General features: G+C 36.8%; 1 protein-coding gene across 1 annotated transcript; it reads left to right on the top strand.

Annotated features, from left to right (window-relative positions):
* Positions 1–19,732: 19,732 nt before the first annotated feature.
* On the top strand, positions 19,733–62,356 carry HIF1A (hypoxia inducible factor 1 subunit alpha). Its single transcript, XM_028114429.1, has 15 exons — positions 19,733–20,115; positions 40,698–40,888; positions 41,256–41,401; positions 41,484–41,568; positions 45,019–45,131; positions 45,695–45,897; positions 50,548–50,654; positions 52,116–52,263; positions 54,065–54,285; positions 55,140–55,426; positions 56,862–56,984; positions 57,116–57,537; positions 59,772–59,880; positions 60,418–60,544; positions 61,049–62,356. The coding sequence occupies exons 1-15, from the start codon at positions 20,081–20,083 to the stop codon at positions 61,198–61,200; spliced, it is 2,469 nt and encodes an 822-aa protein (XP_027970230.1). The 5' UTR covers positions 19,733–20,080; the 3' UTR covers positions 61,201–62,356.
* The last annotated feature ends 9,733 nt before the right edge of the window (positions 62,357–72,089 follow it).

Raw genomic sequence — 72,089 nt, 5'->3', positions numbered from 1 at the left:
TCAGCTTTCTACCGAGTGATAAACATTTGTACTGTTCTACAAATATATGTTGTGCTCATTCAGGTAAACTGCATTAAAAAAAGATTTCTTAAAGCTTGAATATATCAATGAATATTTATTTTATCTGACCTCAACAATAATAATGTCATAAGCAAGGTTTGTAATTTTGGCCACCTGGTTGTAGCTGACAGTAACCTTTAGTGTTGGTTTGTTGGGGAAATTTTTGGTTACATTCTAGGATAGTATCTGAGATTGGGTTTCCTGGAAACATGATTTGAAATGAAAAGTTGCAAGCCAAAGACTTACTGGAGACCTCTTAAGGAGTTATACTTACAAAGATACAAAATAGAATTGGGCAGAGGGAGAAGCCAGTCCACAACACATTTGCAACTGAGACTTCCACTAGCCCAACAGAGAGCTCTGAAGCTGGTATGGCCCTTCAGAGTCGTCTCTAACTGAGGCGGTCTGACTGTGCCTTTGTACTCCCAGATTGGCCAGGCATTGATAATAGCCTACTCCATTAGAGGGGGTACAGCATGTGGCAAGGCCATTCTCGGTGGCTGAGGGCAATGCCCTGTGAGAGAGACACCTGTAAGCTGTTGATTTTCCCAGCAGTTGGGGTTGGATGAACCAGCCCTGAAGAGAGAAGATTTCATGGAATCCATGAAAGCCCACCATTGCTCACCACAGTCCACTTGTTTCTTCGAAATTTACTCCACCCAGGAATAGCTTCTCCAAGAGTTTGTTGTTGGGAAATCTCATGTTTCCTGGGCAACTTAGAAAGGTTAGTGGAATGAAGTATACCTCTTGATGCTGCAGTTGATCTTAGGACCATAATTGATACTCATTATCCTCCTCCACCATCCACTCTCATTTAGCACCTCTGTGATGTAGGCAGCTTTCCTGGTAGAGTAACCCAGGGTCTCACCTCTGAGGAGTCTGAGCCTCTAGTTACCATTGCCCTCCTCAGGTGGTGGCTGCTGATGGTGTCCATTTACACCTAACAAGAGGGCATGAGAAAATGAAGAGAGGCTTTAATAGATCATCCAATTGCCCCTATATGGAGCAGTCTCCTGATGATTAGAGTCAATTAATTACCTTAGTGATTCCTTTCTCACCTGTTAGTCTCTTCACACATGGAACCCAAAGTAACCAGTTGAAAGCTGAAGCTTAAAATGTAATGGGATTCTTATTAGGTCTGCCGACAACAGGGCCTCCAGACCCACAATGCCCAAAGCAGGGTTAAAAAGTACAGATCTCTCACATGGGTCACTGGGAGTGATGATATAAAAGGACAGCCCCCTTCCATTCCTTGGTTTCCAAACTTTTGTATTTTACCTATCAGGGATAAATTCCATATAATGTTTGTCATGTAGGATTTATACAGCATCCTGGAAGATGGTGCCAACCTCACAAGGTATCATCTTCAAGATGGGGCCTCAGATGCATCTTTACGAAGCTGTTTTCCCACTCTTCCAGACTGATGGCTTTGGGGGGATACAGCATGAGATAGGATCAATGGACTCCATGGCCATGTGCCACTGCTACACCCCTTTGCTGTAAAGTAGGTCCCTACATGGGCCTGAAAAAATCCAGCTAATGACGGGCAGCATGAACCGGAAGACTACCTGATGTCTCACAGTCAATATGCTCTCTCTCTACCATGGCCCAACAGTCCACTGACTACTTTTTTGAATGTGTATAATTTTCACAGCAGAAGGCAAGGCCTTGTGCCAGAATGCCAGAGGTTATGATTTCCCTTTGAGACTTGCCATGAACTACAAATGATATCTTTTCCCACCACAAATACTTCTAGTACACACATTTTAAATAAGGGTGATAGCACCTACAATAAATGATTCTTGGGTGGGAAAAAACCTCATAGATAGTACAATGGTTTGTAGTTCTTTAAAGCTCAACTCTACCTGACAAAATCATATTCATTAATATTTCATTTCTCTTACTGGATTTTCCTGAGCATTACATGAGCAGCATTAACACTGATTTCATGGAAAATACACAAAATATATAGAAGATGAGTGCTTAAAAACTACAGTGAATAATGGCTGTAATTGGCAGATTTTCTCTTGATGGATTGCTTTATCTTGAAGTCATATGGTGAGAGTAGACTATGTATGTGTCTATTGGCTGCCATTTACTACCTTGTAGATGTCTATGTTTGATCCTCAGTGCTGATGTGTGTGACTTTGACTTTAATAATTAAGTAAAAATAGTTTATATTTTATAATTTAATTCCACAAAAGTCCTTCAACCCATCATTAATTATGTCAAGCATTTAAAAGATGTCAGCAGTATCTCACTGATTATTGGCCTATGTTTTACTAAAAACTCATTCAACTCAATGATGTTTTACTAAAAGCCCATTCAACTGTATGTAATAGTGATAGTTCTTCCCCCCCTCCCCAAGCTATAAAACCACTTGATCACTTGAAAAGGAAACATCCTGATAAAGTCGGTAAATGTATATAATATCCAAATCTTTAAAACAGAACTTTGAGCTATGTAACCCTGCTACTTCCTTAGTCAAGAAGAACACATGAATGAATAGCCCTGGAGTGCTTGGGTCTTAGAGAATTGCAGAAATCATTACAAAACCTGGTAGTGCTCATACAGCTGCCAAGACTATTGTATGAATGTGGAGACTATAATTTCAATAGTGATCCAGCAAAATCCAGTATTTTAAAAGAACTGCCACTGGCACATTAAAAACAAGAAAAGTGCTGGGTCGCCTGGTGGCTCAGTCAGTTAGGCATCCAACTCTTGATTTCGGCTCAAGTTATGATCTGGGGGTCATGGGATCAAACTCCACATCTGGCTCTGCACTGGGCATGGAGCTTGCTTGGGATTCTCTCTCCCCCTCTCCCTCTGTCCCCCTGCCATGCCCCTCTCTCCCCATGCACATACATGCACTCTCTTTCTCTCTCTAAAAAAAAAAAAAAAAAAAAAGCAAGAAAAATTTCTATTCGGATTGATGAAATACAGTTACAAGGTTTTTTAATGACAACTATTGTTATCTCTGTGATGATTATATACTGTTAGAGGGGATGTTTGTAAGTTCTTTAGAAACTAAGTATACTAGAACATCTAATTTTGCTGTTGTAGAATTTTGGTTTGATGAAACACAAGTACCATTGTAGAATTAAGTGCCCTGTGCTTCTGATGGAGCAAATTACATGGTTGGAAGACATAAAGATTTATAGCCCACCTAAAGGATGTATGTCCTGAAGTTCTTGCAATAAAGTGCATTGTGCATCAACATCAACTGGTTGCAACGTTAGCCCAGTCCTTTATCTCACTATTACAATTAAAGCCATCAATAAAATAAAGTCACATAGCAAATATAATTACCCTTTCATAAAACTTAATGTTGATAAGGAACAGTATGTGAGGGTTCTTCTGCAAACAGAAGTCAGATGGCTTCCTGAAGGAAACTATCTAACAAGATCTGTAAGCCCTTTTGAAATAATTCCTTTTCAGAAAGCAAAGGAGACAGATTTAGCAAAGGAAATCAGCAAACACAAAAAACAAATACTATGGTTTGAATTTTTCAAAAAACTTAATATAAGTATCATTTCAACTTCAAGTGAAATTATATCTTACATAAATATGCAAGTTTAGCAAACTTCACTGAAAAACTGGAAATATTCTCAATCAATTAAATGAGAAAATGATGTAACAGAATGCAGTAGTTAACCGAAATCAATGCATTAGTCACTAAGAATAAGGCTAAGAATTTGTGAGATAGTTTAAGTCAAACTTCTAACCATATAGCAAGCTACAGCAGCATGGCTTAAGAGCCAAATCCAGGGGGGGAAAAAAGTCATTGTCTTATAATCCTGCATGACACTTTGTTAGTAGAAGTTCCTATCTGTTTAGGTAAGACCTCCAATTCCCCAAAGTATTTCTGAGAGTTCTAGAGAAGTATCTCACATACCTTAACTGATTAGTCCAAGTCCTTCACTTCCTTACTATGGCTGGCCCCCGCATTTCTCAGGCTCTGTTGTGGTAAGTGCCTGCTGGAGATCTGCTTAAATGCTGTTGCTTGCTTCCGCCATGTTGACGTTGTACGCCAGGTACATACTCTTGCTCATCACTCCAGCTACCAATGTGCTCAACCTTGCTGCGTGTAATAGTCCAGCAGCACTGAGCTGCAAAGTGAGAAGGGAAACTGTTTTCTCCCCCTCTGCAGTATGTTGTTAGAGGGTCTTGTAACAGCACTCCAGCTGGTCTTAAGGGTTAACTTACTTCAAGCTTATGCACTCCTTGCTTACTGACCTAAACCCCATAATTTATAACAGAACTAACCTACTTCCCTTGAGATCCTGCAGACCGCTGACCTTGAGAAACAAAGGACCAGACTTTTGGGAAGATAAGGCCTGACCACACTCAAAAACAGCCACCACTGACTGTGGTATCCTCAATAACAGACACCTGGGAGCCTTGATTCCTGATACAGAAGGAGTGTGGATGGCCTTGCCAGGGCCTGGCTTGTCAGGCTGTAGGGGTATCTTTTACTGAGAGACACCTGGGAGCCTTGATTACTAACAGAGGGGAGGACTCTGGAAGGCTTGCCAGGACAAATGATTAACTGCTGAGTACCGGCTTCTCTTGCAACTAGTCCCTTCACCATTTCTTGTGCTTTCTTCTTTAAAAAATCCTGGTGATGGGTATTAAAGAGGGCACGTATTGAATGGACCACTGGGTGTTATATGCAAAATGAATCATGGATCACTACATCAAGAACTAATGATGTAATGTATGGTGATTAACATAACATAATAAAATAAAATTAAAAAAATCTCTGGGGCACCTGGGTGGCTCAGTGGGTTAAGCAGGTTAAGTGTCTGCCTTTGGCTCAGGTCATGATCTTAGGGTCCTGGGATTGAGCCTCACATTGGGGCTCCCTGCTCGGTAGGGAGTCTGCTTCTCCTTCTCCCCTTCCCCTGCCCCATCGTGTGCTCTCTTTCTCTCTCATAAAAAAAAAAAAATCTTAAAAAAAAAAATAAAAATCTCTGGCTTCTCCTGCAAGGTGAAGATGGTCTTTGGGACAGGAGTCCTCCACTTTCCCAGGTTGCCAAACTCCTGAATAAAGCAAACTTTCCTTTCCAACCAATACTTGTCTCTCCAGAGGACAAGAGCCAAACCTGAGGTCGGAACCAGTCCTCTGTCCAGTAACAATATCATAGCAACGTTCTTAAACTCGAATATGTTAAAAAAAAAATAAACAAGCAAACTGGAATTGCTTTCTTCAATTACTTAGATTATGTTGCTAAATCCAATCCACACCAGACTTTCTATAGGATAAGTTGTCTTTGAGATTTAGTTGTCCTTTTATTGTAATTTGCTTCCATTGAGTTCTTCACAATTTACAGGTGCCTATAGATGCCTGAAATCCAATAATTGACATCCCAATGATTTTCTCAAGGGCTTATCAGCATCTGTATAAATTGAATCAAATGGAATGGATATAAATAAATGCAGATAGACAGTAAGTTGCCTGTCTCTGCCTACAGCTGTATTAGAATTTTAGTTTTAGCCAAGCTAGAATGCCCTATTACATTCTCAGAGAAAGCATGGAGGCTTTTACTGTGCAACAATAAAAGTACATATATATTTAGAAAGAAAAAAACACCCTAAAACTATGATCTGGAAATCAGGTTTCTAGTCTTATCTCTGTCTCGAGTTTTCTGTGTGACTTCATGCTGTTGAACCTATTTCTTACCACACCGTATTAAATAGTTTCACAACGTGGTTTTTATTATCAAACAGATAATCAGATAAATAGATATGAAAGTGCTTGTAAAATATTAACTGAACTAGTCAAGTATGTAGGATTCTTATTTTATAATATTTAATTAAAATTTTACTTTTTAAATTTAATTGTCCACCTACTAACTAAGCTATGACAGTCACTCTGCGTTTCTCAGTCAACCTTTAAAGGATATATAAGATAAATTACTTTAGAGGAGCTTTGTCATAGAATATTAGAGCTGGAAGAGACTTTGGAGATTACATAGCTCAAATCTCTCATTTTTTAGATGAGGAAATCGAGTCCCAAAGAAGGATAGGTTATCTCAGTTGTGGATAGTATAAAAGGTCAGGAACCCAAAATCCTGATCAATACATATTACTCAGTTCACCACATCATAGAAGACTGCCCTCAAGGACATTAATTCCTTTCAGAGATTATTCAACATGAACAATTGTCCATCAAGGTCATTCACCAGACCTCCAGGTAAGCTATATGATATTCATTCACACCATTCCTATCCCCAGAGCTTTTACACACTAGTGCTCATAGAGCCCAGTTTTTAAGAGACCAACAAAATGATATTTATTGAGTCCCTTTAATGCACAATTTGAGGCACCGAAGATCAGCATTCAACAAGACAGACAAATCACTGCTATAATAGAGCTTATATTCTACTGAAACACTAGACATAAAAGCAATATATGTGTTAAAGGTAACCCGTTCTCTCAAGCCTATAGGATACACAGCTAATGTTCTCTTTGGCAGTGTATTTCTTTAGCTGGAAGTCTCTATTGGAACATTTCTTCTCCATATTGGACTAATATTCAAGTTTCAGTCTCCCTAGAAATAGTTTCCAAGTCCTTTCACCATTTAAGAATATTCCTACAGAGGCCCACAGGCAATATGAGAAACATACACCTGTATGTTTCAGGCATCTGCCTCATACTCAGTGACAACATATATTGTTAATACAGACCTTTGGTAACATTCATTCATAAGGCACAGGGCAGCCCTTACATGAGCAGGAAGGAGAAAAGAGCCACTTTTTAACATCTGTGTCCGGCCATTTTGCTTTCCCTTCACACTTTGGAGCAGAGGAAATTCATTCAGCTATTTTATCCTCCTGAATTCTTCTCCTTTATGCCAGCTGACCATCAACTGCTCTATAGTCTCCTGGTTGGAGTAGTGAGAACAGGGCATGTAAAGCTCTGAAAAATGAAGCTGGAATCCAGGATTCAGTGAGCCATAGACCGAGCCAAGATGAAAGACAACCAAGGACTAGCATGTAGGCCGCAGTCAGGGGATCAACCAACTGATAGTTGAAATGTAGCCTGGTGAAGATAATACCAAAGAAAGGGTCAGAAATTAGACCAGTGGCACAGTGAACAGGTGGTTAGCCTCTTTATAATAGTGTCACTTCCAATCACTTTTATTGAGGTGTAATTTACATGCAATAAAATAAAACCACCTTATGTGAGTTTGGTGTGTTTTGAAATACGGACATACTTGTGTATCCACCACCATATCAGCATGATAACGTCTTAGGATGGACCCCTATTTTCCCACCACATAATTTTCTCAGCTATTTCCTTCTGCAGGTCCTAAGATAGCAAAGCTCTGGGATTTGTCTTTGCTCCAACAGAAAGTATCAATGAAGTACCAGCAGCAATAACACCTTGGGATAAATTCTTGTCCCCAAACCTAATTGCCATAGATCTTGCTAACGGGATCTGGAGAGGGCTTGGGGAATGTTTATGCAGCAAGCATCACAGATGTTCTGCTGTCTGGCCACACGGGGGGTATGGAGAAATAGTTCATTAATCCAGATGCTTATCTGTCCACATACAAAAAACTTTTAACAACTTATTGGATTGTTTTCCTTTTGTCCCTTACAATCCTAGAAAAGTGGACAGGAAGTAGGGAGTGGAGGTGAGGGTCAGGACTAGAAGGTATTGGTTGAAGTAATGATAGACAATGTCTGCAATTGCCAAGATCCACCCCAAACCTTGGCACACAGTGCATGTTTAATATCATGAGCCCTGATAATAAGATAATGCTGTGAAGCTTTGGCTTATTTGGTATTGCCGTGTAATTTACACTCAAACAGGAGAGTAGCTAACCTGTCTTTGCAAGTCCAGGTATAAAATTAATCAACTTCTTGTGACTGCCTCTGATTCTTCATAGGCAAGTCTTAACACACTTAACCAAAGGAATCTTTGTAAGTTTTCCAATATAAGAGCCAAACAGCTAACGTTTCTGCATTACCCACAAGAAAATCAAAAGGAAAATATTATCCACCCCAAATTTGGAAAATATGAGTTGCCAGTGGCTTAGTGCACATGGAAAGAAAACCAAGCTAGGATAAATATTAAGCAATGCAAGATTCTTGTTTTCTTTCTGCTATAATTTTTTCTATCACAGTTTTTCACTTAAAAATGATTATTTCAAATTCCCTGGATAAAAGAAAGATAAACTTATAGTAGAAAGTAACATCTAGAGGAAAAGTACCTTTTAAATGCCATGTTCACTGGCATTTTTACCGTTCTGGTAGTGTTTTCTTCCTGATAGAAACCACAGTTGATTTGGAGAGAATAAGTATATCACACAAACAGTTTTTATTTTTATTTATTTTATTTTTTGAAGTTTTTCATTTTTATTTTTAACAGCTTCGATGAGATATATTTTATATCAATTGCAGATATTTAAAGTGTACAGTTTAATAGGGCTTGACATACATATGCACCAGGGCCAGGTGTATACTTACATGTAGAGTGAGGTGAGTGAGGCACTCATCTCAGATGCATTTTATTTTTTTTTAATTTTTTATTATTATTTTTTATTATGTTAGCTGACTGAACATAAACAATTTTTTAAAAGTAAGCACTTCTGTCCAAAGATTTATTCTAAGATTCTCTCACCTACTGTCTATCATCTGGCTACCTGTATTATAATCTGAAAACTTTTTTTCCTTAGAGCATTGAAACAAAGTTCGATGGAGAGACACAGAATTTCTGGAAGGCTACAGTCTTGCAAGAACTTATTGTTTAACAGGGTCTTGACAGAACCTCAGCAGACTGTATATAGAACTTGAAGATATTTCTCCTCTAGAAATATGTGAGCAAATTTAAATTTTTATCCCGAAGAATAATTATGTAATATTAATTCATACCACAATCAGAAATGCTCAAAATCTATTAAGTGAATTCCTAAAGCTCTTATTATAGAATTCTTAGATTCATAGTGTCCTTTTCACTTTTCACTTTCATAAAAATCAGATGAAACCCAGCTGGTTTGAACTGGATTTTTAAGTCATTAGTTGTTTACAATGAAGGAGTTTTGTGTCCTTGCAGCTGAAAAAAATGATGTATGATATGCAAAATCAGGGTAGTTCCTCTAAAGATAGTAAGGACAAAAGAAAAAGATATTTTTAATTGGTTAGAATAATTGATACAGGTGAAATACAGGCATTTTTTCCACTTATAATTCATTTAAGGATGATAGCTTTCACAAACAGATAAGGAAATTGACATAGTGAGGTTTTGCCAAGCAAACTATAATATAAAAGTTTGTCTTTCTAGCTGTTAAATGTCTCTTTGTTAACCTGCTTAGAGAAACCCAATTTTATTTGCAATCAAAATTAAAAGATATTTGTTCATAGATATTAACATTAATTTTAGTTTAAAATTCTTGCGATTTTGCATTCTGTGTCATCATACATCTGTTTATTGTAAATACTGAAAATATTAGATATATGCAAACTGGTGAGACACAAGCTCCAAATGATATTGTTATATGAAATAAATTCAGTAGGTAGTCAAAGTATATACTAGTTTATCATTTGTACAAAAAGGAAAGGACACAAAAAGATCTTTTGATATATTATTTGAATATCTCTGGATAGACACACAAATACCGATAACAGTGGATTTCTCTACAGAGAAGGAAAAGGTGAGGGAGGTCAGGAGAACTTTTTTGTATTTGCTCATTTGTTGAATTTGAATTTTTTCTAGCCAAAAGCATAACACACCCCACAATCACACACATGGTTATGTTACTCAACTTTTCCTCATTCTAAAATGAGGATGCTCTAGGAAGATGAACTATGCTTTTATCCTCCCCACCCCACCTTCCACACATTTGAGCATCCCCTGACATACAGGTATCACAGTTTAAGTACCATAAAGGAGTGGCATGTCTATAATCCTCGTTCCACTGATTCCTAGCTTTGTGATTTTGTATTTTTACCTCTTTGACCTTTAACTTACTGATCCATGACAAGATCACCACAATTTCAACCTCACAGGGATGTCATAGTGCTTAGATGAAAGAGTATTTCTAAAAATGCTCAGCCCAGGGGCACCTGGGTGATGCAGTTGGTTAAGTGTCTGACTCTTGGTTTTGGCTCAGATCATGATCTCAGGGTCATGGGATCAAGCCCTACATCGGGCTCCTTGCTCAGCCCAGAGTCTGCTTGAGATTCTCTCTCTCTCTTTCTCTCTCTCTTTCTCTTTCTCTCTCTCTCTCTCCCCCCGCTAAAATGAATAAATAAATCTTAAAAAAAAAATCCTTAGCCCAGTGCTTAGAATATGACAGGTGCTAAGGGATGATTGTTCTTATATGCTGGGCACCATCCCAAATTCTAGGGCTGCCAAAATAAGTTTCCTGTTCCTAGGAGCTCACACTCTACAATGGCACACAAACCTATAGATTAAACAAAAAATATATGTCTGGCCCATAATGGAATGGACACAATGTATACAGAATTAATGAATGATACAATGATATACTCTAAGTATGCTAACATATTGGTGTGGTCGGGGATAGAAAGCGGGGAAGGCAAATTCTTAATAAACATCTTTCTTTGGGTTATTAGTGTACCAACTTATTATATACAAGTGAAAAAAATGTATAGAAATCCTATAAGCATTCAGATCAGGAGGTAGTATTACCATTAATTTTCAAAGATAGGACTCTGTTCTTTTTTTCTTTTATAGCTTTCCTTTCTAGAAATGAAAACTTTTATGGAGTCGTGGCTTTTCAGTATCTTTTTGCTGACTTTGATACTGGAAAAATATCCAAGTATCACTTTTCTTTTTAGTCAAAAGGATGCTTTATCAAGGTTTATTCTTACAAATTTATGCTTTTTGCTTTATTCAGGAAAATATGAAAACTTGACTTTGGAAAGGTACTCCTTTTTTTGGTCTTATAATTCATCGACTATTTCTTAGAGTAGTTTTAGGTTTATAGAAAAATTAAACAGTAAGTACAGAGAGTTCCCATGTATTCCCTCTTCCCCCACCTGCAACATACCCATTTCCCTTATTATTGACACCTTGGATTGGCATGGTACATTTGTTACAACTGATGAAGCAATATTGATACATTACTATTAAGTAAAGTCCATAGTTTACATTAGTTTCACACTTGTTATAGTGTTCTGTGGGTTTTGCCTAAGGCATAATGTCATGTATCCACCATTAGGTATCATACAGAATAGTTTCACCGCCCTAAAAATTCCCTGTGTTCCACCTATGCAACCCTCCCCTCTTCCCTCTAATTCCTGGCAAGCACTGATCTTTTTACTGTCTCCATAGTTTGGCCTTTTCCAGAACGTCACATAGTTAGAATTATATGTTATGAAGCCTTTTCAGATTGGCTTGTTTCACTTAGCAATGTACATTTAAAGTCTTCTTAAATATGCATTTAATGTCTTTTGGTGACTTGATAGCTCATTTCTTTTTAGCACTGAATAAGATTCCATTGTCTGGATGTACCACGGTTTATCCATTTACCTATTGTGAGTTTTAGTTGCTTCCAATTCTTGGCAATTATGGATAAAGTTTCCATAAACATCCACGTGTAGGTTTTAGTGTGAACGTAAGTTTTCCACTCATTTGGTAAATACCTAGGAGCGTCATTGCTGGATTATATAGTAACACTGTTTAGCTTTGTAAGAAACTGAGAAATTGTATTCCAGAGTGGTTGTACCATTTTGCATTCCTACTAACAATGAATGAGAGAGTTCCTATTGCTCCACATCCTTCCCAGCATTAGATGTCAGTGCTTTGGATTTTAGTCATTTTAAATGTGTAGTGGTATCTCATTGTTATTTAAATTTGCAATTCCCTAATGGCATATGATGTCGGGTATCTTCTCATATGCTTCTTTGCCGTCTGTATATCTTTTCTGGTGTGGCATCTATTCAGATCTTTTGTCCATTTTTTTTTCCATGCAGAACGTGCCGTCTTTAATACCCATCACCAGGCTAACCCATCCTCCCACCCCCCTCCCCTCTAGAACCCTCAGTTTGTTTTTCAGAGTCCATAGGCTCTCATGGTTCGTCTCCCCCTCTGATTTCCCCCCCTTCATTCTTCCCCTTCTGCTATCTTCTTCTTCTTCTTCTTTTTTTTTTAACATATAATGTATTATTTGTTTCAGATCTGTGATTCAACAGTCTTACACAATTCACAACGCTCACCATAGCACATACCCTCCCCAATGTCTATCACCCAGCCACCCCATCCCTCCTACCCCCCGCCACTCCAGCAACCCTCAGTTTGTTTCCTGAGATTAAGAATTCCTCCTATCAGTGAGGTCATATGATACATGTCTTTCTCTGATTGACTTATTTCGCTCAGCATAACACCCTCCAGTTCCATCCATGTCGTTGTCTTTTGCCCATTTTTAAATTGGATTGTCTATTTTCTTATTATTGAGTTTTAAGCATTCTTTGTGTATTTTATATGCCAGTCCTCTATCAGATCTGTGTTTTGCAAATATTTTCTCCCAGTGTGTGGCTTGTCTTTTCATTCTCTTGTCAGTGCCTTTTGCAAAATAAAAGTTTTTAACTTAGTAGAGTCCAATTTATCTACTTTTTCTTTCATTGATCATGTTTTTGGTGTTGAAGCCAACGTCACCTAGATATTTCTCCTATGTTATCACCAAAAACTTTATAGTTTTGCATTTTACGTTTAGGTCTAAAATCCATTTTGAGTTAATTTTTGTGAAAGGTGTGATAAGGTCAGAATTTAGATTCATTTTTTTAAAAATGTGGATGTTGAGTTATTCTAGCACCATTTGTTGAAATGACTATTCTTTCTCCAGTGGATTGCCTTCTTTATTCCTTTGTCAGAGCTCACTTGGCTATTTTTGTGTGAGTTTATTTCTGAGCTTTCTATTCTGTTCCATTGTTCTATTTATCTGTTCTTTTGCCAATACCACACTGTCTTGATTATTATAGCTCCATACTAAATCTTGAAATTAGGTAGTGCCAGTCCTGCTTTGTTCTTCTTCAGTACTGTGGTTGGTATTCTGATCTTTTGCTTCTCCATATGAACTTTATTTATTTATTTTTATTTATTCAGGGAGCCCGATGTGGGGCTCAATCGCTAGACCCTGAGATCATGACCTGAGCCGAAGGTAGATGCTTAACCGACTGGCCAACCAGGTGCCCCTCCATATAAACTTTAGAATTTAGTGTGTTGACAATGAAAATTAACCTCCCAGGGATTTGGATTGCATCAAGTCTATAGATCAATTGAGGGAAGAACTGACATCTTAACAATATTGAGTTTTCCTATCCATGAACATGAAATCTCCGTTTATTTAGATCTTTGTTTTTTTTCCTGAGAGTTTGTATAGTTTTCCTCACATAGGTCTTGTGCATATTAAGTTAGATTTATACCTAAGTATTTCTTTCTTTTGAGGGGGAATGCTAATGTAAATGGTGTTGTGTTTTCCCCTCCAGCTCTACTGAGGTATAATTAATATATAACGCTGTGGAAGTTTAAGGTGTACAATGTGATTATTTGATACACGTATACGTTGCAAAGCGCTTACCACAAAAGATTAGTTAACACTCTTTTACCTCACATAATTACCATTTTGTTGTTCTTGTTATGGTGAGAACATGAAAACTCTACCCTCATAGCAACTTCAAGTATACAATACGGTATTGTTAACTCTAGCCAGTGCTGCTGTGTTTTTAATTCAAATTCCAATTGCTCATTTCTGGATGCAGAAAAGCAATTGACTTTTCTATATTAACCTGATAACCTGCAATCTCACTATAATTGCTTATTCATTCCAGGAATTTTTGTTTGTTTTGTTTTTGCTTTTGTTTTGTTGAAACTGTGGGATTCAATTTTTGCTCTTGCCCTCCGTTTCTTTTTTTGGATTCCACTTTTTCTGCCCTTTTGGTTTTAAAAATGAACATTTCATCTGATTTATTTTATATGATTACTTTTTTTCCTCCTATCTTTTTAATTAGATGTAAAAAAAAACTTAGGCCCAGGAAAGGGGTGGGGCCAGAGGTGGGATAAAAAAAATTAGTGGCTACCCTAGAGTTTGCAATGTGCATTTATGACTAATCCAAGTCCACTTTCAAGTAACATTATACTTCTTCACCAGTAATGCAAATACCTTATGAGTTTTCCCCATTCCTCCCTTCTGTCCCTTTTAACATTGCTGCCAATCATTTCATTTGTCCGTGAGGTATAATCATTGAATATATCTTTACTATTATGTTTCTGAACAATTTGCTACAACTAAGAAAAATTAAAAAAAATATTTTACCTTCATTTATTTTTTCTGTAACACTCTTCCTTTATGTAGATTTAAGTTTCTTTTTTTTTTTAAGATTTTATTTATTTATTTCACAGAGAGAGATAGCGAGAGCAGGAACACAAGCAGGAGGAGTGGGAGAGGAGGAAGCAGGCTTCCCGCTGAGCAGGGAGCCCGATGCGGGGCTCGATCCCAGGACCCTGGGATCATGACCTGAGCCAAAGGCAGATGCTTAACGACTAAGCCACCCAGGCGCCCCTAGATTTAAGCTTCTAACCCATATTATTTTCTTTGTCTCTGAAAAACTTATTTTAACATTTCTTGCAAGGCAGGTCTACTTGCAAGAAATTTTTTCATTTTTATTTTTCCTTCACTTTTGAAGGACGATTTCACTGGGAACATTCTAGGTCAGTGTGTTTTCTTCCTTCAACACTTTAAATATTTCACTCCACTGTCTTCTTGCTTGCAAGATCTCTGAAGAGAAGAACAATGTAATTCTTATTCTTCCTCCCCTATAGGTAAGGTATTTCCACCCAACCCCCTACTTAGCTTCTTTAAACCTTTTTCTCTTTGTCTTTGGTTCTCTGCAGTGTGAATATGCTATGTCTGACTGTAGCTTTTTTAGTATTTATCCTGCTTGGTATTCTCTGGGCTTGCTGGATTTGTGATTTGCTGTCTGTCATTAACTTTGGAAAATTTTCAGTCATTAGTTCTTCAAACATTTCTTGTGTTTCTCTCTTTTCTCCTTCTGGTATTTCCATTAAACCTTCTGTAATTGTTGCACAGTTCTTGGATATTTTGTTCCATCTTTGTCATTAATTTGTCTCCTTTGCTTTTCAGTTTTGGAAGTTTGTACTGATATACTTTCAAGCTTTCATTCTCTCCTCAGCTGTGTCCAGTCTACTGATGAGCCCACCCAAATCATTCTTTATTTCTGTTACATTGTTTTTCATTTCTAGCATTTTTTCAGGTCATTGCTTATATTTCCCATCGGTTCTTGCATGTTGTTCACCTTTTCCATTAGAACCCTTAGCACAGTGATCATAGTTATTTTAAACTTCTGGTCTGCTAATTCCAAAATCTCTGCCATAACTGAGTCTCATTTTGATGTTTGGTTTAGCTCTTCAGATTGTGTTTCTTGCCTTTTAGTATGTCTTGTAAATTTTTTTGTTGAAAGCCAGACATACTATATCAGGTCAAAGGAAGTTAGACAGATAGAAGTTTTATGTTTATCTGGCTAAGAGGCTGCATTATTGTTTGCTGTAGCTGTGGTGTCTGAGGCTAAAATTGCCTCTTGTGTCCTTGTTTTTATTTCTCTTGTTGTCTTTGGATGTCCCTAAGTGACTCTTTAAATAGGGTCTGAGGTTTGCAGTTTTTTAGCAGCAATTCCCTACTATTACACAAAAGCCTTACTGATGTGGTAGTATGGTCGTGTGTGGGAGGAAGGAAAGCATTCTATAGTCCTCTGATGAGTGCTCAGACTTTAGTGAGCCTGAGTTGAGTATTTCCCCTCTCCTATGTTGAAGGCTAGAGGGGCTGGAGTTGGGTGTTTCCCCTCCCCAAGGTCAGTTAGGCTCTGGCAAAATAGTTTCCTTTGAGGGCAGATCTTGTTAAGATCTTGTTAAGAACAGAGTGCTCTGGGAATATTTTTAAAAGTTACTTTTCCCTTTCCCCATGAAGATTTCTCAGATCTTCACAGTGAGAATTTATTAGGGTTCCTGAAGGTAAAACTCAGAAAAGTTGTGGGACCCCTCTAAGGCTGAACCCCTGAGTTTTTAGCTCTCAAGCAGGTCCACACAGAGCCTCCAGCAATTCCACAATTAGAATTTAAAATATTCCTACTGATATTTGCTCCAACTGTCATGTTGGCTTCAGCTGCTGGCTTCCACTCCTGGTAAACTGTGATCTTCTGGTAAGCTGCGATTCTCTCTATCCGTCTGTCTCTCCAGTTTTCAGGGCAGCAGTTTGCCCAGTGACCTCAATTCTCTGATGGATCTAAGAAGAGTTGTTGGTTTTCAGTTTGTTCAGCTTTATTTTCTTACTGTGAGAATGAGAGCTTCTAAGCACTTTACATGTTGGACCAGAAACTGAAAATCCTTCAGCATTTCCCTGTAAAATTATGCTTAAAATCTCTATCATAATTAAAAAGTGCTAGTGGCAAATTTTCAGGCTATTCTTACTCTCTGCAAACTCAGACAGATATATGTATTTATTTTGTTTTGATCCTTGAAAGAAAAACAAAAGATTTTTAATGTCAGTTGTCTGCTAAGCACTTTCCTTCCAATGATCTGTTTCCTTCGGTCTGTTACTGTTCTTATAATACAATAGGTCGAAGGTGGGGGAGGAACTAAGGGTAATAATAAGACTAAGACAAGAATCACGAATTGACCACAAGTTCTTCCCATATAATTTGATACATTCTAAACTATCTGAATCTGATGTGTTTCACTCTTTAAAAGCATCAATGTTCCATATTATTTAGTAGTAATCCAAATTTCAAGTTATACCTTGCCTCCTCCTCAGTCACTGCCCAACTTCCTGCTTCCTACTAATATGGGTTAAGAGTCAAGTCATTTGCAAGTCATCATCAGTCTACCTAGAAAGTTCTGCAAAGTATTTTGGATTCAAATTTGAACACTTATAAAAATTACAAGGTGAATGAATAAGACTTCATTAAGGATTATTTAAATTATAATAACCTAAATACATTTACTAATAGGTGGTTGTAAAGAGGATGATTTAAAATTTTATCCCACAGAAAACTTGGCTTTTTCAAATTCTGTTACTTAACAGGATTGATTGGATTATGGAATACTATTTGGCTCATTTGTAATTATGTGAAAACAAATTGGTTGAATATTACTGCTTTCCATGCTCATATATGTATGTGTGTGTATAAACATATATACATACATATTTCTTCACACATACATAAAATAGCATATTCTACACATTTTGGGGGCAAATTTAATGAATGTTCAAAAATATCTTTTGCTGATTGAATTATCCCTCCGCTTTAAACTTCTGAAATGCTCAAAAGTTTTTTCAGTGATTTAGATTTGCTATTACAAAATGCTCACAGGTGCTTGAGTGGCTCAGTCTGTTAAGTGTCTGCCTTTGGCTCAGGTCATGATCCCAGGGTCCTGGGATGGAGCCCTGCATTGGGCTCCCCGCTGAGCAGGGAGCCTGCTTCTCTCTCTGCCTGCCGCTCCCCCTGCTTGTGCTCTCTCTCTCTCTGGCAAATAAATAAAATCTTTTTTTAAAAATGCTCTTTTTTTTGATGTAACAAATATTATACACTTTGGCTATAATTACTGGCTAAAGAGAATTTCTTACAAGTATAACGAGAAAGGAACTGATTGAAGGTCTCTGCCATTATGTTTACATACAAGAATGGGAACCCCGTGGGCAGTTCCAAAGTTGAAAATATAGAATATATGTGGACTTATATTAACATAGTAGGCATTCTTGGAGAGTTAAAACTAGCTGAACTGTGGCAGAAGCCCGAGTAATTATTACTAGCAGAGGCACAAATTTGGGGGTAGTAGTAAGAAGAAGAATGGAAAGAAAACCCCACCAACAATACTAATGCTAACATTTATTGACTGCTTACTATGTGCCATGAATTGTTCTAAAGTGCTTTACAATGTATTATCTCACTGATTTATGCCATAGTTGTGACATAGACATAAATGAATAAACTGAGGCACTAAGAGATTAAATAACTTGTTAGTGTCAGAGCCTGTATTCAAACTCACTCCTGACTGGCAAAACTATGTTTAACATTGAGTTTCCAGAATGTTAACTTAAAAGGTTTGTATTTTACGGAGTCATCGTTTTCACAATTAAAAAACAAAACATGAGTAAATATTTTTGGTCCTTTCCTCTTTTCAGGCATTTCCAATGGTATTTTTAAAGAAAACATATCATTCAGCAACATAAATCTAAAAAAAACAAAAACAAACAACTAAAGAGTTAAGATCAATCTTTATATTTTCATGGGACTACTGACCAGTTAAAATGAGGTGCTTTGTGAATCAGTTAAGTTTAGTGCTATGTTATATAGACCTTTGTTTTTACACATCAATATAACTGAATCCACTACAGATATCCACAAAAATATACAACTCAAAGCTGGATTGTAACAATATAACTAATAAGGCAAATGTGAGAAGTAAAATAATCCAGTGTCCAGTGGAAATAAAAGGCCAATGATTCTTTGTTGAACTCCAAATACATTCTTTTTTCGTTTAAAAGACTGACAGCCTTGAAATAATACTTTCAAAGTCAAAAAATGATGTTTTATTCAGTAGATTGCAAACTCAGGTTAGCGAACAGACAATACTGGCCGCCACCATATCGAATTACTCCGGTTCAGCAGTCCCCTCCTGGCCCAAGTCTGGGCGGTGGGTTTGGAGAATCCTTCCTCTTTTCAGTTTACACAGTGAATTAAAGGTGATCAGTCTCAAACTAAGGGTCTTCTTCCTTTTTTTCCCCAGTCTAAGATTATTTTTGGCTCTTTTACAAACAACGAGAAAGTAAAATGAAAGTCCACTTAAAGCCATTTTCCTCCTCTTTCCCTGAATTTCTGGTTTATGCTTTTATTAAAGCCACTTAACACCTATTTGTAAATGCTAAAGTAATTTCAGGTTTTAAGATTTCCCTGCTATCTTAACTTCCCTTGAGAAGTTTACAGCATGAGGGGTTTGTTTGCTTTCTATTTTTATTTGCATTTATTCAGTAATCAAACTTCATCACAGAAAAACTTAGTGAACAAGGAGAGTACCCTTGTGTTCCATGGCAAAGAGTGCGGTTGGTGACACGGCCCGTGGTTGGATAACCCGGCAAGAAAAACCCCACTGTAACACATCTAAGCAAAGGGTCGTAAAGGTTTTCTGCTGCGACGCGAAAAGTCGGCTTTGTTAAACTGGAGCTCAGCAGAGCTGGCGGCAACCCTGCACAACACAGCCATAGAGGAGAAAGAGAGCGCGAGACTCGCTGCACCCGGAGCAGGAAACGTGATGCAGGCTTGAGACCCAAAAACCGAAATCCCTTCTCAGCAGCGCCTCCCAAAGCCAGCCGCTGCTTTCCCTAGGAGAAGGCAGAGCGTCCCCAGACCCAGGTTGGCCGCACCCCAGCTCCTTTCTCTTTCCTCCGCAGCTGCACACAGACGAGCACGTGAGCGCGGTAGCGCGTCCCAGCTGTGCCTCAGCTGACCGCCTCCTGATTGGCTGAGACAGACGTGGGCTGGGGTGGGACTGGCCGCCTGCGTCGCTCGCCATTGGCTCTCAGGGAACCCGCCTTCCCTCAGGTGAGGCGGGCTTGCGTGAGCGCGAGCTGGGCTCCGCGGGCGGGCGCGCCCCCGACACTCTCCTCCCTCCATCGCCTGCGCGCCGCCGAGCGCGCCTCCGCCCTTGCCCGCCCCCTGCCGCTGCCTCAGCTCCTCAGAGCACAGAGCCGCCTAGTCTGAGGGGACGCGAGGATCGACCTCGTCGCTGCCTCGGCCAGTGCGTCGGACCGGGCCTTGACAAGCAGCCCGAGGGGAGGATCTTCGGGGCCGGACCTGGACCTTTGCGATTGCCGCCTGCTCCTCCTGCTTGTGTTTTACGAGGGGTTTCCCGCCTTGCACCTCCCACCTCTGGACGTGCCTCCCCTTCTCTCCTCGCGTGTGGAGGGAGCCAACGCTTAGGCCGGAGCGAGCCTGGGGGCGGCCGGCCGTGAAGGCTTCGCGGAGACCGATTCGCCATGGAGGGCGCCGGCGGCGCGAACGACAAGAAAAAGTAAGCCCATTTCCTCCGCCGGCCGCGTTCTCCGCCTGCGCCCCCGCCCTCCCGCCCGCCACCACGGGCTCGCGGGCCGGCCTCAGCGTTCAGGGGTGGGGGGGCGCCTTTTTGTTTCTGCCTCTTCTCCCCTCCCCTCTCCCCCAGCCTCGCCGGCCGTGCTCCCCCGCTGCCCACGTCGCCATCTTGTCGTGGGGGGTGGGAGACGCATCGAAAGTGCTTTCAGGGGCCGGGGGCTGAGCCCTGGTAGCCCTCGCCTCCCTGCCGCCTGGGCCTCGCACTGCCTTGCTGCCCGCCTAGGAAAACCCGGCTTGCCCTCTACCCCCATCCGGGTGGACTTCCCCTAGCCCGAAAACCCCGGCAAGAGAAACGAGCCGCAGCTCAGTCGCCGCCGTATGCACCCTTGCTTCCGCTCCTTCCCGCCCCCATTCTCTCCGGTTCTGTTGAAAACTCGGCCCCGGAGCGGACCCTGCACACTGGTCCTGCCTTCCCAGTGGGCTCGGGGCCCTGGGTTTCCGACCGAGGGGCTCGCGTGGTCGGATGCGGTCTGGCCGTTCGGTTGTCTAGCCGCGGCGGGGGTCTTTGCCTTTGTGCATTAGGGATTTGTCGCGGTGGCCTGAAGATGCTAACTTTAGTTTGCACGTGCAGGTTTTGTTTTGTTTTGTTTTAATTGCCTTGAAAAACTTGTCTAGACTGAGAGAGTAACGGGAATTTGGAGAAATCGTAACATTTTAAAGAGAACATCAGAATTGGATACTTGTGTTTGTATCAGCTGTCAAGAGAGCCCAGACGTTATAAATTCATTCTTAAAAAAGTGTCTTACTGGAAATGTAGCGGTTGGCTGAATTTAGGCGAACATTATTAATGAAATTGAAAAAAAATGTGATCGCAGCAAATGAAATGTAGCATCATTTTTAGAACACTTATTTTCATGAAAGTGAAGTATATTAAAGGAAAACCTTCTAGATATATCCGACGTAAATAATCATTTTGTTAGAACTTAAGGCAAGTTTTTAAAACACTTTAAAGTTTGAGTCTAGGTAGTACATTATGGGATTAAGAATTGTAAGTAGAACCAGTGGGATTAAGAGTGATTCCACACACACCCCGCACAATTTGGTACACTTTTGGTATTTTAACCTTTGTGGAAATCATTTTAAGGAGTTGGAGATTTATAGTAAGAGTTGTGGTTAGTAGACTGGCTTTATTCCTTAAAGTCCTTCCACTCTTCTTGGAGAGATTAACTTCCCTAATCAGTATCAGCAGAAGATAAACTTGCGTTGTTGCTGTTTTGTAGATACCATTTTGATCCTTATTTAGTGGAATGATAAATTCTGTTTGTGTACACCAGAGAAAGCTCTTATAAAATTCAAAAAGTGAGTAAACAGGTCTAGACTTTTAATTCCAAGAGTTGACAGGAATTAATTTGCAATTAATTTTGCAGAAGTGATTACAGTGCTTTTGATGAAATGATGAGGCTGCTAGATTATAAAGGTAAAGCAGATTACCTCCGTGTAGTGCCAATTTTCAGTCCTTATGCTGAATCATACTTAATATTGTGCATCAAGTTATGCACCGATCCCTTTTTATATGCAACATTGTACTCATTTTTCCTTTGCAGTTCAGTAGTTGGGATATCACAAGCAGCTTTAATATAAATGAATTAGTTAATGTGCATCACTCCCAATTCTAAACTAGTTCTTAGATGTTGCTCAGTCCCATCTGTTAGTTTCAAAATATTCTCATTTGAAAATTCAGCAAACTTGGATCAGATTGAGTCATATTTCTTAATATAGAGGTTCTTATAACTGAAAATTAAATGTTAATAAGTGGCTACACAACAACGTTTAGATGCTATTTGTTAAAGATTTTTGATCATTTTCTGTTTTTTATCATTTTCTAACTAATAATTTTAAAACTTTTTGAAGAGGTAATTAAGAGATTACAGGGCAAGGTATTTTCTCCTTACAGGTTTTCCATTTTAAATGTGCTCTAGGGCCCAGGTTGGGGGGACAAATTTGTCTTCTTTAAAGGAGGTCTAGGAAAATAAAAAGCTGAAGCATTGGAAGAAATCAGAACAGAGGATAGGTATGGTTATAATGGGTTTAACAGGGAATTTCATGTTGATTCCTTAGCAGTAGGTAGGGGATGGACTTAATAGCACATTAATACCGATTTTTAGATTTCAAGGGAAGGTTAAGAGGTTCATTGTTCTCTTTCAGGTTTCAGGCCAGACTCCTTCAGTATCCAAAACCAGTTATTGGATCATTAAAGTAATATTTCTGAGAATGGACATTTCTTAACTTCTTTAACTTTTGGTCATTAAAAGTCAAGAAGCTCTCTCATTTATTAGTAAGCTTTTTTCTTGTTATAATTTTACTTTGATTTTCTTCTTTTTTGAAGAAGAACATGCCTTGTAGCATAGGATCTGGACCCAGACACCTCTTAGTTAAAACTAACAGTCCAGTTTTTTCACTTGTTAGCTTTGTGAGCTTGGGCAAGTTACTGAATGCTTCTGAGCCTATTTCTTCCTTTTGAAATGATAATAATGGCAACCATCTCAGAGGTAATTGTGAAGATTAAATGAGGTAATGTCCACTGTCTGGTTTAGGAATCTTGGTAACACTATAATTGAAAATAGTCGTTATATATTCAAGTTCTAGTTTGAACTTCCATAGCACTTAAAAACTCTCTTTTTGCAGGTGTTTCCAAATATTTCTTGTGTTAGTTCTTCTCCCCATCTTCATGCATCTTTTCTAAATCTCCTAAAAATGAAAAGACTAACATTGGATTCAGATTTAAGGGGGGTGGTTCTTTTCCAGCAAAAACAGTACATCCCTGGGTTATGTTGGCATCTAGCATCAATTCTTCTTGAGCATCTGTTCTGTCTACTCTAGGCCCCCTTCTTCACAATTTCTTACGCCCGTTTACTCCCCAAATAGGCCGCTTGAAACTTGAATTTACTCTGGATTTCAGACTAGAGTCATAAAGACGTACACTACTCTTAAAGTTCATTTCAGCAAGGTATGTGCAAGGCACTGCAGTCTTAGGAGTGGCGGTAACTTAAAACATTTTTTGTCTTGACACCACAACTTAGAGTAGACAATTTTATAAATACTTATCTTTGCTAAACATGACAAGTTAATAAAATACTCCCAGTAAAGTATGTGAACCCACATGATAGAAAAACCTTGCTTTTGAATTTTTCCGGTTAAGACTGTTGGCTTCTACCTCAAGGCAAGGTTTCACACTGTATGTTAGTCTGATTTTTGAGGCTTGATTTGTATGAAATCTATGTTCCGTGCATTCTTTTACTTGTACTGTGATAGTTCATTCCTGTGGTCCACTACAAAACATTTTGTGCAGTTTGGGGAATGTCCAATCTTTCTACCTGCTGATTTCCATTATCTTTGTGTGGGTTCAAAGTTAAGATTTTGTGGTTATATTCTATTGTTGTATGTTAAGAATGGTGTGTAGGAGGCTGAGAGAGATTAGTCTCTACTGATGTTTTCTGAAGAACTCATAACAGTTGATTATGTTTGGTGGTGAAAAAACTGTTACCATATGTGGATGTTAAAGATTTGGTTAGATTACTGTTTGTTCATAGATTTGTCCTCCTAAAATATAATTTATTATATTTTATATATAATATGTATAATAAATATAAAATTTAATATTTAAATATTTCCGAAATGCGATTTTCTTACTAAGATTGTTACTTGTTTCTAAGATTGTTAACATAAGGGTTTCTAAAGTAGGAGAAAATAATATAAATGTGTTGTTGGATTCGTTTTCTATTAAGAAATTAATTTTAATTCATAAGAACATTCTCTTTCTTTAATCTTGTTTCTTTTTTTTTTTAATGATGGAACTAATTATCCAGCTGGTGGATTTTAGCCAGCCTTCTGCTGCTTGTAGTGTATGTGTTATGTATGTTTTCTGCTTAACTACGGAGCTTGAAAAAAATTCTGAAGCTAAGATAAGTCAGTCCTGTTGCTCAGTATTTTTGGTGAAAGTTTGGCAAGAATTTTTGAAATAACTAGATTTTGGGATTTTAAAAATAATTTTATTCCTCTCTATTTGTTGGAGCATCAAGAATTAACTATTTGGGGGGGTGCCTGGGTGGCTCAGTTGGTTAAGCATCTGACTCTTGATTTCTGCTCAGGTCATGAACTCAGGGTCCTGAGATCCAGCCCATCACCTCTCCCACTGGTGGGGAGTCGGCTTGAGATTCTCTCCCTCTCCCCCTCCCCCTGTACTCACTCTCTCTCTCTCTAGAAGAAATAAAATCTTTAAAAAAAGAGAATTAACTATTTTGCATGTGTAGTGAGTTTTATATTAAAATTCATGTTTTTGGGCGCGTGGGTGGCTCAGTTGGTTAAGCGACTGCCTTCGGCTCAGGTCATATCCTGGAGTCCCGGGATAGGGTCCCGAGTCCTGCATCGGGCTCCCTGCTCAGCAGGGAGTCTGCTTCTCTGTCTGACCCTCCCCCCTCTCATGCTCTCTCTATCTCATTCTCTCTCTAAAATAAATAAAATCTTTAAAAAAAAATTCATGTTTTTTGCAATAAAAACTATCAAACCCATATTATTTGCCAGACATGACCCTTTCAGAAAAATGTAAAACATAAAATCTAAATTTTATAAAAAAATGTAAGCGATTTCCTCATGACTTGCTTTTCAAGTGATTGTGAGGGTTTTTTTTTAAATTGTGGTTAAAAACAAAAACCCATCTAATGTAAAAATTCCCATCTTAAACATTTCTAGGTGTACAGTTCAAGAGTGTTAAGTATATTCACATTGTGTAACCAGAATTTTTTTTACCTTGTAAAAATGAAACTATAACTATTAAACAAGTCTCCCAGTTTCCCCTCCTAGTTCCTGACAACCATCATTCTACTCTCTGTTTCTGAATTTGACTGCTAAATACCTTATATACGTGGAATCATGCAGTTTTTGTCTTTGTGACTGGTTTATTTCACTTAGCATAATGTCCTCAAGATTCACCCATGTAGTAGGCATGTGTGAAAATTTCCTTCTTTTTTAAAAAGGCTAATAAATACCACATTTTGTTCATCCATTCATCTTTCAGTGGACACTTAGGTTGCTTCCACCTTTTGCTATTTTGAATACTGCTGCTATGAACGTGGGTGTGCAAATATCTCTTTAAGATCTTGTTTTCAATTCTTTTGGATATATCCCCAGAAGTATGTTGCTGGATCATATGGTAATTCTATTTTTGATTTTTTTTGAGGAACTGCCATACTGTTTTACATAGTGACTGCACCATTTTACATTTCCACCAATAGTGCGCAGGGGTTCCTATTACTCCATATCCTCCCCAACATTTGTTATTTTCTGTTTTTATGATAATGGACATGTTGAGGAGGTTGTGTTTTTAAGGGTTTGTTTGTGTGTAATAACCAACTTGAAGTTAACAACAGAGAACAGTTGCCAGGGAAGCTTTATCAGAAGTGAAGTTAAGCTCCTCTAAAATGAGAATTAAGTTTTTCTAGGGACTTAGAAAGATTTGATTTGCCAGTACGTTTTCAGAAAAATACTTAATTAAAATGGTTTATAACTGTTTTGCTGTTGATAAAGTCCCACTTACTTGGTAACTTATTTTAAAAGATTTTAAGAAATAATGGAAATGACTTATTTTCATAAGAAAATGGTCTCCAACATGTACCTTTTAGTTCTGTGACCTCAACTGTCATTTATGAGTGTTTCTTCATTTTGAAATTTCATTTGGTTATAATATTAAACATAGAATTGATTTCGAAGTGTGATTTTCACAATTTCTTCTCTTGCAAATGGGACAAAATTCTAGTGATGGAACATAATTTAACTGTGATTCTTCACCTACTTGTTTTGAAAGTCACCATATATTTAGGGAAATTAAATGTCTGCTACTTAAATATTGAAATTTTCACTCATTAGTGACCATTCCCTGTGACGCTTCTTTTTTCCTAATAGTGAGAACTGTTTTTCCACTTGAAAAATAGTATGGTAGAAAATAAACATAAGGTTTTTTGTTTTTTTTTTAAGATTTGATTTATTTATTTGAGAGGGAGAGTGAGAGAGCACGAGAGGGGGGAGGGTCAGAGGGAGAAGCAGACTCCCTGCTGAGCAGGGAGCCCGATGTGGGACTCGATCCTGGGTCTCCAGGATCATGACCTGAGCTGAAGGCAGTCGCTTAACCAACTGAGCCACCCAGCGCCCAAAAATAAACATAAGGTTTAAAGGCAGAAAGTTTTAAGTCTTTAGGAGTTGGCATGTATTTCTGTTCTTACAGATCTTACAAATTAAGATGCTAACCAGATTTTTCTAAAGTGACCCCCTCCCCTTTTTTCAGTTAAAAAATTGAAACATATTTCAATGGGCAAGATCACAAATAGACTGAATTTGAAACTTACAATGTGAAAGAGAATGCTCGCACACAGTGAGTTCTTAATAAGTATTTGAATGAACAAATGAAACAAAAATGAATGAACAAAGAGAAAAGCAGAGAAAGATTTTAAGGTTTTTAAAAGGTTTTATGGAAGTCATTATTTTCCTCTTCTATGTCCTGTTTTTCGTAGGAATTTTTCTTATGCTTGGAAATGCCTTGTGCTACTTTAGAACTTTCTTGAATCTTGAACTTTATTTTTTTTGTCATTTCAAAAATATTTATAGTATCTATTAGAACCAAGCTAGAAAAATATTTTGTTAATAAATACAGCTATGTCACATGTCCTTGGCCTTGAAAGTAACCAGTGCCCTATTTTAAGGTATGTGAAAAGTTAGTGCCTGCCAATTCTATATATTTAGAGCACTGAGTAAAAAAAGTTTCCTGAAAGAGCCCTATGTGTATGGCTGCTGAAAATTAGCCAGATAAATGTATGGAAAGTATCTTTACCTTGTTTTATCTTTAGCAGTTGTTTCTTAAGTCTGCTCTAAACTTCCGGAAAGTTTGGACCAGTTTATACTCTCCAGCAGTGTTGGAGAATGCCACTTTCTTTTACTTGGTCATCCTTAAAGTTCCTAATATGAAATACTTGGAGTTTGTAAACGTATTGGGATTCTTTTTATTGCAATGACGAAACACAGCTTAAGCTAGTTTAAGGGGGAAAGGCAGTTACTGGCTTACACAATCTAGTTTTGGTTGGAAGAACAGTTAAATCTAGAGTCTCAAGGGGTGTTCTCATAGTGTAATTCCTGACTTTCTCTTGAATATGACTTGGTTTATATGCCTTTGTTCTACTTGTATGTTGGCCTCATTCTGCCACTGACAGGGTATCTGTATGGTATGAAAAATGGCGCCTCACATTCCCATGCCTGCATTCATACAGTTTGTATTAAAAAAATGAAAAGAAACTCCCTCTCCTTTCTAGTATCCATATATCAGTCTCCTGGCAAATTGAATGCCAGTTTGCCTTGCTTGGACTATTCATTTTTAACCATGTCAGTAGGGTTTCCTGATTACATGAGTCAGATGTCTTATTATAAAGTATTTGATTGTCTTGGTGTAGATTATTAATTATCTCCTTATCTAGGACTCTTGATCATTGCTGGTATTGTAATGAATGAGCTATAGGTTTTTGTTGAAAATCATCTTAATTCATATTCTTCAGTTTTTTACCAATCATAACTGTTCTGCAGCTATTCTTGCTGTGCCTTTTAGAAAGCTTAAAGTCTCTTCTATGGATTCAGGGTTTTCATTTCATTTCCTTTCCTTAAGAAAGGGATAGTAATGAATAATGGCTAAGAACTTAGGCTTTAAAGGTTGGCTGCTTGTTTTGCCACTTACTAGCTATGTGATCTTGTACAAGTTGCTTTACCTCTTTAGGTCTCACTTTCCTCATCTCTAAATTAGGATGATAAGAATATTTACCTTATAGGATTGTTGTGAGGATTAAAGAGATATTAACCCATGTGAAACACTCAGAAGAGTTCTTGGCACAAAGTAAGGACTTAATAAACTAGAAACTATCATTAGATTCATTTTTATAATAATAAGTTTCTTCAGAAGAATTTTACTCTCTTGAAGTCTCATATTGAGAATCACTCTAGCCTTCTTTGGGACAATCTGACAAAGGATGATGTCCTTTGGGCCACACCATCAGTGAACCTATATAATAGTGGTAGAATATTAGTGATGCTTTTCCTCTACATTGGTTTTTTTTTGATGAATGTCTGGCCTTTGCAGATTAAATGAAGATACTTGGTTTTTTTTTTGTATAGACATGCTATTTTAAAATATCATTTTCCATAGTGATAATGGTAAAGGAGAAAAATTCTGAAGGCTCTTTATTTGGTTGTTGGAGATGGCAAATTAAGAAAGTCTACATTTCCATGCTCTTTTGGTGTCAGGAATTCATTAAATGTCTTTTAACCTGTTTGCAGAGGAGAGTTGGAATTTCCTTGCCTTTGCAGATAACATAGCTAAAATGTTTAAATGGGTATATGTCAAACCAGTAAGCAAAGCCTTCACCGTGAAAGGAAGAAGGGGTATCTTTCTTGGGTAACGTGAACAAGTTGATTTATTTCATTGGTTCAAAAATTTGGTTTCAACCCAAGACACCATTACTCTAGCACCTAACCACTATGGCCTGTAACTGATTATTGTATATTCATTTATTTAGCAGTTATTTGTACATCTAATTTGTCAAGCAGAGCATTGAATTGTGATGGCTTAGGCCATAGTTGAGTAGTTTGTGGTGTTAATTGATAACATTCATTATGTATTGCATCTTTCATTTTTTAGTAATTTCACGTTTGAGATTCTTGAACAATACAAACTGGGATTTAAGTTTTGTTACTAATACCAGTTACCACAGTAGCATCTTCTAAATTGTGTTTGCTAAGTCAGTCTGCTTTGAGAATTTTCTTAGACACACACAGAAGCACTCTCACAGAATAGTCTATTCATTTTTGGCAGCTTGATATGTTAGAAAGTTTTTTGTTCTTGTATTTCTTAACACTCATGAATGTTTAGATCTTTTTTGGAGCAAAGTAATCCTTGTGAACCTTTGAGATATGCCCACTAACGTCATTCTGATTGTGCACATTAAAAAAATGTAACTGTTCCTTTTAGTGATCATTTGGTACTAATTTGATCATAAACAAATGTAACCTCAAACACAGAAGGCTTGTAGCAAGAATATAGACCTATGTAGAGATCATTTAGATGATCCAGAATATGCTTTTTTTTTCTTTTTCTCATTGCCATCAGAATGAGAACACAGTTTAAAAATTCTTTTAAGTTTACCTTCAACACTGCTTTAACTCTACTGAGCAAAACCCTTGCCATCTTTTAACTCCCATGTATTACTCTCTGCAGTTGAATAAATCACCTAATTTGCCTTCCATACGACATCCTTTTCAAATACATGAAGGTAGTTATTTCTATTCCTAAATAAAAACATCCCCAAATTTCTTTAATCTTTTGATTTAAATATTATTATTGAACATCTGATTTGTGGAAAGGCATAGGCTATATTAAATATGGGGGCTTCATTCTCTTGCCACTAATTAATAGTGTTACTCATTCCCTTTTTATATACAAGGAAATAGGGATCAGAGGGTTAGTTGGGAGAATTTATTGGCTAACACTGGATAGGATAGATTAGTGTAGGTGAAGTACCAAGACATTTGCTTAGGAGAGCTTCTCATTTGTCATTGTTTCCAGAATCTTCATTATGGTCAGGGTTTAGAACTAACTAGGAAAAATCTTCAGCATGTGATTTCTGTGTGTGTACCTTTATTCTAATACATGTGAATTTTTTCTATTGTATAAGTACTATAACTTTTACATATCTTCTATTGTATTTAAGCAAATAATTAAGGACACGTCCTTCTGAATACACACATCCACACACTGATGTAGTGTCACTGACCTTTAAGTTCCAGTTTCAGTTCTGTTATTATCGAAAAGCATATAATAAGGAAAACAAAAGCATTTTCAAGCTGAGAGGGCAAAGGGAGAAGAGTGATAGAATAGGTGATATGGGGAAAGCCACTAACACACAGCTGTTATTCGTGGACAGTTATTCTCAACCCCTTTTATGTTTGTAGCATTCATAAAGAGATTTAAAGGTGATTTTTAAAAATTGTTTCCAAGACTTGAAAAAATCATTCTACAGTTACTACATTTTTCATTTGGTCATCTTTAAAGCCTAATTATGCTCTTCTGTTTTATTAAGCACAGACTTTATTACTTGCTTGTCATTGAGTTGTACCTCTAGCTTCTTATTCCCAGCAGTTTTTCTATACGGTATCACCCAACGCACTCAGTGCAGTATTCTGCCTGACAAACATAGTTGTCATAGTATGTGTATGTAGTTGCAGCTAAAAATAAATTTTCCTTATTTTTCAGAATTTGCTGGCTAACCTGTATAGTCTCTGTTATAAGAGATCTCAAACTTTTGTGGCTTAAGAATCACCTGGGTGTTTAGTTAATATAAGGATTTCCAGGTACCCACCCCCCAGAGATTCTGATTTGGTAATTTTGGGATGAGACTTAGGAATTTGTAAAATTAGCATTTCTCGGCCTTTTGGCTAAGGTCAAGTGTAGGAATTTGTAAAGTTTACAAGCACCCATAGGTGAAGCACAAACCTTGAATAGCTTAGAGTGCTAATCATCTGGGAGATTGTTTTTTATTATTTTATTTTATTTTATTTTATTTATTTTTGGGAGGGGGGAGATTGTTTTTTAAAGAGACATGCCAAGTCTACAATTTGAGTTTCCAGAGTTGGGATTTAGGCACAGATATCTAGGAAAAAAGTTCCACTGGTGATTGTGATGTATACCACAGGTCAACCCATGACTAATCTGGTCAAAGTCCTTAGTGTATTTTGTAGTTTTTGCGTTCCTAAGTATGTGGCATTGTTAATGTCTAAGAGGTTGGATATGGTATGCAAAGCATTTGGGCAGATTTTTTGAGAGAAAGTATTTAACCAGTTTTAGGTGTTGCACCATCTGGGTATTTTTGAAAGACACATGAAGTATTTTCTTAAGAGTAGAGAGGCTCAAAGTGTTCTCCGGACTGGCATCATTGGTACTTACCTGCTAACTTGTTAGACATGGAGATTCTCATGCCCCGTCCAGCCCTCCTGAATCAGAAACTGTGGGTGAGGCCCAGTAATCTGTGTTTGCAGAATCCCTCCAGGTGACTGTGATACAAGCTAAAATTAGAGAACCTCCATCTTAGAGTAACAGCCTCACATACACATTTTTGGTATTTATCCACTACTTTATATATATTAGGAGATAAAAGATTTTTTTTGAGAGGCTCAGTACTAATTTTGAACCAGGAGAGAGTTTATTTAAATCACTAGTTAGAAGTAATCGAAAAACAAAAGCATATTCTTTTTACAGACAGAATTTTAATATACAATATTGTCAACAAATGTAAATCTGTTAATTAATAAATTTATTTAATGTATAAATAGAACATTTTCACATTAATGCTACCTCAGATGTGATATAGATTTTCTTTTCAGAATGTACCCTGAATTTAAAACAGTGATTCTTTCTTCCTTGCTTATTTTACTGCAGCACTAGAAAATTGAGTATTTAAACATTTTCATGAGGTTATTGGAAGGGGAATAATCCATCTTTTCTCTATTATTCCAATTGTGGATATTTACAAGATGTTGACAAGCTAGTAAGATAATAAACACCTAAACCAAGAAATTTAAGTTTCTTTCAAAAATAAGTACAGGGCGCCTGGGTGGCTCAGTTGGTTAAGCGACTGCCTTCGGCTCAGGTCATGATCCTGGAGTCCCGGGATCGAGTCCCACATCGGGCTCCCTGCTCGGCAGGGAGTCTGCTTCTCCCTCTGACCCTCCCCCCCTCATGTGCTCTCTCTCTCTCTCTCAAATAAATAAATAAAATCTTTTAAAAAAAATAAGTACATATATTCTGAATATTTTTCTTTAGAAACCACTTCACTTGATTTTGGAATTTCAAATTAATTATGAATGCTGAATTTTCAAAAGCCAATAATTAGAATGAGAAACTTAAAATACTGAATTATACTGCTTACTCAGTCTCTACTTTCCACTTTCTGGAAAGAAATACGATTGTTCCTACTTCATTCCCAAAATGAAGAAAACATTTAACTCATTTCTAATTAATCCTTCTGTAAAACAAGTTAAAAAGTAAGATGACTACTTCTTTTGGATTTTTCTGACAAATGCAGGTGCATTAATAGTATCAGTTCACTGATGGATTTTTCTTAAAGTATAAAATATTCTATGATCCTGCTATCTTGAAACTGCTATTAATATTTGTAAACTTTGCTAACTATATATTGTATCTTTCTGGTTTTATCTATGCACTTATGAGTTACATGTCCATATGTATATGTGTACCTATATACACATTTACATATGTACACATGTATTACACACAAAAATGGATTCATACTCAAATTTTGTTGTATAACTTTTCACATAATGCTGTGTTATAACATCTTCTTTAAGCACAGATTAATTTTCGTAGATTTTGCCTTGTCTCTTAAAGTTTTGTTATTTGATTTTAAGCAACGATTATTCCTAGGCCTAATGTTTTGTGAGTTAGGGGTTGACTCTAGTAACTACTATCAAATAAAGACAAGAAACATAAAGATATATTTGTCCTAGAATATAAGTTCCATGGGAATAGTAACATGGTCTGTTTTGTTTATTGCCCTGTGCTGAGAACAGTGTCTGGCTCATTGGAGATGACTAAGAAATACTTGTTGAATAAATGAATGACATTCTCTAACATGAATATCCTAAAGGTTCATTTTTAAGTTTATTGATTAGAACTTAGAAGACATTTTCCTGGAGAAAATAATTACAAAGAATAGCTATCCTGAAAATTAATTTATATTTATTTGAAATGTCAAATTTTTGCTGTTTTTTCCATTAAGTAGGGGCACATTTTTTTATTAAACATTACCTGTTTGAACTGTTCCGGTTTTGCAGCAATTACCAGGTGGAAAATATAACAACAAATCCTAATAATCATAAGAATACTCTAAATAATAAATATACTTGTCTGAGGGTAACCACCCCCTGCCCTGGAAAAAAGCCAATAGGATTAGAAATCAACCTAATGAAAACTTTCATGTCTTAGGATGAAAATTACAACACTTTCTTGAAAAAGATTGTAGAAAACAGTCAAGTCTTCTGTTTCCAGCTGGGCTAGGAAGACATAATTATAAAGGTATTGATTTAATTGGTTAACAGCATTAATTACAACTCATGCATTTTCCTGTCCACATTAGCTTAGGACAAAACAGTAAAAGACATTAGAGTATAGTGATATACTATACTCTAGAGTGATAAGGGAAAATAATCTTAATCTTAACCTTTCTTAAACCTTTCACCTCTTTTTAATAAATTGGCATTCTAGTTTCTCTGCTTCCTCCCTGTGCCTCCAAATCTCTTCTCTGGCAAAGTCATCTGCTCTCCTTGGTGATAGTATTGGTGCCATTCACTGTTGTAGTGCTTGGTGATTTTTTTTTTTAAATCAATAGCTTTTTTCTAACTCACATCAGATGCTTACTAAATGTTTACTTACATTTGAAAGTGCATATCCAGGTAATCACAGTAAATCCAAACAGTATGCGTTGTTTATAGTACTGATTATTATTATGCTGTTCAATTATCACAGTCTGTAGTGTCACAGGAGCACTGATGAAACAGAAATTCAGGGATCCTAAAAAAATGTTGAAGGGGCAGTCAGCCTTCCATGGGCTTAAGTCAAAGTCAAATAGAAGATTAGGGCCAAATACTAAAGCCAAGTAGAACTTATGCACATCTCTACTAAGAATACAAAGATGAAGGGCGCCTGGGTGGCTCAGTCAGTTAAGTGTCTGCCTTCGGCTCAGGTCGTGATTGTGGGGACCTGGCTTCGAGCCTGCTTCTCCCTCTTCCCTTCTCCCCCGCTTGTGCTCGCTCACTCTTTCTCTCAAATGAATAAATAAAATACTCTTTAAAAATAAAAAAAAAATACAACGATGAATGAGATGAATGAGGTAGTTTCCCGCCTCCAAGAAGCTTTAAGAATTTTAGAGGAAGATAAATACAGTTGACCCCTGAACAGTGCCGGTGGTTAGGGGCGCTAACTCCTTGCACAGTCAAAAATCCATGTATAAGTTTTATCTCCCCCAAAATGTAACTACAAATAGCCTTCCTCAAAAAACTTAACTACTAATAGCCTACTGTTGACTGGAAGCCTCACCGGTAACTATTAACACATATTTTGTATATGTTTTATATACTGTATTCTTACAATAAAGTAAGAGAAAAGAAAATGGTATTAAGAAAATCTAAAGAAGAGAAAAATAACATTTACAGTACTGTATTGTATTTGTAAAAAAAATACTATGTATAAGTGGACCCACACATTTCAAATCTGTGTTGTTCAAGGGTCATGTGTATCTAGCAAAATAATCAGAATGGTGAGATCTAGAGGAGAGGAACAGTTTTGGAAGACAAAAGAGAAACAAAGTAATGCTGAATATTTCTCACATAAATACAGCAAGCCTCTTACTGAGAAGGGTACCTCGGGCAGAGGAAGACTGAGCCAGAAAGAATGAAATACTATGCTTTTGAGTAACTGCCACGTGGCCAAAGAATATAGGAAATAATGAGGATGAAGAGATGGACAGGGAACAGTTTCCTTAGAAAATAGATTTTGTTATGTATACATTTGATTGGATTTTAAGCAGGGTATAATATCTGATTTCTTATTTTGGAATGATGATTGTGGTAGTAATTTGAGGGCAAAATTAAAGCAGAGTAATAGTGAAGTAGTTGAGTTAGTGGTTCCCAAATCTCACTGTATATCGTATGCATCTTGGGAGTTTTAAAAAACCCAGAATTTTGGGCCCTGCTTCAGATCTACTGAATCAGAATTTATGAAGACAGAGCCCAGAAGTTTGACATGTTGAATGTCCGTAAATAATTATGATGCACCTAGACCAGCATTTGAAAATAGGGCATTAGGTAACTATTTCTACAGTAGACTAAGTGGGAAGCTGTCTAAACTCCATGAGGGCTGTTCTGTGTATCCCTACATTCCTTGTAACTGGCACAGTGCATACTAGGTGCTCAATAAATATTTATTTAATGAATGTTTCTTTTTTTAATTTATTTATTTGACAGAGAGAGAGAGCAAGAACAGTAACACAAGCAGGGGGAGTGGGAGAGGAAGAAGCAGGCTCCCTGGCAAGCAGGGAGCCCGATGTGGGGCTCGATCCCAGCACTCTGGGATCACAACCTGAGCCGAAGGTAGATGCTTAATGACTGAGCCACCCAGGTGCCCCTTAATGAGTATTTCTTAAATGAAGGAGGTTATTCTGAGGTTCAGGAAGGCCACTTCCCATCTTGTGTTTTGTTCTCTATATAGAGTTATAGTTAAGTGAGCTAATACATGAAAGTGTTTAAAACAATGCCTGACACATACTAAGTGCTCAGTAAATGTTAGAAGGGGAAAATTCTCTTCATCTTTTCTCTTATGGTACTTTGTGTGATTAGGTATCTTGGCAATTGGTTTATGCCTAGCTACGTCTGAAGTGAGTATGCAGATTGGTTTTACTTTGGGGATCCAGATGTTGAGCAAATAAAACACCAACAGTAGTGAGCTGAGATGTTTGAATAACTCCTCTGTACAAATTGAAGTCTGGTGGGAGTATTGAGGTAGATTGAATTACTAGCCTCTGATTCTCTTCCCTTAGTGGTTGGCAGTATCCATTAAAGGTTGTTTTGCTTTGAAGAGCTGGTGGACAGTGGAGCCCAGAGCATCGCCATTATAGGTGCTTTTGAATTAGATTCCAGGAAAGAGCCTGGCCATGAGTCCCTCTGAATGGCTTACAAGTCCTAAATTCCAAAGCCAACCTCCACACCTCTCTTTATGTCTTTTGGAGATGTGAAGTAGACAAATTTTGAACTTTATAATGCCTGGATGTATGCATACTTAGTAATTAGAATGAGTTTCTGAGAGGCAGTGTAATAATACTGTTAACAGCGTAGTTTCTAGAGCTAAATTGCTTGAGTTTGAATATAGGCTCTACAGTTTATTTAACTCCGTAAACTTGGATACGTTATTTAACCAGGTTCCTTATCTGTAACATGGTGAAAATAATAAAAAGTAAGTTAATTGATGAGAAATGTTTAGAATACCATTGTGTATGTAGTAAGTACCTTGGAGTTTGGATTTAAAGCTGTAGGCCAAAATGCCAACTGAAGAACATGGAAATTTCCTCTGGCCTGAAACTTTAAGACATGCAGGGCAGTTAAAACAGTGAGATGGGGGCGCCTGGGTGGCTCAGTTGGTTAAGCGACTGCCTTCGGCTCAGGTCATGATCCTGGAGTCCCGGGATCGAGCCCCACATCGGGCTCCCTGCTCAGCAGGGAGTCTGCTTCTCCCTCTGACCCTCTTCCCTCTCGTGCTCTCTATCTCTCATTCTCTCTCTCTCTCAAATAAATAAAATCTTTAAAAAAAAAAAGAAGTGAGATGTACAGTTTTCACCTATCAGCTTGACAAAAATTCAAAAGATAAGAAGATCCGTAATATATATTGCTGCAGAGTGTGTGGGGAAGTAGATAAACACATTCATCACTTAGCAGAGACAAAAATGGGTACAGACCTTTTTGGAAAGGTAAATTAAATGCCACATCCTTTAGATCATGGAATTTAACTTCAGAAGGTCTATCCTATGTAGAAATACTAACATAAGAAGTGGAAAACAACAACTTGTAACTTCAAGGCCAGAAAGAGTTTTTAAAGAAACAAATAATAGAGTTGAGAGATTAAAAAAAATGTATACATTAACTTTATTAGAAATAGGATGGATTACCTGTTAGAACTTTGAATGTCTGGCTCTAACTTCAGTTTTTTGTGTTTTTTTTTTTTTGTTTAAGTATTTATTTGAGAAAGAGGGCATGCTAGCAGGGGAGAGCAAAGGGAAAGGGACAAACCCTCAGAACGGAAGCAGGCACAGGGCTCGATCCCGCAACCCCATGACCCCGAGATCATGACCTGAGCTGAAATCAAGAGTCAGACACTTAACCGACTGAGCCACCCAGGCACCCCTAACATCAGTTCTCAAAGTCACATATATTTACAATCAGGAATGTTAACAGGCTTTTCTCCTGTAATTAGACAACAGAGATGAATTAAAATATCTGCAATTTTGTGTTCTTGTTAATCTAAAGAATACTAAGCATTCTCTGTAAAATGGCTATTGCTATTTAACTTTGTATACAAGAAGCTTCGTGACAGTGGATCTAGATTATTTTCCCAAATATATTTCCTATACAAAATAATTTTAAGATACAGTTGTTAGCTTCTTGTCTAGTACTGTATGTTAAATAATAATAAAATAATAAGTTTGTGAAAACTATAGTACCACAAAGGTTAAGCTATTTTGCTGCTTTACTCAAACAGTAGTCCCAGAACAGTCATAGAAATAGGTAAACTGTTCAAAAGACAGAATTTTTCCTGTACCCTTAACTGATTTCTACTATGATTAGCAGATGTGAAATAGCACTTTATGTAGACTTGTCAGTGCAGAACTTCACTGGATCTGTACTTAATAAAAACAACAAAAGATGGAATTGATAATTTAGAGAAATACAGTGACCTTATTTATATGCAGAAAATCTGCCTGTTTTCTTCTGGTCTACAAAACTTTTATTGTGCAATCTAAGTAGTACAGGAATCATCTCTCTGGGGCCTACATGATGTGGTCTACCAGAAATTTCTTGTTCAATACTGTAGTTCTGTGGGGTATGACTGATAAAAAGAGCCTTCCTCTGAGTAGACAAGAAGCTAGGCAGTTCAGATGCTGAAACTCATAAGAACTTTGGAAGTTGTAGCTTTTAGCTAAGCAAAGTTTTAAGAGCTCCCATAGTTAAATGTGAAGAACATAAGATACATTTCCATATTAAATCTTTTTTATAGGTCACCTGATTGTTTTATGTCTAGATAGATTATATAATAGAAGACACACTGATTTTCTAATCTAATTTAGTTTGTCAACTCTTGAAGTACCATATTACCTATTTTATTGAGGCTTATTTCTCTTCCAGAATTCTGGCTCATCCTGAAATTCTTCTTCTAGTGTTCCCTGCATAAGTATATTATGCTTTAAATGTTTTATCCAAGCTCACATTTCTTACGGATTTGTCTTATAAATTTAGTTGCCACATTTTTTGACAATTATTATCTTCAAAGTTGTGGACAATACAAGTATTTCTAAAGGTATGGAGATAATCACCATGGTTAGCTAAATCAGATACCCTTTAAAAGCATATAGCAGGTAATAAAAGGATTTAAATTTTTTACCAAGTGTTTCATTTGAGTAGTCATTTGTTGGTCGCTTAAATTTGGTTGAGTAATTAAGAGAAGAAGGTGAGTAAGTCTGATGAAAGTTTCTGATTAATCAAATTCTGATCACCTGGACTAATTGTGACATTTAAACTTATATTCAGGTTTATCATGAGATCATTGGTCATCACACTTTTTGGTGGTTTTACTTGAACCAGATAGGAATCTGCTTCCCACTACCATCCCTTCCTCTCACCCGCCAATCCATAGGGGAAAAAAGTGAGGAAAGTTAGGTGCTAGAGCCAGTGGTGGGGGAGGGACACACTGGATCTCTACCCCCATACTTGGAAACTCTGGTATATGTATAAAATAGATTTTGAAAACTTTTATTGTTGTACATTTGTTTCTAAGTTCCAATTTAAAACATTCACTTAAAGTTAATGAGAACAATGAGGCAATTCTAAGCACATAGAAAAATGAAGTTACAGACTATTGACATTGTTGCATTTTCATGATAGCCCCAGTCTAATTTATTTTCATGGGTTTTTAAAAATTATGCAAAATTAAGAAAATCCTGATTTACATAGATCACTAGTTATAAGTAGTAATTTTAATAGCTCACCTTAAATCTCAAGACACTCAAGTTAAATTGATCTAGGTGCTTAAATTGAATAATTTGTATCAAAGTTCAGTTACTAAAACAAAATATTCACATTCCTTATTAAAAGTCAGATGAAGCACACAAACTTAAGTGCTAAAACTACATTATCATTAGTGTATAATACACTGTTACTCATTAGTCATACAACATAGTAGGAGCATGTGCTGAGAACCCTGCCTGGTTTTTTTTAGTTGTTGTTTTTGAGAATATTGCTTCTATGATTGAACCTTGCAGTTTTGCAGGTGATTTGAAGGGAGGAGAGATGTGAGGTAGATATAATTATGCTTTATTCATAGGCTGTAAGGCGGATTAAGTGAAATAATGCTGGCAAAGTCCTTACCATACTGCTTGCTAAGTGCTCAATAAATGGTAATGGCTTTTTTCAACATTTAATAAATAATTGACTTAACAGGATTAGGTTGATTGTCATAGGACAGCAGCCGAGTATTTGAGGTAGAAACAGCATTCTTCCTTAAAACAACTGTGGAAGAGCAAAGATTTAGGATTAAAAAAAAAAACTGTTCAAATCCCGTCTGCTACATAATGGCTGTTTTTAACACTATATAACCTCCTCTGTAAAAAGGGATAATATTTAACCTATTTGCAATTTATGAGAGAACTAGTTACCTGGTACAGGTTAGCGTTTGACACATAGTAGGTTTTAATAAAAAATAGCTGTTAGGAAGAAGCTAAGGACAGAACCAGATTTAGCGTTGTTTACCTCCAGCTGGGTCAGGAGGAGTAGATGTTGCTACAGTTAAGCAGAGGAAAATGTCTCTGCTTGGTGTGACTTAGGAAAATCTTTCTGACTGACTTTATTCTTGGGAGAGTTCCCTAAAGATATGTCATTGTTTTGACACATTTAGTAATCTTTATTAACCTGTTTCTTTCAATTCTTACTGTTGTACCACATCTTCTTCTATTACTCCTGCCTTTATTTGGTACCTGTTGTGCCAGTAATAGATTAAGGGGTGCTAAGAGAAGAAGCAACCTGAAAATGGTAACTTATTATAGCAGCTAATATAAGTATCTATAGCTTACAGTCAGTATTGCTCATGTGGTAGGGTAGAGGTAGAGGATGGGAAAATATTGGCGTCAAAAGAAACTTGAGTCAAAAATCAGTTTTAGCTGCAGTCTGTAGTCTGCCTGCTTAACAACTTCCTGTTTTCAAGTTAATATGTACAGCTTTAGTTTCTCTAGACTTAATGGTGATTTTTTTTTTTTTTTTTTATGTTGAGACTACTGCTGAATGGCTGTGAGGGTATAGCCTTAGATACGCAGGCGACTTTTAAGATTTTGGTTAAAACAAAAACATCCTCTCCAATTTGATATTCCAGGGAGGAAATACCTGTTTCAGAAAGGTTTAAAGCTTCATCTTGGACTTCTTGTGAGAGTTCCTTATGTCTTCAGTAACCCAAAAATTTTTGTAGCTGTATTTTACATTCTTACTTATACATTCGTGTAATAGACAAATCTCTGTATAATTTGATTTACATGGCTTCTTTAAATTGTTCCATGAAAAGCAGAAAAATATATAGTGTTGTCCAAGCAAAGGCAAACTCACTTATATAAATTTTCTCTTTTTCTCTCTTCCTCCTCCTTTTTTGTTAAATAGGATAAGTTCTGAACGTAGAAAAGAAAAGTCTAGAGATGCAGCTAGATCTCGGAGAAGTAAAGAGTCCGAAGTTTTTTATGAGCTTGCTCATCAGTTGCCACTTCCCCATAATGTGAGCTCGCATCTTGATAAGGCTTCTGTTATGAGGCTTACCATCAGCTATTTGCGTGTAAGGAAACTTCTGGATGCTGGTGAGTTGTTTTACAAAAGTAATAGGCCTAAAAATTAGAAATTAGAAGTAATTAGAAGGTGGTCATACTCAGTCCTTCTTTAATGTGATTTTTATTACCTGCTTTTAAAACTTCAATAAGGAATTTTTAAGATATTGGCCTTTCTCCCCCTCTTCTCTTGCCCCAACTTCCTACTTGTCTTCCTTTTAATAACATGACCTTTCTTTCTCTTTTCAATGGTTTGCTTGCTGTGTTACTTTAAATAATCATTAAAACAGCTGGCAAATCTAATTGTAATTTTTAGATAAAGTATCAGATATTTATAAAAATATCTAAATATTATCATGTAAGTATAACTTTTAAGTTATTTTTCTTGTGCCTTTTTTAGGTGATTTAGATATTGAAGATGAAATGAAGGCACAGATGAATTGCTTTTATTTGAAAGCCCTAGATGGTTTTGTTATGGTTCTCACAGATGATGGTGACATGATTTACATTTCTGATAATGTGAATAAATACATGGGATTGACTCAGGTAAAATACCCACATATTAAGAGCCCTCTGTATGTTTTTATGATTTTATGATATAGATCTAATTTTTTTAATGTGTTTACAGTTTGAACTAACTGGACACAGTGTGTTTGATTTTACTCATCCATGTGACCATGAGGAAATGAGAGAAATGCTTACACACAGAAATGGTAAGAAGAAAAGTCTCTTGTTTGATTTAATATGACAGATGGTTTTACATAATAAGATACTGGTACTAATATTTAAGTTTTGCTCTTGTATTAACCTAAGGCTCAAAACATCATTTCATGTTTAATAAAATTTTGCTCTGTGCTTTGTGAAATCTACGTTATTCTATTTTTTAGAAATTCCATAAAAATACCTAAGAAATTTTTTAAACCCACCTAATTCCATGAATAATTATATAGATATAATACCACATAAAATAAAATGGAAAAGTAAATAAAAATCAGGACCTTCGAAGAAGTCAATTTATAACATACAACTTTAAGCCAGGGGAAGTCATAATCAAATAAGATTTTAGATAGTGATTACACTTAAGGTACCAGTGTGTGTTCAAGCTTTCTAAAGCACCAAGATAAAGAAAAGAGAAAGTTCACCAGATTTTTAAGAGCCTAATAGCTGCTTATTTGACCTCAGAATGTTCACAATTATTTGAGACTATGTAGTAAAATTACCAAGTATTATAATATGGATGCCCCCACATTAGCAACAATAAAAAAGATCCGCTAAGACCTCTTAACTCTTAGGAATGAATTGTTAAAAAAAAGTCTCTAAGATTTTTGGAAAATATCTCTTGAATTACAAAAACTTAATTACTAAAGAAAGTCTCTTCACACCTGTGCCATCTTAAAGTATACTGATAATTCATAGTTACCACAATGAAAATTTGTCATTATTCTCTGTAGTTCTCCAATTTAAGTATATTTTTGTTTGATTCTATATTAAAGAAACTCAAGTTCATAGCACTTTTTGAATATTTCTATGGTTTTCTTTTTCATCTCATTTCATTTATGATAATAGTTAACCTCTATTGAGAGATTACTATGCGCCAGAACACTGTTCTCTGCATATTATATGCTTTCTTTTTTCCTTGTAACATCCTGTGAAGTTACTATTTCTGTTTTACTGAGGAAACTGAGGCACAGAGTTATTAAGTAACTTACCCAAGATTACTTGGTTCGTAAATGGCAGACTGCAGGTTAAGCTCAGGTTAGATGAGCTCAAGTCTAAACTCATTAGTACTCTGGAGATCTTTCATGTTCACCAACTCTCACTACATTCTGTGACCACTTTTAACCTTGCCAGTAGGAGGCCTCTTCTGTTTGTTAATTTCATACTTTGTGTTTGCTCTGAACTTGGAAAGCAAATGTATAATTTTTAGAATTTTGTATAAAGGAAGAGTAAATACACTTCACACAGGGACCTAAGCGGGCTGTCAATTAGTTTAATATAGGACTTCGGATGTTTAGACTGAGGTTTGTACTGGCTGTTCAGTGCTTACCTAGGGCTAGACTATGAATGGATGGATATTAGGAAATTTTGTTTTGATTTGGTAATCATATTAATGCATTATTCTAAATCAAATATATTCTACATAATATAGTTTAGATATATGTTTTTAAACAGACTTTTTCTAATTTTTTTAGACAAATGGTTTTTTAAAACACATGAACTTACTGAAAATTATTCCTAATGTAATGAATGTTTGACGTTTTGTTGAGAAACAAAAATGCACTTTTCACTTTTAGAAAAGGGCTGCTGCAGTGTATCACATTTCAATGAGAACCAGTGGTGTATTTATACAACATAGTCCTATTATTTTTTCATTTAAATTCTAAAATGATGACTTAGAGGTCATTAAATTATTAAAAATATTTATTTTTAGAGGTCTGAAAATTTAGTTCTTTTAAAATGTTTTTTCCCCCAATTAGGAAAATGCTAGTACCTTGGTTTTTAAATTAATCTTCATGTCTTAATTTAAAGGCTTTGGGTTTCCAAAGGTCAGTACAATTCAAGCTTAGATTATGAAGGACTGAAAATCCACAGAGAATTTACAAGTAGATTTCTGCTGGCACCACAACCACAACCCAGTTCTGTACCGCAACTGAGACCAGTATGGTTTTTGTGGCATCTTTTTAAAATCCATTCTCAAATGCTTCTAGGGAGGGCAAATTTAATCCTTATTTGAGTAAACCCAAATAATTTGTATCAGCACCAAAACCTCCCCCTTGCCTAGTTCCATTAGTATGTAGAACTAGAACACTTCTTCTGGAACTCTTCTTCCTCAAGAGTCCAGCATTTCTAGTTAAGCAAGCCTAAATTTAAACTTAATATCTTGTTTCTTTTCAGGGGAGCCTGGGTGGGTCAGTTGGTTAAGTGCCTTCAGCCTAGGTCGTGATCCCAGGGTCCTGAGATTGAGTCCCACATCGGGTCCCTGTTCAGTAGGGAGTCTGCTTCTCCCTTTCCCTCTGCCTGCTGCTCCCCTCTGGTTGTGCTGTCACTCTCTGTCAAATAAATAAATAAAATCTTAAAAACAAAAAACCTTGTTTCTTTTCTACTTGGCACTTTTCTTTCAATATACTAGCCTTAAAATCTCCAGATCTTTTTTTTTCTTTTTAAATTTCTCTTCTACCCACCTACTTCTATCAGTTTCCAAGTTTTTATAGATTCTAGTTCTTCATGTGTCTTTTGTCACCCTTCTTTTTACTTCTGCTACTGCTCAGCCTGATTCCCATCATTGTATTTCAATTCTAATACATCATATATATTGCTTCTAGATTAATGTACCTTAAGTTCCTGATTGTGCTTCCCATCTCAGAATTTTCTAGAAGCTCCATGTTGTATATTTAACACTAAACTCCCATTAGGCCATCCAGAGCCCTCCATTGTTACAGCCCTCATCTTGCCTTTCTAACTTTCTCAGTCCCCTTCTGCATGTACTTAATATTGCAGCAACCTGAACTATCTACTGTCCCCCGAATATGTGTTTTATTCCCCACCTCTGTGCTTTTCATTTTTTTCCTTTTCACCATTTCTTAGTTCTATAAGGTTTGGAATGGGAGTAACTAGACCTGAATTTATTTCACTCTAATTTTGCTTTGAAAAGTCATTCAGTATTTTTTTGTTTTTTCCTCTAGTAACAAAGTAGAAATAATGTCATGCCTGCTTTACAGGAAGATTTAAAGAAAAATCAAATATATAAAAATGTTATTTGCTTTGAAAAGAAAGTTGCTATTTTAAAAGTTCTATAAATACATAGAGTGCTCAATTATCAATTGAGCTAACACATTTAGCAAAGGTTTGGAGGAGTTTGCTGAAGTTCTTTTTTTGGGGTATGCTTGTAAACTGATAGCACAATTCTATTTCTTTGTAATTTTGCCAGCTTCACTGGTTTGAATGTGAAGTGATTAACTGTTACTTGAAACCAGGGAATCACTGTAGTTGTGAACCCCAGTTACTGATTGAAGCATCTTAGATCCCTTGGACGTGGTGGAATGTGAGTCGCTATTCATGCTGAGACTTTTAATTGAAGATAGCACCTAAGTGCTACTCTTACTGTGACAAATTTAAACATTTAATTATGTTTTTAAATTTTATTTCATGCTTTCATTCATTAGGCCTTGTGAAAAAGGGTAAAGAGCAGAATACACAGCGAAGCTTTTTTCTCAGAATGAAGTGTACCCTAACTAGCCGGGGGAGAACTATGAACATAAAGTCAGCAACATGGAAAGTAAGTAAAAATGATTTGTAAGTGGTGATGTATACATCTCAACACTGCAAATATTTAAGATAGCATTAGAACTGTGAGGGAAAACATACAGTTGTTCATTGGCATTTGCAGAGTTACCATCTAAAACTAGTAATTTGTCAGTTTGAGGCATGAACTTAAATTATGTGAATTGTCTCACTGGTGTACCGAGCTAACTTCATCATTTGGCTTTGCCATCCACCCAGTGTTGAATTTTGATAGAGCTTAATTTTCTATTTATTGTTGTTACATTTCTTTGCTCAGTGTTGAAACAGTCATCAAAGCAAGAAATAACAAAATAATAAATCAAAAAGCCACTCTGACTGGATGAATGAAAAATCAGCCCAGATTTGGCTGAAGGAAATTTTTTTAAAGAGTAATTTATGGTACCTGAGTCATGCGTGGTGTTATAGGGGAAACATTTATTGATTTCAAAGATAATGGTTATCAGAGCTTCCTTGCCATGTCACACTTCAGCTGTTTATCTCTGCATTTTTTTTACTAGCATTTTACATTTTTTAAAGAACTGTTTTCTTTGTACACAGGTACTTCACTGCACAGGCCATATTCATGTCTACGATACCAACAGTAACCAATCTCAGTGTGGGTATAAGAAACCACCCATGACGTGCTTGGTGCTAATTTGTGAACCCATTCCTCATCCATCAAATATTGAAATTCCTTTAGATAGCAAGACTTTTCTCAGTCGTCACAGTCTGGATATGAAATTTTCTTACTGTGATGAAAGGTAAATGATATATAAGATATAATTTGAAATTTTAATTAGTCCCTAGCATTTTTTTTTACTGTTCACTCTAATAAAGACTTTATGCCTCCTTCCACTAAGTTGAATACAGTGATACATTGTAGAACTCAGTAATATTACATTAACTTTGTAGATTAATTCAGCCACATTAACTGAATACTTACTATGCACTATGAGAACTTTACCAAGGTTCTATCCAGAAATCACAATGATGAGGTCTTTTTCCTTTCTAACTTATTCAAAAAGAAAATAAACATATTTCAAGGACAATGCATAATTTGAGGAAGAATAGATTACTTTTGGTTATGGACTAGAGAGGAAAGTGTTTGATCATCTCCTCACCCTGCATATCGCCCATGATTTCTATTGCCATTTCCCAAATTTATGTTCCTAACTATTTTTAATTGCCACTTTGATATTTTTATCTGGATATTATTTTGTATTAATAAACTGAATATTTCTATGACTGAACTGCACCGCTATTGTCCCAAAACAACTTTAAAAATTGCTTTTCCTTTTAAAATGCTAGCATGCTTAGTATACCACTGTAGACACACAACTCCTGCAAAAATTTGGAATTTATCCTTAACTTTTATTTTCATTATCTGTAATCAGTTGGTCTCTAAATGTTACAGATTTACTATCTACATATATCTCTTGATCCATTCCCTCCTTTCTACCCTTGCTCTCCTGCCACTGAAATCTTCAGCTCGTTACTATAACCTTTGACTCAAATTTTTGCCATAATCTCCTAAGCTGCCTCTCTGCCAACAGATGTGTGTAAACCTTTTAATCTCTCATCCACATTCCCAAAAAGTGGACTTTCTAATGTAAAAATTAGATCCTGTCATACTACTTTTGGAAATGCCTCAATTGTTTCCCTTCATCTTTACACAGAAAAAAATTCGGTTTATAAAAATATTAGAAGAGGGCAGGAGATTTTTCTTTATCAAAAGATGTACATTTTGAAAAGCTGAAAGAAAAATAGACCTCCAGTAAAACCCAAACTTCTTAGCATGGCCAACAAAGATATTTATGACCTGGCCTGTGCCCATTTCTCTAAGTTAATCAGGAAGAGAGGCGATTCCTCTGGTGTGGTCCCCTACATCCTACAGCTACAGACCACCACCTGCTGACTTGCTGTCTTAGTGCCTTTACACACATTTTCCCATTCTGCACTGAAGTTTTCTTCAATCCCTAACATAATTACCTTTCAATAGCCATCTACTCCTTTGTGGAGCTTTCCTTGTTCCTTCAAGAAACTATACTATTCCTTGTGCATATGTCTGCCACAACATTTTTTCTACTATTGTAATTATTTGCTTGCTTGTCCCATTTTTAGTGTAAGGCTGTGTAACATAGTAGCTGAAGGCATAGATTCTGTAGCCAGACTACTAAATCCTGACTTTGCTGCCTATATCCAGGTGATCTTGGGCATATTAGTTTTTCTTTATAAGCATCTTTTGTTTCATCATCTTTTGTAACACTTAACTTTATGTAGGGTCAACTTAAAGACTGTAAGAGAAAACCAATTTTAAGCACTTAATCATAAAATAGATAGGAATCCCCCTCCCCACTGGACAAGGAAATGTGACAGAACTCTGGCTTTAAAATCACATAATCCTGGATTCAGTCCTGGCTTGCAGCTCTGATACAGTGTGGCCTTGGTATTTGAACTTAACTATTTCACATTTTATGATCCTTATCTGTTAAATAAGGTTAATATTTTGAAAGGCTCTTGCCAGGATTAAAGGAGTTTGTTGAGTGCCTAGTACACACAGTGAATGCTTTACCACTGGTGTCCACTATCAGAAAAATGAAGATAGAAAAGCTAACAAGTATTTTAGGGTGTTTATTGCCATTATTCATGTGAATATATGATAGAACAAGATACCCATCTCTTTTTGAGGAATTATTTTTTATTTTTAGAACTCAGTAGCAAAGTATAGAAGTAAGTTGGAGAGAAAGGAAAGTGGTGGAGCTAGAATCAGAATTGAGAAAGGGAATGACATTTCTCTCTGGTTATATCAGAAGACTGGCAAAATGATCATGACAGAGGAGTAAGGACTGCCAGCTTAGAGATCAACCAAGTAAGGTTTTGAGTTTGACCAGGAGATTATTGTTTTCTGGTTAGAGCTCTTTCTAGGAACTTCTCACATCTAAAACCTCTAAGAACTGAGACCTAGAAAAATATTTGCTCAGTTTTGAGAAAATCTAATGTATCAAACTTCTGGTATTCAGAATATCTCACAAATAATATTTACTGTAACAATTTCCACATATAGTCATTCAACACATTTATTTGAGCATCTACAAGTTCATGGCAAAGTAGAAATGAAGAGCAACAGTTCTTATCCTCAGGACGCTTATAATGAAGGAATAATACGCTGCATAGTTGCTTTAGATCACAGGTTCCTAGTCTCTTAACACTTTTCGATAGGATTTTCTGAATTACTCCCCTTTTTGGTACAGAATATAAGTTATGTATTCTCTAAAGTTAAATAAAATTGACTTTCTAGGAAAATGTGTTGTTTATATTTTAACATCTTGTATCCTTCAGTGATAGACATACCTCAACTCAGATTGAGAAGTACTGACCAGACACCTAATTAAATCAGAGCTTCTTAACATGAAAATACAAGGCCCTCATTAATCTAGTTCTCTAGCCTCATCTCTCCTCACCTGCCCCCCACAACCACATGAGTCTTTCTTGTTTACACAATGTCAAGCATTTTCTTATCTTAAGCATTTTCTCATCTCTGTCTTTGCTTCTGGTATCCTGTCTTCCTGAAATGGTTTTGCTCTCCCTGCTTCTCGCCTATGTTCAACTCCTAAGTCTCCTATAAGAAGTTGTCCCTCACCCGACTATTTCTTCTCAATGGATAAGGGTGGGTCCTCTGATTCCTGCAACAGATTCCCATCATTACACTTAGCACATTATTTCATAAGTAGTATGGTAACTCTTCCAGAAGATTAGCTAAATGTTGAGTTTTGAGCTTGTATTTTCACACCCAGAACAATACCAGGCATACTTATGCATATAAAGATTTAAATAATGGAAGTTTTTTTTAATTCCATGGGAGTTTTATTTAAATAACTTACATAAAACCAATTAAAGTTATTTTTAGAGTATAATGTAAAGAAATAGGACTGTTTTTTATAAAATAATTTCCTTTGTAATGCTGCCACCTAGTGCAGATGTGTTTAGGGATATCCCTTTGTAAAGAAGTCTGGATTTTAGCTTGGTTTGGTTTAATTTGTTTTTTTTATAAACCACTTTCTATTTACCTATTTTTATTTTGGAATAAACTATATGGCACATCTTGCCTTAAAGTGTGACAACACAAAGAGTATTACTATTATACATTTCTTAGAAGGATATCTCCCCTGTGTGTTTTTTGTAGTTTTTTTGGACACAGTACATTAAGTAACTTTGCTTACACCTCAGTTAGAAAGTCCTTTAAATTCTAAAGCCTGAGAAAATGAAAAGTTTAACTCATGTTTTGCACTCAGAAAAAAGAGAACATTTCAGTTTAGTATGGTGCTAAGTATTCTCTTTCACATGAAATGGGTTCCATTTCAGACTCGTTATAGAAAGTAATATCTAATCCCTGTCCAAAAAGAGTTGCCTGGAAACCAAAAGGGGTAACTGAATTTTCTGTTCCATTTTCAGTTTGATATCATTTTTCATCTGAAATGAATTCCTATAATTTTATATTATTTAAAAAACTAAGTATAAGAGCATCTTCTAAAACCAACATAATATGTATTTCTTAAGTTCCCATTTAGTGTGGATAGTCTTTGGTTGGTGATATTAAAATTCTGTAGTATTGATCCCCCAAAGTGAAGCCTTGCCTAAGGGCACTGTTAAAGAATCTGGTTTTATGGTAAACTAATGTTATGGATTTAATCTTGTATTTCTTTTTTTTTTTAAAGATTTTTTATTTATTTGAGAGATAGAAAGCACGAGAGGGAAGAGGGCCAGAGGGAGGAGCAGACTCCCCGCCGAGCAGGGAGCACAATGTGGGACTCGATCCCGGGACTCCAGGATCATGACCTGAGCCGAAGGCATGGCTTAACCAACTGAGCCACCCAGGCGCCCTGGATTTAATCTTATATTTCAAATTAAATGTCAGTGGCTACCTTTATAACTTTCATCATTTAATTTAGCAGTACTTCCTATCTATTTATGAATCCCCTGTCTTGTTACCAAAAGTAAGTACAGTAAAATGTGATAAAAATAGGGGGTGCCTGGGTGATGCAGTGGGTTGAGTGTCTAACTCTTGGTTTCGGCTCAGGTCATGATCTCAGAGTTGTGGGATCTAGCCCCATGTCAGACTCTGTGCGCGCATGCTCTCTCTCAAATAAGTAGATAAATATTTAAAAAAAAAAAAATAGGTATCAAGTTTGGGTGAAGGGGATAAAAGAGTCAAGTAGCAGGATGAACCCAGAGGACTTACCAGAAGTGCATGGTGTGTACTGCATTTAGTTAACTGTAGAGTTACCAAAGGTGAGATGTAAACTCACTCTAAGCAAAGGAGGATGCTCTTAATGCGTATCAGTTACTTTGGAGAAGCAAAATTTTTCTTTATCACTTAGTTTCTTTTTTCTTTTATAATTTTTACTTAACAGAATTACTGAATTGATGGGATATGAGCCAGAAGAACTTTTGGGCCGCTCAATTTATGAATATTATCATGCTTTGGACTCTGACCATCTGACCAAAACTCATCATGATAGTAAGTACAGTGAAGAACTACAGATATTCTAATTATTTAACTCTTGCAGTCTCTTTACTGTTTAGCCATATATGTAACTTTTTGGTTAAAATTAACCAGTCTTCCTAGACTAAACATTTTTTTTTTTTTTAAGTTTGGGGCTTGAACTCAAAAACCTGAGATCAAGACCTGAGCTGAGATCAAGAGTCAGACGCTTAACGAACTGAGCCACCCAGCTGCCTCTCCTAGACTAAATGTCTTCTTTTTTTTTTTTTTTAAGATTTTATTTATTTGAAAAAGACAGCGAGAGAGAGCAGGAGCAGGGGAAGGGGTGGGGGGAGAAGCAGGCTCCCCACTGAGCAGGGAGCCTGATGCTGGTTGGATCCCAGGACCCTGGGATCATGACCCAAGCCAAAGGCAAATGCTTAACCAACTAAGCCACCCAAGCACCCTTCTTAGACTAAATGTTTTAATAGAACTCTTCATAAGGGATTTTGACCATTAAGTCTATGTTTTGTGTTTGTTATAACGAATACTAAAGTAGAATCATTTAATAATATATAAAACTAACTTGGCATTTTAAATACAAAGACTAAAGGTCATAGAATATTACAGCATCATTTTCAGAATTCATACTTAAGTATTCAGACCAGTGGTTGGCACATGGAAGGCACTCAGAAAATAATTGTTCAGTAACTCAATGAATTTGAAGGTGATCAGTGTCATGTACAAGTGGTAACAAGTACCCTTGACATAAGATACAATTCTGTTTTACTCGTGAATGTTATTTAAAAGATCCAAGTAAGACTTTGAAATATCATTTGCCTGAAAACATGGCTTCCCAGTGTGATTGGGGATATCTGAATGTCACTGAGTTAGTAAGATTAGCCTTGAACTGCAGAATGAGCCCAAGTCGGCAGTCAGGGCCCCAGTCCTCGCGATAATGTCATCATTACTGTTTATCTAGTACTTTCTCCCAAATCAGTAAGAGATTAAGATCGCCTAGACTGTCAAAAGATTTCAGCGTGATATCAGTTGAGAGTCAGATATGCTAGCACAGTTATTTTGAAGCATCGTTAATTCTCTGGAAACCTCCTTAGAAATTTAAGGAAATATAGCAGTGCCACTTGCTCAAATGCTCTCTGTAGAATCAAGATTATTCTTTCTGCAGTCTTTCTGATACTTTCAACATCTAAGTCATTAAAGGAATTTTAGTCACTGCTGTCCTTCATTCCTGGCTTTCATTTTATTTAAAGTGAAGATTGGCAGGAAAGGAGTTTATTTTGGGAGTTAGAAGAATGAAATGTGTATATTTTTGGCTATGCCAGGGCTTTTTCTCTGTTTAAACGGTTACAGTTGATTCCATTAAAATAAACATCTCTTTTCTAAAATGATGACCAACATTCAGCATCCATTCATTTGATTGAAAATTCAAAGTTATTTTCTCTGCGTGACTCTTTTTCCTTTCCTTTCCACTCCTAGTGTTTACTAAAGGACAAGTCACCACAGGACAGTACAGGATGCTTGCCAAAAGAGGTGGATATGTCTGGGTTGAAACTCAAGCAACTGTCATATATAACACTAAGAACTCTCAACCACAGTGCATTGTATGTGTAAATTATGTTGTGAGGTAAGCTTGGAAAGTAAATATTTTGGGGGAGCAAGTCATTACTTTTTTGGATAATCTGTTCTTTCATAGGAAGAGAAGATTATAAATGTTACCTGAAATTTATTTTCACATTTCTACCTAATTATGGTTTTTAGTACTCTTGACTGGAGTGTCCAGGCCAGCTATTCTGCAGTGATTCTACTAATATCGGTAGCTATCTGTTTCCATCCTTTTCACTCTCATTTTTAAAAAAAGACCTTGAAAAAAAACCCAGAGATCTCCTGTTTGTTGGGTTAGTTTGTTCTAGTTATATATCTATCAGCATATACTATCTCAAGTAATTGCGTTATTTTTGTAGGAAGAGTACCGGCCTTGGCATAGTTAGATCTGTGTCATAGCTCTTTCACTCATTAGCTCCATGACCTTGGGAAATTCTCATTTCTTTGAATTTCACCCATATAGGAGAGATGATAACATTTAGCTCAGAAGGTTGTAATGAGGATTAGATGAAATCCTATATAAAGGTGACTGTAAAAGGCTGTATAATGTGGTGCATGGCTCTTGTATATTCATGAGCTCTTCTTTTAGTTGATTGGCTTGTGAATATTAGGATATCATAAACCAATCTTTCATTTGATCTACTTCAGCAAGTGACTGCCCCCTTCTAGTCCATCTTTCAGATTACCACCATGCTGAGTTTTCTTGCATGAATATCTAATTTCATTTTCCTTAGAATGGTTTTAAAGATCTTTTTATCATAAGATAAACCATGGCTTACTTGCATAGCATCATTTCTTGTCATTTTCTCTACTCTCATGCTTTCACAGATTCCATCATCTTTCTAAAACTATGGCCACCTGTCTTAGGAAGACTTTGGTCATTTTATTTTTGCCACTTCTGACACTATCCTATAATGTTGTTCTCACAGTTTTTTTCATGTTTTAATATTAGTGCCAAAAAGTTCTTTTGTGGCTTTCCCATTATATAAGAATCACCCACTTGGAATGTCCTTCTTTTCCCCTACCCCATCTGCCAAAAAAACCCTACTTGAGCCGGAGTTTCAGTTTGTTGGCTTCGCTGTGAAGCAGACCTTCTCTATTTTAGCAATTACCACTTTGTTTTTTAATTGTTTGCACATCTACTTTCACACTGGGTTACAAACTTCTGAGGGCAAGGGTTAGGTATTTTAAACTTTGTATCCTTGGTTCATTTCACTTAGTGAACACTTAAATATTTGTTGATTAAAGGAACAACAAAACATTTAAGCCAAACACAAAGATGGATCTGTTGTTCATCATCCCCTCTTCAGCTCTATACTGCAGGTGTTACCATGATACCATTTTCTTACCATCAAGGAAAATGTGGCACCCTTCATAGAAAGGCCTTGGGCGTTTATGTATCTTTATATTCTGGGACCATCCTTAGGTCATGCTTCATACATCAGTCCCAAAGAGTTCTTCTGTGCCAGTTTCATTACATATGAATCAGCCCAAAAATTGTGAAGATCTGTTTGTGCCCTTCATGTACTTGACTATTATATTTCTTTGTCACCATCACTCTTTCCAGAGGGATAGCTGAATGAATTTTCTTAATTGGTCAAATATTTGAACTATCTTGTACTATGAATTTTTATACGTGTTTATTTCATATTGGTATTTTAAACCCTAAATGTGACCAAGTATGCATGAGAGATTAGGATAAGGCATCTTAAAATGTTCCTTTTCATAAAGAAGAATTTTAAGAGATAAGGTTATTTCAGAGACACCCCCCCAACATTGTGTCAATGCTCATTTAAGAATTACTCGTCTCTCTTTTTTGACAGTGGTATTATTCAGCACGACTTGATTTTCTCCCTTCAACAAACAGAATGTGTCCTCAAACCAGTTGAATCTTCAGATATGAAAATGACTCAGCTATTCACCAAAGTTGAATCAGAAGATACAAGTAGTCTCTTTGATAAACTTAAGAAGGAACCTGATGCTTTAACTTTGCTGGCCCCAGCTGCTGGAGACACAATCATATCTTTAGATTTCGGCAGCAATGGTGGGTCTTTAGTTATTCTTTTGATTGCCTAAAAACTATGTCTGTTGGTACAAGGCTATTTTAACTGAACTTGGACATGTTTTTGTGGTAATCATTTGGGCACTGTAGTCTTTTTTTTTTTTTTTAAAGGTTTTATTTATTTGACAGAGACACAGCGAGAGAGGGAATACAAGCAGGGGAATGAGAGAGGGAGAAGCAGACCTTCTGCCAAGCAGGGAGCCCGATGTGGGGCTCGATCCCAGGACCCTGGGATCATGACCTGAGCCGAAGGCAGACGCTTAATGACTGAGCCACCCAGGCACCCCTGGACACTGTAGTCTTATATACTTTGTTTTTCAGAGTTTTTTTCAATACTTGCTTAAATATTTTTGCCCCTATAATTTCTCAGCATTCCTGCTGCTTTCACAGTGTTGGAACTTGTGCTTCAAAGGGTTCTTAGGTATTTCTTCTTCCCACTTTAATGTTTCTCCGCTACTCTGTTTCTATATCCTATTGCCATATTTTCTCCACAATGTAGCAGTTATATTGCAGTAAGTGTAGTTCATTAAAGGATAAATAAACAGTAATACCATAATATCAAACATTGAAAATAAAAACTGCTTTTCAGAATTGGTTAAATTTTAATGAATAGAAGGTATGAAAAGGTTGGAATTGCAGGGGTTTTTATGCCATAAATATAAAAGGAGCTGTCAATAGTAGATTGGAAAAATAACTCAGACTTATGTTTATACTATAATATCTGTAAACTTTCTGATTAAGGAAAATTTGGTAACATTTTTGTTTGATTGGATACATTTCTGTATATTATTAAAATCTAGCTATTCTTAATTGACTAATAATTTTTTTCCCTATAGACACAGAAACTGATGACCAACAACTTGAGGAGGTTCCGTTGTATAATGATGTAATGCTCCCCTCATCCAACGACAAATTACAGAGTATAAATTTGGCAATGTCTCCCTTACCTGCTTCTGAAACTCCAAAGCCACTTCGAAGTAGTGCTGATCCTGCACTCAATCAAGAAGTTGCATTAAAATTAGAGCCAAATCCAGAGTCCCTGGAACTTTCTTTTACTATGCCCCAGATTCAAGATCAGCCAGCTAGTCCTTCTGATGGAAGCACTAGACAAAGTTCACCTGAGGTAGGTGTCATGATATAAGAAGAGGGTAACTTTCATATTTTAATGTTCAGGAATGTATTCATAAAAGGAATACAAAAAGTCTTGAATTTAGACATCCACAGAGAACAGTGTGTGTGCCTGTAATTGCTCCAAGCCATTGATACTACCCTTTGAGTTGGAGAATTGTCAAGTAGCAAAAGGCTTATTTTAGCGAAGCTTAAAAGGGAAAGGACCCTAAGCTATTTGCCTAATTTAGCCCAATTTCCATTACTGTTCTGGATTAGTGTAACATGAAAATACCAAGTCTTACACAGAGTAAATACCTAATAACTATTTTTTTTAAAGATATTATTTATTTATTTATTTGACAGAGAGGCAGAGAGCACAGGTAGGCAGAGGGGCAGGCATAGGGAAAGGGAGAAGCAGGCTTTCCGCTGAGCAGGGAGCCCGATGTGGGGCTCGATGCCAGGATCCTGGGATCATGACCTGAGCCGAAGGCAGTTGCTTAACCGACTGAGCCACCCAGGCGCCCCCCTAATTATTTTTATTCAAATTCTGTCTTGATAATAGTTTTTCTGTAAACACTGAAAATGGTCTTTGAGGGCTAGGCTGAGGCCAGGACTAAAGATGTCACATAGGGCTCTATTTCTAAATCTAGAATGATTCCACTTCAGAGCTTCCTGTGTCTAAAAATAAGCTCAGGAGTAGGGCAACTCAGACTTGAGTATTATGACGAGTGATGCGCAAGTAAGTCTTAGTAAGTGGTGAATAATTTTACATTAAATATTTATCAGTTCAGACTGGCAAGCAAAGAGTAGGACATTTGACATCTCACAGCCTTCTGGAGAATATATTCTGTGCTGTGGTTACTCTGCTTACCAGCATAAAAATCTATTGATTCGTTTTGTTTTTAATCTAACAAAGATGTTAAAATGAGGGAAGCAAAAGTTTATGCTTAGACTATGTAGTTACAGTTTATTGGTTAGAATCCTTGTTCAGAATTCCTAAAATAGTACTGTATTCATTAAGGTGAAGGCAAGCAGAAGAACTTAAGTCTCCACCCCTCCCCTACCCCAGAATACATGTGAGATTTTTAGGTACATCCCACAGAAGTGTGGCTTCTCAGAACAAAGGTAGATTCCAGTGAGTGTATTATTGGCCAGTTAGGTACCATGTGGGAGTTGAATTATTAGAGGAGTTTTATTTTTCAGAAGAAGCAGACGAATGTATCTTTTAGTCCTAATTTTATGAATGATGTTACACAGAAATGTATATATTGGCAAAATTAGTTAAAAATGTAAGCTCAAAAGTTTAACTTCTCACTAGTTATATAAAATGTGTTGGAAGAGATGGACTTTGTTAGGGATTCTCTGAGGTGTGCTTTGAGAATTCTAACAACTAGCAAAATATGCATGTTTCCTCAGGGAAATGTAAACACATTGAATTCCTTTTACAGCCTAACAGTCCCAGTGAATATTGTTTTGATGTGGATAGTGATATGGTCAATGAATTTAAGCTGGAATTAGTAGAGAAACTTTTTGCTGAAGACACAGAAGCAAAGAATCCATTTTCCACCCAGGTATAGGAACTTGTTTATTATATTTTCTATTAAACTTTATTAATTTTTAGTTTGAAGTGATTCTGGGTTTAACTTCTTGTTCTTTTATAAGATGTGGCCATTGTAAAACTCATATACTTGTTGCTTTGAAGGACACTGATTTAGACTTGGAGATGTTAGCTCCTTATATCCCAATGGATGATGACTTCCAGTTACGTTCCTTCGATCAGTTGTCACCGCTGGAAAGCAGTTCTACGAACCCTCAAAGTGCGAGCACAGTTACAGTATTCCAGCCGACGCAAATTCAAGAGCCTCCTGTTACCACTACCAGTACCACTACCACTGATGAATTAAAAACAGTGACAAAAGATGGTATAGAAGACATTAAAATATTGATTGCATCTCCATCTCCTACCCATGTACCTAAAGTAACTGCTAGTGCCACAACATCACCATACAGTGATACTGGAAGTCGGACAGCCTCACCAAACAGAGCAGGAAAAGGAGTCATAGAACAGACAGAAAAATCTCATCCAAGAAGCCCTAACGTGTTATCTGTCACTTTGAGTCAAAGGTATTTATATATAACATTAAAGTTATTACCATTCTTTTATTATTTTTGAGAAAACGTGTGTGGTGGTAGCTTATTTCTAAACATAGCTAACTTTCTGGTAAATATGCTTTAAGAACATTAAATTGACATACAAATTCTGGTAAAACAAGCACTCAAAAAAATGCTCCTAAACTAACTGTGTATTTATTTTCTTGAAAATAACCATATCACCTATCTAAATGTAGGAGGTAGGAGGGTCTTCCAGTACCTTTAAAAAATGTAATGCAGTCAGTAAGTCCTTAACTGTACAAAAATTGGCCCAGTTTCTTGTAGTTGTTTAAATCAGACTAGTTAACTATCCTCACTGTTTCTGTCTCGAGTTATTTTAAAGCTTACCTGAATAAAAGACCTTCCAATGTAAGGGTATTTCCAATTCTCCATTTCAAATTAAGCCTGATAGTCTTCAGTCCCCAGTATTCAATACAGGTATTTACAAGCCTTCTTTTAAAATGTATGTGTAAATTGCTTTTATTTTTCATGACATATTTATAGAACATTAGCTGTATTATAAGTTAAATCGTTTAAGAGCTATAACGGGAATCTAAGCATGATGTAGGATGTTGCTTTTATGGAGTTAGTTTGAGCAAATACCTGTACACCACCCAAATTTTAAGTTATAGTTTCTATATATAACTTTTATAGTGGGATTTGATATTTTAAATTTGAGGCTGTAGTCAGAGGAAACAAGTTTTAGCTAGTCAGTGGGGCAGTTTGTGGAGGAAAGAAACCATTAATAACAATAGCAAGAAAAAAAGCACTGCCATAACAAGACTTTATGGCTTTTTTTCTCTTGCCCTTCATCACTATTTTGACCTAGAATGCTAGGAGGAACCTTTCCCAGAACTAGGAAAAGATCTTGGGGCTTTAGTTTAACAAAAAAAAATTTTAAATGTAATATTTACATTACTTTATAAATTAGTATGTCACCAACTGACTTTAGACTCAAATTCCTTTAAGGCTGTGACAATGTCTTAGACATTTTCATGGTACTAATACTTAGTACAGTATGTAATGTGTAATACTTGTTCAGTAAATGGTTATTAGATGGATAGATGGATGAATGAATATAGTTATAGAATTGGCAGTGACCTTGAATTTGCAGTTTACTGTTAGCTACAAGAGGACTATGGGATGTTCAGTTTTCTGAACAACTGTGTACCTGTCAAAACCAAAGTCTAACATCTAGTCACTTTAGCAAGTTTTTTTTCCACATTAGTTCCAAAATAGTATACACTAAACACTTAAGAGATGAACTTACCTTGAAGAAATAGAGGCTTTTTCTTTACTACTACTGAAATGATATTTACATGACAGAGTTATACTTCATAAAGATAATATATAGGAATTTTAAAACCTGCCTATCTGTATAGTGAAGGTTTCATAGAATTTTTTAAAATAGAAAACAAAACCTCATGTAGGAGAGCAATTTGAATAATGTATCACTTATCCATATGGCATTCTTAACTATATGGAACAGACCAAGGAGCTATTGTGATTGTGTATGGGCTGGGGAGAGGAGTTCTTGAAAAGACAAAACAGATAACAGAATTCATGTGCCTGATGCATAAAACAGTTCTTTGCTGTTTAATATTAATTTTAAATGCAGATAGTTCAGGTTTGATAAGCAGATCAATACTGAGGACAAAGTGGCTTAGTGGAAAAGATAACTGGGAGCGAGTGGGTATCAGGAAATCTAGAATGTACTTCCATATCTGCAACTAACTAGGTAACTCGCTTAAAGTCCCATTGCTAACAAGCTGCAGGTTTCTCATTTATAAAATAGTTGTTATATACCTCCTTACTTGGAGATTGGTGTGAGGCTAAAATGAACTAATGAACATGCAATATTTTATAAACAAAAACACTATACAAATGTGAAACTAATCTTGTATTCCTGTAGTCCCAAGAATATCTGTGTATTTTACTGGGTGGAATAAAGAATCAATATTTCACTTTAACCTATAAAAATATCCATTTAGTTCTGTTCAGATCTATTTTATAAATAGGTAAATGCATATTTTAAGAAATTTTGTTTTAAAAATTGAGCTTTGACTTTTAAATAAACTTTAGTAATCAGGAAAGTTCTCTTACATACAACATTATATTCCTTAATGTTGGCAAGCAGACATTATGTATTTTCAAAAACAACTTAGTTGGATATTTTAAAAATAATAAACAACCATATTTTTTTTCAGAACTACCATTCCTGAGGAAGAACTAAATCCAAAGATACTAGCTTTGCAGAATGCTCAGAGAAAGCGAAAAATAGAACAGGATGGTTCACTTTTTCAAGCAGTAGGAATTGTAAGTGTGAGAGTACATGTTTGTTTTTCTGTTCTAGCTAATGTGTTGTATATAAGTAATTCTTTGTTTCTTCCAAATACAGAAGTTGTATTTTCAGAGGTTAAACATTCTTTCACTTTGTATGCACTATTTCATAAAAATACATTTAATGAATACATTCTCGTTGTAAAAATTCCAAACAATACAGATGTATTTTAAGTGAAAAGTGAAATTTTCCACTCATTCATCACCAGTCTTGTTCTCTTTGCTTTCAGTTACTTCCCATCTTACCCCCCTTTAAAAACAGTAGTTAATGTTAAGTCAGGGATGGTGTAATTCATACTGATATTTTCAGATCATATTAACTAGAAAGCATTTATAGAAACAATTGCCATAATGAGTGGCAAATGATTTTATCATAGTATTAAGAGAAAGAAAATTTAGGGTTGTATTTAAGAAATATGCCTGCATACTGTTATTACACTTAAGCTGATTTCAGCGTTTTTGATCTTAAAAAATTTTAACACAGTAAAACTGAAATAACTTTACTGTTTTTAGGGAACATTATTACAGCAGCCAGACGATCGTGCAGCTACTACATCACTTTCTTGGAAGCGCGTAAAAGGATGCAAATCTAGTGAACACAGTGGAATGGAGCAAAAGACAATTATTTTAATACCCTCTGGTTAGTTTATTCTTTCTACCCTTGAACATCCCACAGAGAATTAAAATATATGAAACTTTATTTAGAAGCTTTACTGTCAGTGAGAGTGATTTTCATTCTTTAGCATCATTAAAAGTAATGTTAGCGGTGGTAATGCAGGAATAGCTATTTCAAGATGGAACTTTTAATTTTTAGTAATTATCTTTTATATATCTGTGTCTATGTCTATCAGTATTAAATAGAAGCTGAAACTTGTACATTTCTATGCCTTACTCAAAACTGATTTATCACTCCTTTGTGCCATCATTGTGTCCTTTAAATGCTTCTGACATAGCACCAGTAACTCTTTATTGCACTTACTTGTTTACATAGCTGTGGTTTTGCCCTAAAACCACAGACTAAACCATAGTCTAAAAACCCAGAGCTTATTTGTTTTATTTTCCTGCAATATCTATAGCATAGTGAGTGTTCAATAATATTCATTGACTAGGTGAATGAATACTTACACATGTCTTTGTTTTTCAGATTTAGCGTGTAGACTGCTGGGGCAATCAATGGATGAGAGTGGATTACCACAACTGACCAGTTATGATTGTGAAGTTAATGCTCCTATACAAGGCAGCAGAAACCTACTGCAGGGTGAAGAATTACTCAGAGCTTTGGATCAAGTTAACTGAGCTTTTTCATAATCTCATTCCTTTTTTTGGACACTGGTGGCTCATTACCTAAAGCAGTCTATTTATATTTTCTATATCTAATTTTAGAAGCCTGGCTACAATACTGCACAAACTTGGTTAGTTCAGTCTTGATCCCCTTTCTACTTCATTTACATTAATGCTCTTTTTTAGTACATGCCAGATCACAGCACGTTTTCACGGTTCCTTGGTATTTAAACCATTACATTGCAGTAGCGTCATTTTTAAAATGCACCTTTTTATTTATTTATTTTGGGCTAGGGAGTTTGTCCCTTATCGAATTATTTTTAATAAGATGCCAATATAATTTTTTTTAAGAAGGCAGTAACCTTTCATCATGATCAGTTTGAAAAATTTTTACTCAGTTTTTTCACATTTTACATAAACAATGATTTGCCAGCAGTACATGGTAGCCACAATTGCACAATATATTTTCTTAAAAAAATACCAGCAGTTACTCATGCAATATATTCTGCATTTATAAAACTAGTTTTTAAGAAGAAATTTTTTTTTTGGCCTATGAAATTGTTAAACCTGGAACATGACTTTGTTAATCATATAATAATGATTCTTAAATGCTTGTATGGTTTATTATTTAAATGGGTAAAGCCATTTACATGATATAGAAAGATATGCATATATCTGGAAGGTATGTGACATTTATTTGGATAAAATTCTCAATTCAGAGAAATGATCTGATGTTTCTGTAGTCACTTTGCCAGCTCAAAAGAAAACAATATCCTATCTGTAGTTGTGGAAGTTTATGCTAATATTGTGTAATTGATATTAAACCTAAATGTTCTGCCCACCCTGTTGGTATAAAGATATTTTGAGCAGATTGTGAACAAGAAAAAAAATCATGCTTTGTTAGCAAAATTGCCTAGTATGTTAATTTGCTCAAAATTTGATGTTTGGTTTTATGCACTTTGTCGCTATTAACATCCTTCTGTTTTCATATAGATTTCAATAATTGAGTAATTTTAGAAGCATTATTTTAGAAATATATAGTTGTCACAGTAAACATCTTGTTTTTCTATGTGCATTGTACAAATTTTTCATTCCTTTTGCTTTTTGTGGTTGGATCTAACACTAACTGTATTGTTTTGTTACATCAAATAAACATCTTCTGTGGACCAGGCCCCCTTTGATCAGCTTTTATGTTAAAATATTTGCTTCAGTGCCTCCAACTCATAAAATTGATTACCAACAATTTAATTATGAAAATTACATCAGTAATGATTATTTCTACATTTATTTTCTTTATCACTTTATACTGTGTCCCTAAATGTCATGTTAAGTAAAATCAAACTATAATGTTCCACTGTAAAAAAATACGCTTTTAGAAAAGAAATCATTTATAAATTTATGAACCTATTAAAGTAAAGCCGATTTTAATGCTTTAATCCCAGGTGATTGGGATGAGTGAAGCAAATCCTGAACATTATAGTTACATAATGTTGTAAGGGCTAGAAGTGCCTCTAAAGATTTCCAATCTATTCCCATTTCATAGATGAAGAAATGTAGACCTCAAATGATAATCGACTTGTCCATGTCTTCAAGGTAATAAATGGTACACCAAAGATTTAAATTTAGGTCTTCTGACTCTGATATGAAACTAGAACAAACCTTGCATTTTTTGTTTTAATGATACTGTATATATTTTTAAAATAACTTTACTCATTTTTCCTGTATTTTGTTTATGGAATAGCTATATTTTTTTAATTTTTTATTGTTATGTTAACCACCATACATTACATCATTAGTTTTTGACGTGTAGTCTTCCATGATTCATTGTTTGTGCATAACACCCAGTGCTCCATGCAGAACGTGCCCTCTTTAATACCCATCACCAGGCTAACCCATCCTCCCACCCCTCTCCCCTCTAGAACCCTCAGTTTGGTCTTCAGAGTCCATCGTCTCTCATGGTTCGTCTCCCCCTCCGATTTCCCCCCCTTCATTCTTCCCCTCGTGCTTTTTTTTTCCTTAACATATATTGCATTGTTTCAGAGGTACAGATCTGTGATTCAACACTCTTGCACAATTCACAGCGCTCATCATAGCACATACCCTCCCCAATGTCTTTATCACCCAGCCACCCCATCCCTCCCACCCTGCACCACTCCAGCAACCCGCAGTTTGTTTCCTGAGATTAAGAATTTCTCATTATCAGTGAGGTTATTATGATACATGTCTTTCTCTGACTTATTTTGCTATATTTCTTTTCTGATTATAAAAGTATATTCTCACTTTAAAAAATTTAGTACAAAAAGATGAAAAATCACTGTGAACCTCTGCACCTAGAAGTAACAGCAAATGATTTTTATGGACAAATTACAGAGGCAGTGCCAGAGCCTTAGGTCTTGTAACCTGATGTTATAAGAACAAAATATCCTGAACAAAATGAACTAAGCCCCAGATCTTAGGTGGCTGTTTTTCTCTTAGACTGAAGAAAATGTTACTACAATTACATGAAAATTTGGGAACAAAAATTTATAATACGAAGACTTACTCCAAGATTTGGGGAGCCATGTATATTTCACTGTAAATACTACAATGCGAAGTGCATCTGCATTTCAGCATAGAGGTGGTATTTTAGAATAAAATAGTTGCTTCATATTTTCAGGTCAAAATACCAAAAGTCCTGCTTATTTTGGTAGCAAATTAGCTCTATTTGAAAACTAGAAGTGGATGTATAGTTTTCAAATATTAGTAAGTGGTCAGATTATATGTAATGACCAGGAGTCAGAAAATGACTTGTAAGAGCAATGATTTAGAAGAGAAAGTCACTTTAAAGGACAGTAGAACTGGAAGGAAATAAGTACCCACCCACCTCTTGGTCATCAGAAATTCCCCCCCACACACACACACCCCGGAGTGCTTGAAGCTGTTGGAAATAGCAGAACCGGCCCTTCCTTCCCAGCATTGTGCCCTCTCTTTGAGACTCATTTACTTCTTTATAATGCCTTTCTCTGAAGTATAACCCTACTCTAGCAACTAGAATTCTCTAATAGCTTTTCTCTCCTTATGCATGCCTATCACCCACTTTTCTGGTGCCACTGAGTGAATGATCACAGTATTATTTTCACACCTGAAGAAAGTATGGCAAAGGAGTTTAGTGTATTTTGTTCTTTTGTTCTAAGCCTTACCTTTAACTTTGTAACTAAAAAGAGTTCCACAGAGAGCTTACCACAGCTAAATACAGTGGCTTTTAGATTAGGAGTTTAAAATGAATCTGACATCTTTCAGGTATTATATGTTACAGTTTGTGCTGAGCATTTTGCATATTATCTCACAATCTTCAAAAAACACCTATGAATTAATATTTATATCTCATTTTATAGATGAGGAAACAGTCTTGGAGAGGTAGCTCAAGGTTCAAAGCATTTGAGCTGGCCATCAGTGACTCCATAGCCCATGGTGCTGAACACCACAGGGTGCCAGCCAGTTCAGGAGAACATATCCTTTTCCCTGATAACTGTTTAAATAGCAAGAGAAAGCAGTGGGGTGAAGGTAATGATATCAGAACACACTCAGGGGATGTCCTAAGCAAGAAATGGCAAGACATAAATGGAAATGAGTAAAAATGGTGTTCTACAGTGCTATCGAATTTTGAGTTTGAACTAGAGATTCAGGTGTCTGGTGATGGAGACATTAACTCACAAGTAAGAGGTGATTTATGGAAAGCCCGTCAACGAAGTATAAAAGGTTATACCAATGTACGATACGGTTCTCCCAGAGCTGTTTGCCTTAATGGCATAACAGACACGTTTATTTTAAGTCTGTATAACTTTGCAACTATCACTTCAAATAGCTCTTTTCCCCTACAACCTCTAAAATACAGAAAAGATGAGCTTAATGTTACTGGCTTTGCAGAAACTTAAATATTGAGATTCTAAAAGTTCAGATTTCTAATGTAGCAACATCAGAAACAAGTTGCAAAGAATATGGAATCTTTTTTTTTTAACAATAGGGTTTTGGTTAAATAAAACCTTTGCCAGCATGTTGCCAACTGTAGCCAACAAAAGTGTAAAGAAAAAAATCTTTTACTCAGGTGTTTGGTTTTTTTTTTAAGTCCGCCACTAACCACTTTACTCGTATTTCATCCCTTAAAATAGCGCTGAACCCGTTGTTCCAGATCGTTTTACAGATCGTTGTTCGATCTGTAGAATTTGATATGAAATAGTCTCCCTGTACTATAAAAGCTATACCTTACCAAACAAACCCTCCTATAAAACGCCTTCTGGAGCTTTATTGTGTTCACACTTTTCAGAGGTTTGGACATAATTTTCTTACCTGTAGTGGACGGTTTTATCCAAGACGCTGCCCAGACACCCGATCTCCTTGTACTATTTAATTTCTTTTATTCCCTTGTCTCGGCTCCATGATCCGGGACGGAGAGAAAAGACAGGTGCCTGAGAGCAGCACTGATCAGACAGACCCCTCAGCGGGGAAAATAAGAAGGATGCGGAAGGGACCGGTCACCCCTTCTATGCCTGGTGCCGCCGGTACTACATGATAAGGATGCGAAACACAAGCCGCTGGGAAAAACTTGCCCAAGCCCCGCCCGCCGAGCTGCAGGCCCCGCCCCGGTACGTGCTCGGGCGCAGCACCGCAACCCCAGCCCCCGCCCTCGGCTCGGAGGCCGGGTTCGCTCCGTGGGGCTGCTGCTCCCAGGCGCCCGCCTACGTGTGAAAGCTCATGTGGGAGGCGCGGCCCCTGCCGCGTCTGCACGGGCGGGCCGGGTGCGCTGGTGGTCAGCAGTGCCCTTTGTCTTCGCCGATTTGTCCAATTCTGATGTCTGGTCCTTGCCCCCACTTCTCTTGGCATGAGAGGGTTGGGAGATGCAGGGAACAGAGACCCGATGTGTTGCTGTGGAGCTGTCTGCGGAACTCCCAAATATTTTGGGGTGTGAAGCTGTGCTTTATAGAATAGAAAAATATCTGAGGTGTCCTAACAGATTGGACCTTGTTTATATAACAGGTTTTAAAAATTAGTCATCTACTAATCTGGTCAAAAACAGAGGACTCTTTCGGTTATTTGAATAAATTTCCCATGAGGAACTCAGAGGTTTAGTTTATTTTATATAAAGCACTTTGAGATATCCCTGATCAAGTAAATTGGAACTTTAGCTGCCCCAGGTGTTTTGTTTGGTTTTGCTTTTTGTTTGTCGTGTTTTTTGAATATTGTGTGCCAGCACCCTATTGAGGCCAGCTATTGAGAATAGTTTGGGAGAAGATAATCTTGTTGGACAGAAGGGAGGTGAGTTTATGGAATACGGAGAAGCCTGCGGCATTAAATTTAATCTCCTGTAATTAGTATGTTAAGATTGTGCAGTTTGTAGTAAAAGTACACAGAAAGGTATTGTTTAAATTAATAACCTCATAGGTTTATATCCACAGTTGCCAACATTTTACATTTTATTTTACATTGTTTCCTTCAGGAAAATTCAATGTTCATGGTTTTTCAAACAGAATATCCAAGAAAGTAAGAGTACATTTTTTAAAAAGTGATCGAGGTGTTTTAAATGTTTTACTAATAAAAACTGATCTGTAGCCTCAATCATCTTGTGTGTTTGTATTTATTGATTTAGAGAGGTGCCACTTAAAGAGAGTGCTACAACTCTTTTGGTCTTATGGATGTTTAATAATCATAAACTGGTGATTCTCCACAGAGCAGAGCAGGCTTGGGGGTGGGGTGGGTGGCTGTAATGTTTATCACCAAGGGCAATGCATTTTAAAAAGTTGAGAAACATCATATAGCCTCACAAGTAGACTAGAACTCTGTTAAGTCAAATCTATTTTTTAGAGATCTTTGAAACATTAAAACATTAAGAAACACTATATAGAGATCCTTTCCAAGTATTTCTGGATAATATTTGCTCTTTGAAACTTTTTTTTTTTATGGTTCTACACATACCTGCTATGACAGACATAGGAGCTCTGAACAGCTGTGGGGTAAACCATCATAAACTGTCTCCTGATTTCCCAGTAGGCTGGTAGAATATTGAAAGCAAAAACAAAAGCATAAACAAAAGTGAGGTATTAACACTACAAATTAGAGAGGAGCCAACACATACTGGGTGGGTGCTATGCCTCCTCCCAGGCAAATTGAACTGCAAATATTTGCCACCCCTGTGAACTGCCATGTCACTACACCTTTAGCTTTCTTCTTTTTTTTTTTTAAGCTTCATTGGTCATTTATGCATGTCTCATTTCGCCAGTAAAGCTCTTATCTCCTTCCAGCATGATTCCATATGATTCATCTTTGATTGCTCCTTAAAACCTTCCACTCTGCTTGCACAAGGACAACTCACACATGATTAAAGGTGGGAGAGGATCTCGTGTGACAAGGGGACCAGAGAAGAATTATGATCGGAGAAAGAGAATGGGGAAAACAGGACTATCTTCTAGTCTTCCAGTGAAATCCATTCATTCAGTGAACAGTTACTGAGGGTTGAGTGAGTCCAAGCTGTTTGCTATATTCAGAATGTTTGTTTCCTCTCAACATTCATATGTTGAAACCTAACCTCCAAGATGATACCAGTAGGAAGTGGGGCCTTTGGGCAGTGATTAGGTCATGAGGGTGGAGCCTCATGAAAGGGATTCCTGCCCTTATAATAGACACCTTTTTTATGAGGCTCCACCCTCATGATCTAATCCCTACCCAAAGGCCCCACTTCCTAAAACTATCATCTTGGAGTTTAGGTTTCAAGATAGGAATGTTGATAGCCTCTCCTGAGAGCTCCATTGCTTCCTTTGGCTGTGTGAGGATTCAATGAGAAGTCAGCCATCTGCAAGTGTAACAGGGTTCTCACCAGCCTCCAGAACTGTGAGGAATCAGTGTTTGTTATTTATAAGCTCCCGAGTTTATGGTATTTTTCTTAAAGCAGCTTGAACAGACTAGGACAATGTTATTCTAAGACCTGTGGATGATACAAATATTCCAGAATGTGGTGCCTACCATCAACAGCCCATTCTATGAGCTACTCACACATTCAACTGTTATTGGGCAAAACATGACTGAAAACTAAATATAATATTTATTGGCCATTTAAGATGTTCTGAGTCGCCATTACCTTTTCTTTTCATGAATTGTTTCTAGCTTGATAATCTGTATCCAGACTACACTGCTCCCCACAGGAACCTCAAATTTGGCTTCTGAAAAACTAACTGTGCTCCACATGATTCATCATACGTTCTCCAAATGCCTCCTCCTCCTGCATTCCCTGCTCCGTGTCCCAAACCAATCCCTAGAGGTCCCTTGTCACTTACGTCCTTATCCACCACATCCAGTCCGACTCAATTCTTTTTTTTCCTTAAATTTTCACTTTGGAAATTTTGAACATGTACAAAAGTAAAGAGAATAGTATAATGATGCCCAAGTCTCTGCTATTGGGTTCCCTAGGAAGTAGACTCTGAGATGGAGACTGCAGGTCATGTATTAGCGCTTTAAGGGACAACATGAGAAAGCAAAAAAGTGGAAGTGCGTAGAGGGAGAAACCAAGCTGAGATGCAGTCCCAACAAAGATCTTCAGCAGCCATATGTGGAGCTCTAGACCTGGGATAGTCCTTGAGAGCTGTCCCAAGTTACAGAGAGGGCTGGGGCCTTTACACCCCTACACTGATCAGTCATTGGATGGGGGAGTTATGCCTTTAAATGCATCTCCAGGAAAATGGCAGTATGAGGAGCTCCATGGACTTGTTCCCCAGTGAAACAACTACAACTGGCAAGATTTTTTAAAAAATACCATTTAAAGTTTCTTGAACTTGTCTGAAGAGAATACAGCAGATGAAGAAAATTTTATTTAAGAAAATATACTAAATCTTGGTAAGAACATCAAGAGTTAGTGACACTTGAGCCATGACCTGCTGCCTCCCCCACCCTGCTCGGTATGACAAAAGCTCAACTCCAGCTGGGTGTGGCCAAGAAAGGGCTCCCTCTTTCCCTACATCCCAAAGGGCTATGGTATCTTTCTGGGAGGGCCAGGCAGCCAGCACTTCTCATCCTCTTTAACTTCATGTTGCAAAGGTAAGAGATTGGAGAGATCGGGAACTCCTTTCTTCCTTTCAGACACTATTCATAGGACAGGCTCTATCCCAGGCACAGCAGGCCAAGAGTGGTAGGACCCCAATTGCTTTCACCTCAGCTCTCACATTTGTAAGCTGGGAGTTCCATGCTAGCAGAGGCAGCCTGAGAAGAATTATTGCCCCCTCCTACAGCCCTGCTCCTAAAGCAAGGTATCATTCTGAGAGAAGTGGGCCTCTGTCCCCATCCCCAGCTCCATAGCAGTGGCTCTGAGATTTTGCCCAGAGGGAGAGAAAGTCCATTAGAACAGAAACTCAGAAGCTCTCCCCACAGGAATGGACTCTATTTGGAAGAGTGTGAGAAGATTCAAACCCTAAGGTGCTGTTAAAAACAATGTATGTTTTGGTGGTAATTAAGAAGAGGCTGGTAGCTCCATGGCAGCAACAAGTTAAACTGCAGACCAAGGACTCTACCAGAGAAAGTCAAGGAAAGAGACAACTAAGAGGAAGTCCTCTTGGGATCAGAACAGGCCTCAAAGACTACCTCTGCAAAGGAGCCTAAATGTAATTGGATTAGACTGTGGAGCAATTCATGCCCCTAGGACACTGTCAAAAGCAATGGAGCAATCAATAAGCAATTCCTCGAGCCTAATGGCTGGGTGTGATAACAACAGAGGCTCTTTAACAGAGAGATCTGGAAGAGACAGCCAAAGAAAGCCTTCCTAAAACCACTATCATCCCAGGTAACTGTGTGCAAAGCCAGGGCTGTACCCTCTGAGTAGCTACTTAAGAGGCTTCACCTGGGGGAAATGGACTTCACTAAAATCGTCCAGCCAGGTCACTAAACAAATAAACAAGGACAAAAAACCAAAAAACAAAAACAATAAGCCCCATGGGAAAGAGGGAGCAATCGGTATTGAGAATTGCTACAATAAATTATATATACTAACAGTAAATATTTTGGTATCTTAACAACAGGTGCAGAGCCATACAACTGTGTATTGGCTTCAATTAGGCCTGCACATTTGATATACGACAGAAGTGACTTTTTAGACCATTAGGGAAACGGTGGACTATTCAATAGGAGGGGCAAAGAAATTACACATATGGAAAATACATATACATAGATATATATGGTTTTATATATATATATATATGCAAAATAGTGAAATTGGATCCTTAACTCATACCATACATAGAAAAATTTTTAGATGGATACAGTGAATTAAAAGTGAAAGGCAATACTTTAAGACTTTTGGAATAAACTTGTGGCAGCAATGTTGGCAATTTAACAAAGATTATGCACCTCTTCCATAGAGTTGTTGTGGGGAAGAGGTTGCCCAGTTAGGGATGTCTCCCAGGTCTCTTTGCCTCGGGGTAGGACTATGTGAGTGACTTTCAGATAACAGGATGTGGACTGAAATAATGTACACCAGTGCTTCTTAAACTATCTGTGGTAATGGACAATTTGTCTCCAATTTATTATGGATCAATACTTTTGTAAACAAAAACAGAAATAAATTACCACAAAATTGATATTTAAAAAGTCAGACCAAATGCAAGCCCATTTTTTATTACTAGAATTAACAGACATACAATTACTTTGCCAGATTGCTATTAAAAGTTTACAAATACTTATTCTTAATTTCTGTACTACTAAGTGATAGAGAGGTAGTAAATAGTTTGTGGACCAGCAGAGGTTAACAGACCACCTGTTGAGTGTACACCACTCCTAGGCATGGCTCATAAAAATCTCTCATGCAGTCTTTCACATTCTTTCTTCCCCTGTCTACAGACTAGATGTTGATGCTCAGGGTGACTTTAAAAAAACAATGGCTGAAGATGGCAGAGACTTCATCAGTCTGGGTCCCTGGATGACTTCTTGGAGCAGACCCCTTCCTGCCCCATCTTGCCATTAACGTGAAAAAAAAATTTCTTTTGTGTTAAGCTACTGAGCATTTAAGTTTATTAAGTCACACTACTGGCATTAGCTTAGCTAATAATGAAATACAGGGAACATATTTATAGACAAAAGTCCTTATTGGAAAAGATTTAAAAATTGCCTACACTAAAAATAAGAATCTCTGTACAACAAAAATCACCATAAAGATAGTAAACAAAAACAAATCAGACTGGGGAAAGATATTTATAATACATATAACATACACCAGTTTAGTATTCAGAATATATAAGGCGATCCTACCAATCAACTGAAAAAGGTGAACAACCCAATTGAAACATGGACAAAATATATGAACAGGCATTTCATAGTAGAGGGAATAGGAAAAAAATTAGAATTTAAGAAGATGCACAACCACGTTGATAATCAGAGAAATGCATGTTAAGACCACAATTAGATACCAAGTTTTTGAGACGATATGGCTGAATATGGAACTGCCATGCACTGATAGTGAAGTGAAAATCAGTTCAACCGTGCTGGAAAAACAATTTAACATTATCTTTTAAAGTTTCACACTTGCACCCATTATCATCTAACAATTATACTGTACGATGTATATACTGCTGTAAGATGTAAGCAAAATTGTCAACTTTGGCAAACAAAATTAAAGGACATCCTTAAAAATACAGTTAAACTGTGTTTAAGATACAGGGTGCCTGGGTGGCTCAGTCGTTAAGCGTCTGCCTTTGGCTCAGGTCATGATCCCAGGGTCCTGGGATTGAGCCCCACATCGGGCTCCCTGCTCCATGGGAAGCCTGCTTCTCCCTTTCCCACTCCCCCTGCTTGTGTTCCCTCTCTCGCTGTGTCTCTCTCTGTCAAATAAAATCTTTAAAAAAAAAAAAACCAAAACTATGTTTAAGATAAACAATGAGTAATTTTTAAAATTT

Source organism: Eumetopias jubatus, unplaced genomic scaffold, assembly GCF_037043125.1.
Source record: "Eumetopias jubatus isolate StellerSeaLion01/CBP00866 unplaced genomic scaffold, mEumJub1_p1.0 scaffold_7, whole genome shotgun sequence".
NCBI classification, from domain to species: domain Eukaryota; kingdom Metazoa; phylum Chordata; class Mammalia; order Carnivora; family Otariidae; genus Eumetopias; species Eumetopias jubatus.
Note: the sequence above shows the minus strand (reverse complement) of the source record. Positions and strands in the feature narration are given on the sequence as shown.

Excerpts from the sequence above, each read along its gene's own strand:
- HIF1A (XM_028114429.1), top strand. The coding sequence starts at position 20,081 with ATGGAGGGCGCCGGCGGCGCGAACGACAAGAAAAA. Across the intron at positions 56,985-57,115 it reads AGAATCCATTTTCCACCCAG|GACACTGATTTAGACTTGGA; the intron begins GTATAGGAACTT and ends GTTGCTTTGAAG. Across the intron at positions 59,881-60,417 it reads TTTTTCAAGCAGTAGGAATT|GGAACATTATTACAGCAGCC; the intron begins GTAAGTGTGAGA and ends TACTGTTTTTAG.